This window comes from Sabethes cyaneus, chromosome 3 (genome assembly GCF_943734655.1).
Source record: "Sabethes cyaneus chromosome 3, idSabCyanKW18_F2, whole genome shotgun sequence".
In the NCBI taxonomy this organism is placed as follows: domain Eukaryota; kingdom Metazoa; phylum Arthropoda; class Insecta; order Diptera; family Culicidae; genus Sabethes; species Sabethes cyaneus.
In genome coordinates, this window is record NC_071355.1 from 3,358,874 (window position 1) to 3,430,962 (window position 72,089).

The 72,089-nt window shown below is 41.2% G+C and overlaps 2 protein-coding genes across 2 annotated transcripts; both read right to left on the bottom strand.

The window, feature by feature from the left end:
* Positions 1–11,133: 11,133 nt before the first annotated feature.
* On the bottom strand, positions 11,134–11,700 carry LOC128744045 (uncharacterized). The gene is made up of 2 exons (XM_053840789.1): positions 11,622–11,700; positions 11,134–11,465 (listed from the first exon to the last, which is right to left on the bottom strand). Exons 1-2 carry the CDS (start codon positions 11,698–11,700, stop codon positions 11,134–11,136), a joined length of 411 nt encoding a protein of 136 aa, XP_053696764.1.
* A 16,488-nt stretch (positions 11,701–28,188) lies between these two features.
* On the bottom strand, positions 28,189–41,505 carry LOC128744065 (carbonic anhydrase 7). The gene is made up of 7 exons (XM_053840824.1): positions 41,393–41,505; positions 40,819–41,129; positions 29,207–29,334; positions 29,046–29,136; positions 28,837–28,984; positions 28,418–28,772; positions 28,189–28,350 (listed from the first exon to the last, which is right to left on the bottom strand). Exons 1-7 carry the CDS (start codon positions 41,503–41,505, stop codon positions 28,189–28,191), a joined length of 1,308 nt encoding a protein of 435 aa, XP_053696799.1.
* Positions 41,506–72,089: the final 30,584 nt, after the last annotated feature.

Genomic DNA, 72,089 nt, shown 5'->3' on the forward strand with positions numbered 1-72,089 from the left:
CAATGGAAATCGCCGAAACGCAAGAGAATGTCTGTTATCTCATCCGATTCGATGGTTTAATAACCAGGTACGGAGCTCGACCGAAAAGGCGGCATTATATAATTGTACATTTTAAGCTGAGTTGAGATGAAAGCACGATATAGGTCATCATTTTTGATTGATCGACAATGCATAAGGAAATAATGCACTTTTATCACAGAGAAAATAGCTGAAGAAACGCTTTAGCTTACGACGTAGCGGTCTATACCAACGGTATTTGTGGCCGTTGAATTTTGTTTAAAAAAAGTACTGCAAAGCAAAATCACGAAAATACATATTCCCAACATCTAATTTCGTATCACCTTTTCAATTGATTTTATATTTCAAAATGTTTGAATTTAAATCATAAGTAACTGCGTCGACTGAACCAACGGAAGACTCTGATGGTTTAATCATGTATTCTTGTTATATCGTTTGTGATGAACAACTTTGCGACAATCAAAATGAAAAATTTTCCACAGGGAAGTTGTTGATAGCACAGACAACAGACATTCAAGTTAGAAAAAAGTTCTCCCTATTTACTGTGTATATTTTTTAAATAAGCTTTTCAACGGTAGGTTTTTACGCTTCGAACGGATTTACTGTTATCGAAGATTCACACTTATAGTTTGATATGAAAACTATTCTGACCGCGTAATTGCATGTTGCATGCTGTTTATTTATAAGCATGCGATGAATTTAATCAAATTACCACCAAATCGTTACTCAATTCGAGCCCCATCATTGAGCTCGTGAGATTCGAGTGAGATCATACATCTTGTAGGCATCGTAATTTACCGGCTCTAAATCGGTACCGGCACGGGTTATACTGGCCTCTTTGGTCACGCACGCTGTCTGTCGACAGCAAGTACGTTTCGAGCTACGTAATTACCATCTACGGCTACATCAAAGGCTAATTATCGCTGAGAGGTGTTATTCTCAACACGGTCTGCAAGCAACAGGCCAAACTAACTGACCATTCAATGCATAATAGTTTGCTCATCGAAACAAATGGCCTGTTAACTAAGAAAACAAACTTTTTTTGTACTGACTGATGAAAAATTTCAGTCTTTTGTCCAAAAAAATTCGCCAGCAAACTGGGTTCAAATCAATCTTTTTTTGCAAACTCCATCGGCGTACAGTGAGAAGCCGTTACCGCGCGCCTCCATTTAACAAGGGAATCATCGCTTACGAGATGAGATTAAATGCCTGTTGCAACATGAAGCCATCACAGACCCGCAGACAGACATGCTTTTGTTTCTCCCTTCATTGCTGCTGCAGCAGTGCGGGGCACCATTTACCATCATAGCCGGTTGCATAATATTGCACAAGCAAGCAACTATACGGCCAGGTAGGTAGGCTATAAGTACTTTGCGGTGAGCAAATGCTTTTATGCCTCCTGTTTGCAAGCTTTGCGGAGGAAAGTGTTTTGCCGGTTTCCTTTTTCGCCACGGTATTTTGAAACGGTTTTAACACGACTAACTACGCCGAGCACAACCTAGTAACATAGTTTTTTTTTGTTACTTTGAAGACGTAAAAACTGTGTTGATTTGAGTAGATGACGCGTGGATAATGTCGTTTGCTGGTTGATTCGATAGGATTAACAAGGTTCATAGCAAACGTAATCCAATGGTCAGATATGTTGTCGAACATCGACATACGAACATCGGACATCTTGGCAAATTTGTCAGTTTAAATTTTATGTTGTACTTTTCCGTGTAAATTTTGGAAGTTCTAAGCGGAGTCCAAGAGGATTGGGTTAAAAATAAATGCGTCGAAGGCCATCAATACATGACAGGAAGGCAAAGAAGGAAGATGCTTCTCATGAACGGTAACCGTTAACGGCGACGAGCCAGAAGTGTTAGTTGAATTTGTGTATTTGGGATCGCTGCTAACTTTTCCCCATACAACGAGTCTTAATCCAACCTACCGAAATGGAGAAAATTCCCCACCTATTCTATTTCCCTAGGCGGGTTCTCCAATCGCTTTCTTCTATATTCTACTGACCGGAAAATTACACTCCGCGAGTGAGTTCCTTATTCATTCTTTTTCTTCCGCAAGTTTACTCGCAAGCTCATGCCCAAGCGGAGGGTGAAAAATTGATAATCAAAACTGATTTTGCGGAGAGTGTCGCTCGCACACTTTTGTGTTGATATCTCTGGAGTGCCGCGGCACAATATGCTCAGTCGTCTCTAACATCTCCCCTCTTAATAAAGGTGGTACGGGTCAAACCAGTTCGGTGGCCTTCGATTTCTGAAAGATCGCCGAAGAACTCTTTCCACCGGATCTGCCTCAACTGCTGACTCAAATTCAGTTGAAACTGGTGATGTTGATGGATAGACGACAACGGACTCAACACCGGATTTTGCAGCTGGTCAGGCCGCGAAGTAGTCACTGCTTGCTGTTGTGTAGAGGTTTGTAATATTCCAAACAATTGTGTAGGAGCTGGCTCGGATACTGGTGCAGCTGGAGTGAAACTAACGAAGCCAGACCAGGTTCTGGTAAGTTACAGGCTTAAAGTAGAACATCCAAGGGTAGTTTCTGTTTGCCACTGCTGACTGGGTTCGCTGACTGGCTGGGTATTGAATCGGTCACGGTTCGGCTTCGTAACTGATTGATGTGTGAACGTAGCATTCGGTGATTTTCAATCCACACATTGTACATGACGTCTCCCAGGCGTTGACAGACGACTCTTGGTGCCATTTTTTAACTGTTTCGTGTGTAGACCTTGGCGTAGACTAGATCGTTTTTACTGAAGTGCCTTGGTTGTTTACCCGGAATGGCTTTTGATTCCGGCTTGCGAACTGGTGGCGGACGAAGCAACTCGAGGCACGTTCGGATTTGGCGCCCAAACATGACATTAGATTTGCTCTCCGGTAAGGAGCGGTTTGGCGTGCTCCGGTAGGTCAGCAGGAATATGTCCAAAGCTTCTTCGATGTCTTCTCTCCCCTCTTGAATTTTTGATAGTAGCGTGAGCAGTGATACGTCGAGTTTGTACCACTTCAGGCCACTTGGAGAAGTTATCGATCGCCTTCGATTGGACCGGTGAAATCGACATGCACTCGTTGCGATGGACCAGATGCTTTGGCCCATGAGACAGGATCCAAGTGAGGAGGAGATCGCGCGACGGACGCACAATGCGGGCAAGTCTTGACGTAGGCCTGTACTTCTTCGTCAAGCGAGGGCCAGTACACATAGTTTCTGGAGAGTGCCTTCATATTGTGGGTGCCAGGATGTCCGAGGTGTAGTTGTTTTAGGTATAGCTTGCGGTATCGTGTCGATGAGCTGCTGGAATGCTCATGGAGCGATTTTTACACCTGGTGAGAGGCGATTGTAGTGGTACAGTCCACGGTGAGTGTTTACCGTTAACAGGCCACGGCGCTTCATCAATTTCCACCTGCAGGAAAGCATCGAAGAGATCAATCTGGCTGAATACCTCGCAGTTATAGCCAGCTTGGCGAAAATATCCTCCGGAAGGGGAAGCGGGTATTGATGACGTCGCAAGGTGGCATTCAGTCCCGTCAAATAGTCTCTGCAGATCCTAATCGAACCGTTTGCCTTGCATACTACGACTATCGGAGCGAACATACAGGTGGGGGCACTCCGACAGAATACAGTCGTCTCCAACTCACACTTATCTTCTCGCAGCTTCGAACCACAGAGAACAGATTAACAGGCTCGAAGAAAGTAATTGATTTTTTGTGTGTAAAATCTGTCGGTAGCGCCCTCCAGAGATAGTTTGCCAAACGCATAAAAAAATATCCATGTACCTTTGTCAATATTTCTTTGTGCTGGAGTTACATAGCAGCGATGGCAGCGACATCAAGATTTAGTTTGCCACTTACTGCTCGAGGGGTGCTCTATTGAAGGATTACTCGTAGATTACATAAAAACCTTTACACACTTTTTGTCAATTACCTGGTAGTCTGTTCTCTGTGATATTATTACATATATACTACCATATTACCATATTCAACCGAGTAACAATTTTCAATGCGACCCAGGTAACCAATAAGCATTAGTATAAGCAGTAAATCAATCGTTTATTAGCATCCCTGGCGTTTTATACTGCAGGTTGTTGTTTATTAACCTTTTGACTGCATAACTGTTGTAAATTGGCATCCACAATTCTATTTAAATTCTTCTTGTCAGTAACTAGCTGCAAATAAGTATTGTCAGCACTATAAGAGGGCTAGCAGTAAAGTAGCCGCATATTTTGCCAAAATAGCATTTAAGGCAACTTAAATGCTTATTGGCTTGCATTTAAATTGCATTGGAAATGCTTATTGGTTACCTGGGGAGTGTTTTGGTAGAGGGATAGCCAGGGTCAAGCTAATTTGTTTTGCATTTTGTAGTATTTTTCTTGTACTTTCACATGGGCAATATGGCTTCAATATATTTGCATGTTTGGGAGTTATTGCTGTTGAAAATTGGTTAATTTTTAAACGAAAACTTTAATTTTCTCCGCAAATATTGACGATAGCAAGTTACTATATTCTACAAAAGTATGTAATTTGACTGTTAGAAAATCTTTGCCGAACATATCAAATGCGTATAAATACTGTAGAAAAAACTGTGGTCAAAAAATTGATTTTCGGAAAGTCTCCACAAAAATTGTTCTTTATCTCTAAAACTGTAATAGCTAGAAGCTTACTTTCTTTGGCAAAGTTCTTTATAACAATCTTTTCAAAAATTTTGTAGAACTTTGTTTTGCTGTATCTCTTACTGTTCAAAAAATAAATTTTTTATCTTGCTTTTAGGGGGACTAATCAAATAATCGTTCATGCCATATTAAAGAGCTTTTAACGCTGAGAAATTTCTCTGAACATACTTAATCAGTATAATCAACCATTTCGGCGCAATTAAAAAAACGCGTGTTCTGATACCAATGGGACCACTGTGCGCCGTGGTGCTTTTTCACGCGAAAATGTTCATATATTTAATTTTCGTTCTACGAGCCACAAGTCACGCGGAAAAAGCTGAACAGCTGAAGTTGAAAAAGCGAGTCCAGCAGGTTAAACCGGTTGAACGCCCTACTGTTTTACCTGACTCACTGCGAATATGCGTATTATTGAAATAAAACGTAACCATACGTTTTATTCGTTTATAACGCATATGCAGCACAGAGAACAGACTAACAGGTAATTTACAAAAAGTGTGTAAAAGGTTTTCATGTAATCTACGAGTAATCCTTCAATAGAGCACCCCTCGAGCAGTAAGTGGCAAACTAAATCTTGATGTCGCTGCCATCGCTGCTATGTAACTCAAAACTATGTAGCACAAAGAAATATTGATAAAGGTACAAGGATATTTTTTTATGCGTTTGGCAAACTATTTCTGGAGGGCGCTACCGACAGATTTTACACACAAAAAATCGATTACCTCCTTCGAGCCTGTTAATCTGTTCTCTGTGTATGCAGTTAATATCGATAATAAACGATTTTTTATAAGTTGTGCTTTTGTTAATGCATTTAATCTGTAAAAAGTTGCATAAATAACAATTCAGCTTACATACAATTATAGCGTACTACAGGCACATGAAATATGACGTTTAAGTACGTTATTTTTAGTGATCAAAATTAACGATATTTTCGATACAAGGGCGATATTTTTCGAAACCTTTCGAACCAACACGATCCCGCGAATACAACGCATATTCGCAGTGAGTCAGGTAACACAGTAGCTTACACTCTTAAATGATTCTACATGTAAATTGGTCGGATTTAGTTAAAGTTAGGTTGAAACTACTCAAAATGCCCTTAAAGTATACAAACTCAGATTTTGAGTAGCTTTTCAACCAAAAAAATGGTAGTAGGAACTTAAAATTGCGTTATTTGTCATAGAGAATAATTCAATTATCGGTAGCAAGTAGCCAAATTGGTTGAAATTTTTACCCAAAGTTTGAGTTTGTACACTTTAAGGGCATTTTGAGTAGTTTCAACCTAGCTTTAACTGAATCCGACATATTTACAGGTAGAATCATTTAAGAGTGTAGACACTGTCTGTTCCCTGTGGCTGAATTAAACATCTAGTTTGAATGTCTGTTCTCTGTGGTGCAGGGATACCAGATTTGCAGATTTGTCTGCAAATTGCAGATTTTTGGAACGGTCTTGCAGATCATTATAAATTTGCAGATATTTGCAGTTTTTATGACTTTTATTGTTTTGTTGCAGATTTTTGTTCGAAGCTCTTTAAACTTTTTAAAAAGTGTGCAGATTTTCGCAGATTATTTTCAAACCAGAAAATTCGAGTAGCCGGAAAACTGCTCGATTTTTCCGGTTTTCGAGCAGTTGCAGACATTTTTTTAGAAAATATGGCATCTCTGCTGTGGTGTGACTCAAATCTGCGATGAATTCGGCCCTTGATTCGGCCCACGCCGGCCTTTTGAACGTCTTTCGAGCAGTTTTGTGCCGGTATCAGGGATACCAGATTTGCATATTTGTCTGCAAATTGCAGATTTTTGGAACGGTCTTGCAGATCATTATAAATTTGCAGATATTTGCAGTTTTTATGACTTTTATTGTTTTGTTGCAGATTTTTGTTCGAAGCTCTTTAAACTTTCACAGACTTCCTAAAAAAGTGTGCAGATTTTCGCAGATTATTTTCAAACCAGAAAATTCGAGTAGCCGGAAAACTGCTCGATTTTTCCGGTTTTCGAGCAGTTGCAGACATTTTTTTAGAAAATATGGCATCTCTGGCCGGTATTCGAGCAGTTGTTTTTGTTTTTGCGAAAAATCAGGCATCCGCATCATGTGCTTTTGAGAATTTTTGTTCTTGTCGAAGGAAAATAAAATAATTTGGCAAAAAGTTATATTTTGCTGTCGAAGTGCTTATAAATAAGTAACTTACGGACGTAGCTTTAATTGGCAGGATCCAGTGAGTGTTGTTAGGGCTACCGCAGTTCGCTTGCCGAGTTAAGTTACCGTGGTTACAGTGATAAAACATGATCCGTAGTAAGCGCTATCATTCGCTGCCGTCAAGCCGGAAAGTGAAAGACCGGCAGATTTTTACCTTTAGTCCGAACTCTTTCGCCAACGATATCCAGTTTGTCGCAATGGATGCAGCAGCCGGAATGCAACCTCCACCGCTGGTGTATCCCGGCCTTTCGATAGAACCGTTTCCGCTTTTAGATGAACAATTCCAAGTGATAGAACCCGGCAGTGATCTGTATCTGCAGCTGAATCCCGGATTATGCTTAGATCCGGGTCTGGAAATACCTCAGCAGCAGCAACAGCAAGAGATGTATTTTTCCGAGAATGGTATACCACAGGCAGTGGTAGATGAGGTGTTCCAAGTGGAAGATGAGTTACAATTGGGTCAGGGGCCCACTCGGTACCAGGGTCCTGTGCGGAACGGCCTGTCGGCGGCCGAATACGAGCAGCAGCTTGTAGCGGAAATGGAAAAGCTTTTCCCGCAGAAACAAAGCGTCCCTGCTCGGACAGGCAGTAGGCTGATGGAGGAGCTTACCAAGATTTCCCCGGCGGAAGATCTTGTCTACATGAGCGTTCTGCTGAACGATAGTTCGAAGAAAGATGGTCGTCTTGTTCCTAAGGTAAGGTCGGCCACTGCCTATTCTTTTAAAATTTAACTGTCTAATTTTTTAGTTGGATATTTTGAAGCGTGATAAGGAACGAGGATTTCGTTGTGTTGATATGGTTGATGGTAACGGATCAACGTTCAAGGCCAAGTATTATGAGCACATTACCGTTCAAAAGTATTCGAATGTTCAACCGCCTGTTCCAGCAACAAGAAGCTTAAGCTATCCACTTCCACATAGACGAGTATCTGAATTACTGCAGTCAACGCAGTTGACAAATGTAAGCCCTTCAATGGCAAACAAAATTGAAAGGTTGGCCAACAGCAACAACGTAACTCTTGCCCCCGTTCGGGGCAGCTTTCCTACGGCTAGACTAACCACCGGCAATCCGACCAGTCGCATCGTCTCCGGAGTCGTAATTAAACCACCCAAGCGGACCGTCGCATCCAGCTCGGACGGCGACCGGTTTCCGCTTTCGAAACACTTTCCGATGCCGATCATCAAGCAGGAGCCCCTGGATGATTTTCCGGCGCCGGAGATGATGCCGGTGCAGCAGCAGCAACAGCAGCAACGTTTCGCACGGGAGTTTAATCCGACGCGAATCGAGATTCCGACGATTTCACTCTCGAGCAGCAAGCAACCACGCAAGCAGAAGCTTCAGTCCCTTGCCCAGTGTGAGGTTGTTTTCAAGGAAACGCCGACAGCGCTCCCGAATGCTGCAGGCGGCGCCTGCCGGGAAGCCACCATTCAAAAGATGCAACAACCGTTGCGGCCCGTTCGCAGTCCGAACGATTTCGTAACCGTTACGATTACAGGTGAGTGCAACCGCGCGGCGCGAGTCGTGACGGTTAGTGAAATTATTGAAGCCATTGTCGAGCGGAATTTTCGCTGATTTTACTTTGGCGAATTTTAATGGCGAAAATTTCGAACAAGTAAGTCTACAGTCGATTTATTAAATGTGTTTTTAGCGCAAAAGTGGTTTTTCTGATTAAGATGTGCGCTGATCAGAATCAATTCCTGCTAAACTTTCTTGGCTCATGTGGAAGTTTAATGGGGTCAGATCCTAAGCGTGCCCAGACATCCATTATTTATTGCAAAAATAGCGACCGATTAAACTTGGAAATTGGAATTGAATTAGACTTGGAAATGGAATTGAACTTGGATTTAAATATACTTTATTTAGAATGTATGAGTGTGTCAGTCATTTAGTTTCTAGCCCCTCGCGGCTAACGTTAAAGTTGAATAGATGGACGGTCTAAATGAGCCAATTGTCTCTGCATGCCATATGGACGGGATAAAAATCTAAAGGCAGAGGAAAATGTGTTAATTTTGAACTTTGACGGTGGTACGTTCGACGTTTCGATTTTGACCCTCAGGCCTTCGCCAGGGTCACTGTAATGTCCCGTTACGGCTCTGGAACCAGCCCTAGAATCTGGGTTCAAAATCTGATAAAAAATGTGGTCCAAAACATGGTCCACAATCTAGTCCAAATCTATTTCAAAACATGGAACAAAAGTTGATATTGGTTGATTTTGATACTTTCGGTTCTGGTGCCTACTTAAAGGTTTATTCATTTTAAGACTACTGAAACTAATTAGAAAGCAGTTAAACACAGCCTTTCACCTATAATTTATCTAATACCCAAGCAACAATGTGAGTTTTATTGTACTCTTATGGTGGTCTTCAAGACTAATTTTGGTCTTAAATGCCATCATAAGAGTGTAATAAAACCCAAATTGTTGCCTGGGTATTAGCTGTTATTTTCGGTATACTGGCTGGTTCCAAGTTGTCGCCGTCCATGGATGTTTAGTACGCAAAATTTTGACAATTTCACACCCCTGCTCCGAATCAACCGATCAACCGTCAACCGAATCAAATTAGGAAAGCTGGTTAGCTGCGCCGATGTGTCTAGATCATTAATGATTATTTATTTTCCTTTTCTTTTCTAACATTATGTGAACGAACAAACTAACTGCATTCCTGAGTTATGATTCAACTTTTATGACCTGAACGATCAGCTGCGTTCCGTGCGCCGGCTGTGGATTTTTATTTTATGTTGGTTACAACTTTACGATTCTAAATGACACTCCTTATTACGACTTTAAAAGATGCTTCTTGGCGTCTTAAAATGACGCTGCTTGGCGTATTTGTTTCTACACCAGTAAGTTAATTCTTAATTCTAAAGGGCCAATATTAGATTTGTAAGCGAAAATTCAATTAAAAAAATTGAAGTTCAAAATTGACGAATGCGTTCGCAACAAGATGAAATGTGGTATGTATGGGCAATGTTCGCGTCTGAACGATCCTCTGGCAGTGGACTGTAAAGTGGTAGCGGCAGCGAAGGCAAAAGTCGTCGTGAGAAAAACCAACTCGGCTCCATGCACGCCAAAAATGTTCACGGAGGAGCTGAAAATGTTGCCAGCGCGTCAAACGGGAAATCATGACGTTTGCTAAGGAGGGCTCAGCTTGAGCGGTTTGTGGTCGTCCGATGAGGTAGTCAGCCGGGGTGATAGCCTGCAGATCCACCGGGTCATTCGAGACGGCGAATAAAGGACGGGAATTCAAGACAGCCTCGATCATGGCTGACCATGACAGTCGAAAACTCCTCAAATGTCAACTTCACGTTGCCGACGACACGCTTCTGATGTGTTTTACAGGATTTCATGGCCGCTTCCTCAAAGACCGCCGAACTCCGGTGCGTCTGGTTGGATGAGGTGCAACTCGATTTCACGGTTGTGACAAAAGGATTCGATGGCGTTCACAGCCTGCTGATTCTGGAACTACTGGTATAGGCTGTTCAATTCATGATTCGCACCTCGGAAGTTGGCCGGCGTTGTCCGAGTGCAATTCATGAATCATTCCATTGATCCATTGATTTTAAGCTGCCTCGTACTCCCGGAGGAAATCCAGATACTGAATTCGAAGCTCTGGATTGCAGACGAGTCGTTTCTTCAACAACAGAAAACACTTCAGGGCCAGAGCACGACAATCGTCCAGGAGGGGAAGATCATTATTGAACGGGAGCTGGACCATGAATCTTCCAGATTATTTACGCTGCTAGGTGGATAGGAAGTGGGTTTCGCATGCTATCTCTTTGGTCGATAGGTTGGGGACGTCTGATACTTCCCCGATTTGCCAAAACTGTTGCATGTTTCGCTCGATGTCTGTTTTGAGGCAACCAAGGGACAACCGGACGTTTCGGATTAAGACGAATAACTCGGTAGTTATAATAAACGCGTCTTTACTGTCCGAAATTCTGATATATAGTATATGTATAATGTATAATGATAATGAAACAAAATGGAATCCGTGAGAGGCACGGAAAGAACTCATTGGAGAGATAGCTACACTGTTATAAGGTGTTACGCAAATTATACTTTAATACCCCTTCTTAATTGGTGGAATCCCGCAATCCTATTGCAGCCCGAAGTCGTTTGAATTGGCCAACCGCCAACCCTTTAGTAAGGATGTCGGCCTCCTGCTTTTCTGTTGGTATGCGCTTCAGCATAATGCTCCCTTGTTGAACCAAACTCCTGATGAAGCAATCCTTGATATCGATATGTTTGAGTTTGCTTCGATCACGGAGTCCTTCGATAATCTTTATTGTGGACAATCTCATGATACGGTATCGGTGTCTTGATCTTGTAGCCAATATCCACCAGTAAACGCATTAGCCATACTCCGTCACATGTAGCCTCACAGAGAGCACACAGTTCGGCTTCGGTAGAAGATAGAGATACTGCACGCTGCTTTCGGGTTGTCCAAATCACTGTACAATCAAACACCTTGAGAAGATATCCAGTAATCGATCGTCTGTCGTTGATATCGTTCGCCCAATCAGCGTCACAGAAGGCAGTCATCAACTGTGGGTCATCTGGTCCCGCGTACTGGAGGCCTAGATCGAGTGTACCTTTAATGTAGCGCAAAACTCGTTTTAAATGGGTCCAATGCACTTCTGTAGGGCAGGACTGAAACTGGCTGTAATAATTTACTGCAGCTGACAGGTCCGGACGAGTTGTAACGGTTACATACACGAGACAGCCTGTTAGTTCTCTGTAGGGCTTACCCGTACGGTTTTCCTCGACGCTTTTCTCCAAACGAAGGCGACACTCCATCGGTATAGAGCTTGCCTTGCAATCAGCCATGTTGAAACGATCAAGCAAAGCTTCGAATTACCTTCGTTAACTAATCCTCATCGTTCGATGTTGCAGATCCCGTTCGATTTTTATCCCAAGGAAACTTGAAATTTCTCCTCCGTCTGTGGTGTCAAAACCGGTCGCAAGACTCCTCTTAACCGCATTTATTTCGCTCAAATCATGCTCAATGACAAGAATGTCATCTACGTAAAGCAGTAAAAATGTCCTTGGCAGTGCCACATAGATATAAGCAGGCTTGGCATACACTTTTCGCTTCGATTTTGCTCTTTTGATTACTGCATCTCAGCCAAGCAAAATTTGAAAAAGTGATGTATGGGGCGTTTGTAGAATTTGTTATTATCTACAACATTGCTGAAGTAAGCATTACTGTGCATTTTGTATTTATGGCGCTATAAGGCTGCTACCCTCTTGGTAGCAAAAAGAGCGCTCTTTTTGCTACCAACGCCATTACTGCCCTACAGCGCCGTAAATACTAAAGATAAAACTTCACTTTCTTCAGCAATATTATAGATAATTACTATCTCTACAAATGCCCTATACACCACTTTTTCAAATTCTGCTTGGTTGAGGAGCAGTAATCAAAAGAGCAAAATCAAAGCGAAAAGTGTATGCCAAGCCTGGATATAAGCATTGATCGCTATTCAATCGTCGAAATCCCGATTTCGTCACAAAGTCGTGAAACTTATCGTTCCATGCTTTGGATGCCTGTTTGAGGCCATATAGAGACTTATTTATCTTGCAGACTAAACCGGGCTCTTGGCGCATACCCTCCGGTTGAGTCATAAATATGTCCTCGAAAATTTCACCATTTAGGAACGCCGTCCGCACATCCATTTGGTGGACCGGCATTCGCTCCTGATTTGCTACCGCTAGCAAGACTTGCCTTGCTTTGAAGCGGTCCGGCTGTCCATCTTCGCCAGGTTTGATACGAAAAATCCACTCGCATGTTATCGCCTGCCAGCCCTGTGGAAGTTTGCATAAAGTCCACGTACATTTTTTCTGCAACGAATCCAGCTCTTCCTGTATGGCCAACCTCCAATTCGGCCAGTCAACTCTCGTTTTCAATTCAGCAATGGTATCCGGCAAATTATTCACGTAATTCATGGCACCGAGGGCAACTCCGGCAAAGGTCATGTCATAATCTGCATGCCATGCCGGTGGTCTCCTATCCCGGGAAGGACGTACTGCAATATCACTTTGCACCGCTTAATTTTCTTCAGCAACACTGTCATCACCTGTGGCAAAAGCATCTGAGTCTTTACACTCTTCTTCTTCTTCTTCGATCTCTTGATCATTGTTCACTTGTGCTTCATAAAGTTTAAAACAATTCGCCACTTCGTTTTTCGATCGTATCAAAAAAACCATTGTAAATCGTGACCAGTCATCTACAAAACTGACGAAATAACGCACATTGTTCCAACCGGCCCGCAGACATCCGAATGAACGATTTCCAGTACTCGGCTCGAACGACGCTCTTCACACAGCGTAAACGGATTTCTTGTTTGTTTCGCGGACACACACGGCTCACAGATCACTGTCGCTTTGTCACTACAATTCAGCGAAATTCCCTTCACGGCTTCGTTCTTGATTAGCGACGACAGATTTCGTTCTCCCAAATAGCAATACCGGCGATGCCATAATACGGAGGCCTTGTTTATTTGTCCCGAAAAGCACAACACTTCATTACTACGCTGACGCGAGGAAAAGTTCAACTCATAAAGTTTATTCCGTCTTTCAGCGGTGGCTACTACTGTCGATCCTCGCACGATTTCCATCCGACTGTTCGCGAAAATCACTTTCATATCGGCAGACTCCACTTTGCTTATCGAAAACAGATTGCACCTTGCCTCCGGAATAAACAAAGCACGGCTCACCGTTGATTCGATCAATTTTTCTCCGACTATGGACAGAACAGGCACGTCACCGATGTATTTGGCGGTTACCCACTCGTCGTTCTTTGCCACAGCCCGAAGCAGCACCATTTGTTGCATGAAGGGTTACGCAACTATAATTGAAACATTCAAATGTGGTAAAAGTTCGCAGCAGTGAATCCGAACCGGAAAAACGATTGTTTCGGCGACGAATGCGAGCAATTAGTGCAGGAGAAGAATGCAGCACGTGCGAGGATGCTGCAACACCGTACGCGGGCGAATGTGGATCGATATAAACAAGCACGGAACAGGCAAAACTCGGTCTTCCGGAGGAAAAAGCGCCAACAGGAAGATCGAGATCGCGAGGCGATGGAAGAACTGTACCGTGCTAACGATAAACGGAGGTTCTACGAGAAGTTAAACCGTTCGCGCAAAGGCTATGTGCCGCAGGCCGATATGTGTCGAGACTCAGACGGTAATCTTCTCACGAACGAACGTCAGGTGATCGAGAGGTGGAAGCAATATTATGACGAGCACCTTAACAGCGATGTGGCTGAACATGGAGGTGACGATATGGCAATAGATCTTGCAGCACGTGCAGAAGACGACAGAATACCAGCCCCCGACCTCCAGGAGGTAGCAGAAGAGATCGGTCGGCTGAAGAACAATAAAGCGGCTGGGGCTGATCAGCTACCCGGCGAGCTGCTGAAATACGGTGGTGACGCACTGGCTAGAGCGCTGAACTGGGTCATTGTCAAGATTTGGGAGGATGAGCTACTACCGGAGGAGTGGACGGATGGCATCGTGTGTCCGATTTACAAAAAGGGCGACAAGTTGGATTGTTGCAATTACCGCGCAATCACACTGTTGAACGCCGCCTACAAGGTACTCTCCCAACTTTTATGTCGTCGATTTCCAGATTTTCGCGCTTCGGCAAGTGTTGAAGAAATGTCGCGAATACAACGTGCCCACGCATTATTTATTCATCGACTTCAAATCGGCGTACGACACGATCGATCGAGATCAGCTATGGCAGATTATGCACTACTACGGATTTCCGTATAAACTAACGCGATTGGTCAAGGCGACGATAGATCGAGTAATGTGTGTTGTTCGAGTATCAGGGGCAGTCTCGAGTCCCTTTGAATCTCGAAGAGGGTTACGGCAAGGTGATGGGCTTTCATGTTTGCTGTTCAACATCGCTTTGGAGAGTGTGAAAAGAAGAGCGGGTACAGACACGAGTGGCACAATATTCACGAAGTCCGTCCAGCTTCTTGGTTTCGCTGACGACGTTGACATCATTACACGTACCTTTGAGAGGATGGCGGAAACGTACATCGGACTGAAAGCTGAAGCCAAACGGATTGGACTTGTCATTAATGTTTCGAAAACAAAATACAGGTTCTAGAGAAGTGAATACTGACCTCCCTCCCCGGATTCATTTAGACGGTGATGAAATCGAGGTGCATCGGGGCTCACTGGTTACCGCAGACGACACCAGCAGAGAAATACAACGACGCATTATGGCAGGAAATCGTGCCTACTTTGGACTCCGTAGGACGCAGCGATCGAACAAAATTCGCCACCACACGTAGTTAACAAATCTACAAAACGCTGATTTGACCGGTTGTCCTTTACGGCCATGAGGCTTGGACTATGCTCGTGGAGGACCAACGCGCCCTTAGTGTTTTTGAACGGAAGGTGTTACGCACCATCTACGGTGGAGTGCAGATGGAAGACGGAACATGGAGGAGGCGTATGAACCATGAAATGCATCAGCTGCTTAGGGAACCACCCATCGCTCACACCGCAAAAATCGGTCGCCTGCGATGGGCTGGGCACATCGTGAGGATGTCGGACGACTGCCCGGTTAAAAAAGTTCTCAATAACGATCCGACTGGAACGAGACGGCGGGGCGCGCTGCGAGCAAGATGGATCGATCAAGTGGAAGGCGAAACTCAACCAGGAAAACCGGGAAAACTAGGAAAAGACCAGGATTTTTATGTCACTAGGAAAAATCGGTAAAAAAACCAAAACCAGCAAAAAATGTGTCCGTGTCCGCTAGTTCGCGGCAGAACAAAATGTTTATTTTCCCAAATGTTGACATTGGTAATCCGTCATGGCCTTGATCTGTTGTCAGGAGAGTTTCGAATCATTAATCTGAATACAGTTGACTAGGCCACCAAAAGCCTTTAGATCTGCCGCTTCTGCATTGTTCCTGCGGGTTCCAGTTGAGTGTCTTTCTGTAGACTTCTTTCGCAACTCTCCTCAAAATATGTCAGGTCCACCTCCACCTACGCTAGTGATATTGATGATCGAGTTCCGAATTGGAAATGCAACTGTGAGGCCACCAAGTCTGCTTAATGCATCCATTTTGTGTCCACTGGGACGCACCACGTCTCGTAGGTAATCGAACGGATTTTACGTTCAAATTGAGGTCATCCTGAGTGTGTCTATATCAGTCTTGGTACCACCGCCTAGGTTTGTCTTGCTACCAGGATATTAGAAATCTGCCACCTCCTTAACTGTGAAATTGAAGAGATTGTTGATGTTAACTTACTTCCACTGACTATCAAGTCAGCTTGCGATGTTGACTATGAGACCTGATGCCTTAGAGACCATCATGATTTCCCTGTATGTACATCATATGGCATTTGGAAGAGCAAGAGAATGTCGTCGGTCAGGTCGAGGTCATTCAATTGCTTGTTTGTCAAAGGGTTCCAGGGTAATCCTCAGTTAGGTTTACTATCAATGACTCCAATTAAAATTTCGTTAATAATGACGAGAATCAGTAGCGGGGAAAATATGTAACCCTGTCTCACTCCTTCAGCAACCCTATAGGGTCCGGCAGGAGGGCGTCGTACAGCAACTGAGCGTCAATAAGATAGACTAGCTTATCAGGCACTGCTCTATGCCATAGTGCGCCCCAGATATCCTCGTGATTCTCGGTCGAATGCTTTTTCGAAATGAACAAGCTCTAGAAGAAGACAGCCCTGGATTTCGATGATTTACTCCAATATTATACTGAGCGTCGTGCGCTGATCCACACATGATCGGCCGGAACGGAATCCAGCTTGCTACTACCGAAGAGTAACATCCTTTTTCTTCTGGAATCGATTAAGGATCACCTTTCGGAGTACTTTAAGAGCGATACAGAGCACCATAATGCCGTCCTAATTCCTACATTCAGATAGGCTCCTTTTTTTGGTGATTTGCATCAAGATGACTTGCATCCAGTCCACCGGAAATATCGCAGTTTCCCAGATATTGCTGAAGAGTTGGTTTGCGGTGACAATACTGGGACACTGGGTAAGCTTTCAGCATCTGCCGATGCAGTGGGACATTATTAGGCTTACTTTTGTTGCGTACAACACTTGTTGCATACAGCAGTTTGTCTTTTTCGCATGCAACCACATCGTTGTCATGAATGACATCTGTATCCACGATAAACAGCTACGATAACTTGTCATTGTGCTAACTTCCATGCAATAGTGACAAACTTTCATCATACATTGTTGCAATATTTTCAAGTAGGGACAATATCGTTGTCTCTTGTGCGGTCGTGATTTTTGATTCCCTGATTCCAAGGTCTGGTCCAGAACCTAGTTCAAATTGGTCCAAAACTTGTTACAAAATTTGGTAAAAATCTCTTCCAGGTCCAAAATGCGCGGTTCAGGTCCACAATCTGGTTCAGGGACAGAATGTGGTCCAGATGAGGTCTAGAATCTGGTCCTAAAATCTAATTCACGATCTGGTCAAAAATCTAATCTGATCTGATGAAAATGTGGTTCAAAATTTGGTCTAGAAACTAGTCCAAATTCGTTCCAAAATTCCGTTTCAAACCGGAAACAAAAGTTAATAAAAAATGTGGTTCACGATGTACTACAGATCCAAGATGTGGTCCAGGTTCGAAATCTGGTTCAAACCCCTATCTAAAGTCTGGTTGGTACCTCAAAAACTGATCAAAAAACTCTGACCAAAATCTGCTCTTAGTGCAAAATTTGGTCTGAAAAATCTGATCTAATGTGGAGGATACCTTCGGCTGCCAAGATGGACAAAGGTTCAATCCATGACGGTACAAGTCTCTGCTTCAAAACTTCTGTGGCAAAACGTTGAATCCGTCGATAAATTCGAATGAAACAGTAGCTTTGGGTGCTTTTGCAATTCAAGCTGCTTTCTTTAGCGGAGACAAAGACGAAACAAATTCAGGGGATTCTAGGTACTAGTTCATGCAGCACCACACTCGATTGGCATTGAAACGGCAGGAGATGTGATACTAAGTTATGCGACTCTGCCTGCAAATGACTGATCTCTGTAGTGCTATGACTACTGAGAACCATAGCATAGGGTCCAAAGTCCCCAAAAGGATGATGGTTTTAATAGCTGTTATCCATGGCTATTACGTAAAGTATTGAATATATAAACCCCTAATCCAAGGTGTGACGCGACCCGTGCCGTGGGATGAATGGTGGAGGGGGTTCTATAAATACTCTTCCGCAACGGAGCCTGTGGAGTACCAGGGCGCCCTCCATAGTAATTTGCCCTTGCTGCATTAAGCCGGTCACTGATGCAGTAGACCATTTTTACCGAGCATCCTCTCCCTGCCGAAAAACAAAGAATCGAAGGAAGTGGAGAGGAGAATAGGGGAGCAACACCTAAGGAGGATCTGAATGATGTGCTAGCAGAATTTCAGTCCTGTTCCTTGTCAGACAGACAGAAGAGCCGAACAGTTATGACCAATTGGATGGCCGTACAATTGTTCAAACAATCTAAAACAAATCTATAACGTCTAGTATTGAGGTTACTCAAAGTTGCTGAGTCTCAATAAGAGAGGTCTCAGCACGGTTACCGGTATTGTGACAGGACATTTTCCAAGTAAATATCATCTTTGGAATCTCGATATCGTAAAAGATGATATTTAACATCGGAACACTTGCTTTACAATTGTGGAGCACAAATAGCACGCAGACTGCAGTATCCCAAAAAGGGCGTATTAGAGTCTAGTGAGATGGTTTGCGTCGCCGATCAGGGTAACAAGGTTCATAAACCAGGTGTCAGGATTATACATTAGAAATATAACCCACCCTAAAAAATTATTAATTACGAGAGCACTCATCACACTTGAGAGTGAGTGTATCCGATCGATGATCGATGATCGTAATCCACACTGTGTGCCTACAGAAGAGGCAACAGTCAGCCTATAAAATGATCAGCCTATAATATGAGTACAGGAAAGCACTTGCTTTTTTTGAAATCTGCGCCAGCGAAATCGTAGCTGGATGGGTGTAAAACAACCTTAGCAAGCAGGGAAGTGGGAAGCCATCGTTATTTCGGAAGCCGGAACTTGAACACCGGTAAAACATAGGTCGAGAAAGCGACCATTAACGTTAGCTATGTTGTTGATTTGTTGAATGATAGCAGTACTTTAAATAGTACTAGTTGAGCAATTCGTTAATGTTTTGGAATAGAGATGACCAGTTTGAGTTAGCATACAGGTTGAAATTGCCCAGAACGATTATCTCATTCACTGCAGACACCATCGAAGCAATGGCTTTAACAGAATCCATATTACCATTCAAGGCAACAGGATTATGGGCACGATCAGGAGTCAAGAATAGTACCACATAAGAACAGCTTTCGATTGGAAAGCTTTTCGAACTTCCACACTTGCTCAACGGGCAACCAATTGACATTTTCGAAGACGGGAGCCTCGTAACTGGACCGTTGGACCGTAATCATAACTCTGCCTCCCGCAGCTTTGCGCCTGTTGTGCACACTCCGATACACAGCGAAAAACCTCGTAGTTCGGCCCAAATACCTTGCCGGTTGTCAAGCCGGTTTCGGTTAGTACACTTATCACGTACGGATTGTCGCCGCATGCCGCCGCTGATAGTCAGAAACACTCACTTTCATACCGCTAACGTTTTGGTAATATAATAGAATAATAGTTTTTGGTAATAGATGGAGTTCTGGGAGGTTCAAATACGGATCAGCAGTGGGGCTGGGATTAGCGATTTCAAACTTGGACAGGCGATTTTGGAAGCCCCGTTGCCTGATCCGCACGCAGGACTGGGACGGCTGCTGGTCGTTGATTTCAATGGCTTGACTGCGGCGAGGAGGACGGGGCGTCCCAGTATCACCTTGGGCGATGAGGCATGCGGTTTCCTGGTCGTCCTGATGGTATATCTGCGCTTCTGCGCTAGTCACACCAGGATGCGACGCAGGATTGCTAACTGGAGTATCCGTAGCGACGAAGAAGCCGATGTGCTAGAATGTGAAGCAGCATCAGGTCTCGAAAATGCGCATTAATAAATACACTTGTCCGACGCTACAGCCTGAAAGACCCCATCACTACTCCCACACACAGGACCGGGACGAGTGACGAACGCGCTGGCTCCAACCTTTCCATCATGTCAGCTCCAGACTTCAAATCGGACATGCAATTGGAAGGAACATTGAATTGGACTCTCTCATTTTTCCTTTTTTCAGTCTCGTGTTTTCTGTGCCATTGTTCTGTTATTCTTCGTTTTCTGTCACGCATATTCTGTTTTCGCAACTTCGCAACCAGCTGTTAGAATACAGGACAATGCGGAGTCAGTGCTACGATCCTATTGACTCTAACAGCCTCTCCCTCTCCTTATCTTTTCTTCTATTTCTGTCCAATTTTTTCATCCCATTGCTGTTTCCCTTTTGTCCCAACTTTTTCCTTTTATATTCCGTTTTCCGTTCTTTTTCCCGATTCCATCGTTCTATTTACCATGTCTATAGCAAATAAAAGGGTTGTGAAAAAGGCTTATGTATAGATGAGAGATTCTCTTCGCGTCTCCTCTCTTCCGCTTACCACGGCGATGCGAATGCATATGAACGGATTAATTTTACATGAAACGGTTGCTGGCGTTATTAGCTGACTTGGTTAAGAAAAATTGCATTGGAATGCATTTATGTCGCTGCATTGAACGTAAGACAGAATCTCTCGTTTGTACATAGGCCCTTTTCAAATGTTGCGCTAGTTAGTTTCCCTCTTTTTCCTTTTTCTGCTATTTCTGTCTCATTTTTCGTCATCTTCAGTCCTGATTTTACTCTTGTTTTTCTCTTTGCTGCTCGGTTTTTCGTCTTTTTTCCCATTTTCAGGCCCGTTTTTCCTCTTTCTTTCTTTATTGTATTCTGTCTCGTTAGCTCCTTTTCTATTTGGTTGTTTTCGTCTCTGCCGTTCTTCCCTCTTCACAAGGACATGTCCTGCTGTCACATGGCTTGTCCTGGTGTGCTGACTTACAGCGAAAAATTCGAAATGCTGCTTTACTAGGCGAGTTGACAAATACGATTGTTTTAAAATTGCTGCTCCCGCAGGATATTATCAGCCCCTCAAAAACCTATCTCGTTTTCATAATACCAGATTTTCCAATTTCAGTTCAATAATTGTGACATACCTACTTTAAAAACGTTTTTGCTGCTTCAAAAGTCTTCAGAGCCAAGTTTAATCGCCAGCCAGCCAGCCAAGTTGATTTTTGTTTTCTCTATTGTTAAATTAGTAAAGACTAAAATTTAAAAGGCAGGATTGTCTTCAAATTTTCAAGTAACAAACCACAACATTATGGTTAGATTATTAGATGTCTACTTTATTGCTTCATTAGATCTTCTCTCGATTACCAAATGCTCGCATCCCAACTAGTCATAAGGTTGACGGGAAAGGTAGAATTGACCTCTTTTGATAGTTTTTTTCTTTCTCATACATATTTTTTCTCATACAATTTAGTTGGAGTGAGTTTTACGAAGTCTGGTCTTCGTGATAACCCTGAACTTCTTTATCGTGACGTGAAGTTGTGACGAGTTCGGTGGGTTGACGACGTTTCGTACAAAAACAACATTGTGCTCTATACCTGTCTAACACTGGGCGCGGGTTGTGACAGGATGTCAACTCCGGCCAAAATAGCGTCTCGCCGCAATATGACTGTCAGATAAGTCGGACAGTAGGTGCTTCTGGAGCACTCGTTTCGATAGATTTGTCCGTTGACGGTAACCGCGAAGACATCCGGCTTTTTCGCCGTATCGTAAATCTAAGGTTTCGACCGACGCTTGAATCAGACTTAACACCTTCCTGGCCTTCACCAGGCCCGCTGTTTTCGGGTTTCCGCAACTCCCTAACCTCCGCTGAGTCGTTTGGCTCTTTGATTGACTTCACCACCCGGGTCGCCGTCGAATGATGAATTTCCAGGTGTTTCCCGAGCTATCTGTGGGACGCAGTCAAATCTTTCACGACTGTGCTTATCTATTAGCGGAGCTACTTTTGCTACGATGCCATCTTGATAACCATATAATAGATTATGAAAGTGTTTGATTTATTTATCTGGAGGTTTGATCATCACGATCTTCAATAAATATTGTCTAGAGTTGTATGGCTTGTTCCTTCTGTAGCCCAAAGACCGGCGGGGGTAGAGTGGAGTAAGGCGGATAATTTGTCGAATTTAAACATTAAATATTAAATATATTTGGGCGTAAATTGTCCTGATTTTTAGATAGACGAATATGGTGCTTTTCCTTCTTTTCTGTCACCTTTTGTTTGATTTGTGTTCCGTGTTCCTTTTTCTCCCCATTTTCCATTTTTTCTTTTCTCGTTTCTCACTTTTCTTGCTCCCGTATTTACCTTTTTTCATCTTGTTTTTGGATTCGTTTCTTATCCTTTTGCCCAATTTTCCTCGTTTTCTTTATCGTTTTTCCTTCTTTTCTCTCATTTTTCTTTTTTTCTTTTCTGTTTTGCATCTTTTTCTGTACAATATCCTCTCTTTTTCTCTTTCCAGGTCCTACTTTTTTCTCTTTTCACGTCTCATTTTTCCTTCCATTCATTGTGCCATGATTTTTCTTTCGTTTTTTTGCCAGTTTTTCTTCTTACATTACTCCGTTTGTTCAGTTTTTGTCACGTTTTCCCCCGTGCCCTGTTTTCGGTATATTTTCTCCAGGAGCAGCAAGAGACGGATACCCTCTAGATCCGTTGGTAATCCATCTTTGAATATGCTAAGAGAATTTTTGAATTAGGTACACGGAGAAAAATGTATGGTAAAAACAACCATATTTTAGGTTTCTTCAACCAGATTTTCGAATTGAAATATGCATAAATATATATTTGGTTACTTTGACGAACCGCGCTGCTTGAAACTAACATAAATATTAGGTTGTTTTTGCTGAATGAATTAACTTCGATTCAATAAATATTTGGTTGAAGTAACCAGATTTTTGGTTGTTTAATTTTGACAGCTGATGTCTTTTAGGTAATATTAACCAACTTTATAGTTTAATCGAAACAGATTTTAGTTTTAAACAAACTGATTCATTTTTTAAGTTAAACATTGGAACACACTAATATTGTTGTTGAAAATGAACCTTGCAACGTTAGATGTAAACAAATAATGTTGTTTGAAACAACCAACAAATTTATTGAAACAATTTTTTTTAAGCAGCATAGGTATTGCTGTTGCAGTTGAAACCCATAATAATCGACGTGCGACATTCGGTTTTATTTTTGTTCTGTGTGTCGTAAGTTGTGCGCTATTTAGCGCATCGATTACAGCGCACCACTACTGGCGTACTTTCGACACACAGAACGAACCAGAAACGCCGCCGCCGATTACTATACGGTTTTCAACTGCATCGGCAATATTTTCGGAAGACGAGATAATTTCATGAAAATAAATTATAAAAAATCACCTAAATATAATTGTAAACACTCCCGAATTGATTTTGAAATTCTATAAATAGTTGGCAATCCTCGAACTCATGCAAATTGAAAACAGGAATGCCGAAACGCCACACGTCGGCAAAGGCATCGTTACACTGACCGTTCTTGGTGTCCACCAGCAATTTCGTATGCAGCGAGTCCAGCTTGATTTGCTCCGATGGCAGAACGAACGTTAGCTGTAGCTTATCGGTATGAAGGTCGAAGGCGAGCATTTTGGGAGTAAATATTTGCTGCAGAACCGTTAGTGTGTTAATAAGTCCGGCGTCCAGAATCCACAGTCGATCGCATTCATCGACGTCAATTCGGTACACTGGAACCAACTTGCTTCAGCCCGAATTCTGGGAAGTGGTGTGAAAGGTCCAGTCCGGATACGGATTCAAGGGAACACTGGCGTTTTCTACCGGAAATTCGCAACAGCGCAATCTGCTTAACGTAATGGTACAATCCCTTGTAAAAAGCAGAACAAAAACCTTCAATTTTTAGGGATATTTCAACCGGAGCAAAACCTACTCTGTCCGTATTCTAGAAAATGAGTTCGGGATTATAAATGGAGTAGTCCAGCGATTCAATGAATAGCTTTAGCACATCGAACATCCGCGTAACTGCTCTTCCGATGGTCCATTGCCATTCGACTGAGAAGTGGCTTCCTAAAAATGTTTCAAATCATATTAAATTTGAATTCCCATTTTCTAAAACAAATAGCCTACGAACCTTCTGTTGACTTTGGCTTATCTAATACTGATCTGCCAGTGCTATCCTTGATGCATCTGGGCTGCAATACAACTGGAAAGCTAACGGTGGTGTAGTTTGGTGATTCTAATACCTAAAACAGATACGGTTCAAACCAAAATTGCTGTCATGTAATTGCTCTTTACTAGTCGTACTTGAACTTACCGGAATCACCGGAACGGACGCCGATTGTCGGCTGTTAGCACTGAGACGCAACCGTGTGGTGACTGTTGGAAATGCGACCGATCGTAGGGACGAAACGCGAACAGATACTTCTCCGTAAGACGTTTGCCATTTTTCAAACGTTATATATTTACGGTTGATCAATGCACTCACTACAACTTCCAACCATTAATAGTTTTCAAAGCGTCGAGTTTTTTTTCAACGATTCATCATTTTCTTAATTGCTACCTGGTTCGATTGATCTCGATCTAGTCGCGATGCAAATGCAAGTGAAGTGAAGTGTCAACAACATAATCAAAATTTTAGTTTTGCTTCAACTATATTTATGGCTGTTTTAAACTAGCCTAATTTTTTCACCGTTGGTAAACGCAATCTAAGAACAAGTTTGTTTTAACTTATTTTTAAGGTTGGTATTTGCGTAACGATAAATTTAGTTTATTTATACCAACATTCTACGTTGATTCAAACTAACAGCACAATTTGAAATTGGGTAAAATTAACTGCATTTTGCAATCTAAATTTTGGTTAAAATAAACAAGTTTATGGTTGGAAAAGGCAAACTTTTAGGTCCGATCAACTGATATTTAATTTAAAAACAACGCGACTTAATCAAGTTAAAATAATGTAGCAAAGTTGTTTCTTTCAACTAGATTAGTGGATTTATATCAAACAAATTTCGATGTTACCGTAACCAAAATTTTTGTTTGAGCTTCAACCAAATTTTTGGTTATTTTAAACTAGCCACATTTTTCTCCGTGTAAATATGAGGGAAACGCATTTTCATTTTTTTAATTAAAGATGGAGAAACGTTTGGCGAGGAAGAATGGTAGACTGGATAATATTGCGAAACTTCGATGTGAGGCCAAAATATATTGCGTAGTTTAGTTACTGAGTGGGACTCTAACCCACACTCTCTCAGTTTGCGTTAGACTGGAACGATTGAAACTAGATGTGAGATTGTCTAGTATAGGGTGTCGTGTACTGAATCAGGGATGGAAAAAATCGCTTCTAGTGGCCAAGATCGTAGAAGCGATCAGATTCAGATTCTATGACATCACTACTTGCGTTGAAAAATATAACAGATACAGACGATTGGTTGTGTGCATCGTATGAATCACAATACAAACAACATGTACGATCTTTTTCTCGTAGCTAGGTAAGATGTAATACTGTGATCGACTGCTGAGACTGTTTAGAGAACAAAATCTTGTAATCAATGTTAAAGATTCGCTGTTTTTCATGATCGGTACGGGTCGTGAACGGCGCGTGTAGCGATAACTCACAGATTTAATCAAAATCGCTGATTTTCCATCCCTGGTACTGACAGTTTAATTGTCAAAACATTTGGGCGAAAACCGAAAGAGTGTGGGTTAGAGTCCCACTCAGTAATTGAACTACGCCATATATTTTTGGCCTCACATCGAAGTTTCGCAATATTATCAAGTCTACCATTTTTCCTCGCCTCACCAAACGCTCCTCCACCTTTAATAAAAAAATGGTTTACGTTGGATCGCGACAGTCAAAGACAAGTAAAACAGAAAAAAATTATCGTTAAAAAATTAGGAATTGATAAGCAAGAAAAAAATATTTCAAAACATTTCTATGTGACACAGCATATTTTTTTCATATTTTTCGCTGGAGTTTTCCATCATCGCATCTCTTATCTTAGCTGTATTTTAATTGGACTTGAAATCACGATAAAACTGAACCTTGACGTGGTGTAGGGCTTTTTAGCTAATCAGTAAATGAACTGCGGTCAGGTTTACTGCTGAATGTGGGTATATGTCGAAATACTTTCAAGTGATTTCAAGTGAGACTCGGGGTAAAATGTCGAAGGACCATTCTATAACGATTACGGGCCACGATAGATAGTGGTGCTAAGGTAGCAGATATGAAAATTAAGTCAATTCTTATACTGTATTACATTTAATTCACAATAATAATACTTCCAGCGGTCGGTTTTTGGGGTTTGACGATGGAATCCCGTTATAAATACTGCTCATTAGCTCTTTGATCTCGACGGTTGTGAGGCGGGTGCGACTCTATGGTTTAAAGCTTCTGTTGACTACCGCGAACGCCCAGGTCGTACTGCGCTCAATAAATTTACTTTGTAGACCTATCTTGGGACAACAGGTGTTGGGCAGGACTGACGAGCTCTCCACTTCTTCACTATACTATATTTTACAACTCAAGTAGCACAAAATGTCTAGGGAAAAGTACATTTACATCTATCGGAAGGATTCAAACATTTAATTGGATTTGAAATTGGGCTTGAAGTTGTACGAAAAAGTTGAAATTAGACTTGGCAATGGACAAATCGAACAAATTGACTAGAAATTGAAGTTAAAGTAGGAATTGAAAATTTACTTGCAATTGGATATACGTAAATTAGATTCAATTCATTGAATTGAAATCAGTGTTGAAATTGGATAAGAAATTAGAATTCAATATATAGCTTAAATTAGCCAGTGGATCGGATCAAACTTTCCGAGACATTTTTCATTGCCCAGATTCCTATTTCTAGATTCCAATGGAAACGTTAAGAAAGAACCGCAGCAACTGCGTCACCTTCAGCGGACCTTTGCTCGTCCGATGGTTATCGATTCGGCCCCGAACCGTCCACCGGCTGATTGTAGTATCGTTGTAAAGAAACGTGTCACGCACTATCGCATCCAGAAGTTACCGCGAAGTAAGCGTGTGATCGGCCAACCGGTAGAGTCGATCGAAATTCTCGACAGTTCCGAGGAAGAGCACGATTTCGCTGCAAATCCCGTTCAATTGGACTCCAGACCGGAGGAGCCCCCGAAGCCAAAGCTCCCCGGAAACACGGAATCGATCCAGTGCCCGTTTTGTTGTAAGATTTTTATGTCTCCCCAATCGCTGATGGAACACCGGCGGAACTGTGCGGATGCGAATATGTTTTTGAAGGACAACAGAAAATCAAGCTCCAGTAAGGAACCGAAGAAAGAGAGAGTAAGCTTACTGCTCGGTTCGCGGAATTCGTTTTCCATCGAACAACGGAACTACGCAACGAATGCGGCCTCTGCAGTGGCAGAGGAATCGAAAATTTCCGCACAGAATCCCGCACAGAGCGGCTGCCCTGCTGCTGGTGGTTCGGTGGCGAAAAAGAAACGTTCCTCTGCGAGTCACAAACGCAGCGAACGGCTCAGCATCGAGATCCTGTCGTCGGCTTTTAACATCGATAATCTGCTCGTCTGTGAGGTTTGCCGCAAAACATTTCGCAGCCAGGACCACCTGGAGTTGCACCGGAAGATTCACGATACCCAGTTCGAGTGTCAGTACTGCAAGCGGAAGTTTCATGAGAAACCGGTGAAGCACACCTGCCAAGAGATGAAGCGTTCGGTGAGTGTTTGTCCTGCTCAGTGCTTGATCGGCTCAGTGCGGGTGGTTTTGCCTTTTTGAAAGCGATTTTGTTTGTTTTAAGTAGAGTAGAAACCGAAGACAATCTTAGATTTTTGTTTTTTGTTCTCTTACAGGTAAAAGGCAAACGCAAAACTTGTTAATTTTGAAGGATTTTTCCATATTTTCGCATCTTATATTTTTTTATGATAAATTGATTTTGTTCCTAAACACTTTCGCTGCTTAAACAGTTTGCTGTTGTAGCAGATTTCTAAGCTTAAGTTGATTATCATTAATGGTGAAGTTCTGCAACAAATCATTAGCGATAGGTATAAAACTTATCAGAAAAAAGAACTGTTGTCTATTTCTTGATGTTGAAATAAATTCGATTAACTTCATCTATCTAAAACATGTTTTTCCGACTTACTCACTCTCCTATCCTAGATCCTACTAAAATTAACGCTTACACGATCGACGCGTAGACTTTCTTACAATTATGCGAACACTTTTACACCTAACTTTAACAATACATTAGCAACTAACAACATTTTATTCTGCAATGGCATTTTTTCGGTCGTCCTCATTCTAGCAGGAAGGACGTCATCAGTGGACCCAATCCCACCGCGTATAGTCGATTTCATTCCGAAGCATATCCAATGCCGTGTTGCGTGCGTTCAATTTCCGAACGAAAACGTATCGATTACCGATCGGCTGCAGCGCCCGATAGTTATCCACCATCGGAACTCCCTGCAGGCTGGTGTCGAGCTAAATTCAAAAAGAACATCATTAGTTTGAATCGTCATTTTGGTTGAACTTTATTTCCCCTCCGTACCAGTCGGAAGCGCCGAATTTGCATGATCGAAATACTGAGCAGGTCCGGAAACAGTACCCAGGTGACGGCTTCCGAGCAGGGTGGCGTCGTCAGCGAACCCTTGTAGGTGTAGAACCGTGTCAGATCCACGTTGCCGAGGATCGAATTCAGCGTGAAGGTAAAATTCAGCTCAACCTGATTGTCAAATTCTTCAATCAGTGGGAAGGCCCTCAGCAGGTGCGCAATCTCCGGGCTCTCGTGTTCGGTAACCTGATAGAAAAATCCCAGCACCGTCAGGCCGTCCGAGTAACCGAGTGCTTCGCCGACTGTTTTGTACTTTTTATTGCGATGAATAATGTGCATTTCAAGGGGATATCTGTAAAAATCGAATGCCTACAGCCTTTACTTGATAACGGAAGTTAATTACCGTGACCACCTACCTGACATCGTTCAGAACGTGCTCCGAACCACGGTTGTTCTTATCACCCCAGTGAAAATGCAAACCCTCCAGTTCGTAGTGGTTCAGCATTTTGCCTCCGAACACGTAAGGGTGCTGGCCCTTATCGGTTTTGGGAATGCCAAGCGAAACTGTGGTGATTGCAGGGTTATTAACGTTAAAAATTTAACGGAGAACAATTTTCGAACTTACCCGAGTGTCCGTTGTTATGCACTGTGATCGGTCCCGGGAGAAGATTGTTGTATCCGACTATCTCGATCGCAGGCATGTATAGTGAAATGGCCTGCGGGAGAGCAATAATTACTTTTGGAATGGATTGATGGATTTTTTGTTTCTTTCGGCTCACTACTCACCTTACTGGTTGAAATGGCAATCGGTGATTGATGCTTTCCTGCGCAGCTTTGGTGCGCCCGGGCCCACCGTCGCTGTTCCGGTCTGGTGTAACCGAATCGATGGTGACCGGAGCTTCGCACTGATGGTACTGGAAGAGAAATTGTTTGAGTTATTAGTATACTCATAGGGTAGATGCTCCAGTAATGGAGGGATTATGTCGGGGGATAGTGTGTAAAGACAATTTAAACGCTCAATTTAACAGTTTCCAATTGAACTACATGATAATATGGTGCACCATAGTGTTGGCTTTAAATACATACCAAAATTATACCATTCTGCTGGTTAATATGTCTAAAATATTGCTTTTCCTGACATTAGTATGTGCTCCTAAAGTAGTGGTAATGTTCCTATAATAGTGGAAAATTTGCCTATAATAGTGGAATGTTGTTTACCGCCTTAGCAACGCTTGCAATGAGCATGGTAGCAGGTGGATAACAACGTAGGCTTGTTAAAATGCTATGGATTGTTACGAATTTCTTAAGCAATTGCACTCTATTGGACTGCTGAAAAGGATTTTGTAATTTTTGCACCAACATCTTGAATTTTAACTGTGTATCTTAGATAAAACTGTTAACAAATAAAAATTTAACAATAGAAAACTGAAATTATCTCGAAATCCGCCAAAATTATGATATATTTCGAGTTTCCACCACTACTGGTACTACCACAACCACTGGAGCATCTACCCTAGGTAGTTTTTTAGTTTTACGATTTCCAGTGGGAATAATATATTAAAATAATATCTGGTGTTGACTCGAAAACGTGGTATCAGCCACGACTAAAATACACATATTTAAGTCGTGGTATCAGCTATGAAAAACGTTTTACTATTTGTTTGACAGCGTTGCCGTAGCAACGGTAATCTTAGTTCGCCTGCTTGTAATTGTGTTAATATCTATAAGGTGCGTTTAAACTGGGCAATTTTTCGGTAACATGTGGAATGCAACATTTGGTATGCGACATGCTGCTAGTTGTTACTCAATGCTGCTTCTGTTGCCACCTGAACATTTGTTATACGTTGCTATGTTGCTTGGAAACATTTGGCAACAGTTTGGAAAAAGTTGCATGCCACATGTTGCCAATCTAAATGCACCTTAAATCTCCAGACCTAGCTGCAGACATGAAAAATACTTTTGACGTAGGACTACGTCTTACGGTAAGGTTTGGGGCAGGGTAGGGTAGGGTGTCACTCCAAAAAATCAATCTCTAAATCATCATCATCATATTTTTGCTCCAATCGACCGGAAAAGCTCTACGCGTCGACCCATATAAAGAAAACTATTGTAGTTTTCTTTTTCAAATCACTAAATTAACGAACAGCTCCAGCAGCAAATTTACTTACACATTTTTTTCGTGATCGCCTTGCTTCGCACGCAGGGACGATAGTTAAATAATAGGGTCAGGTGGGGCCATACGGGTTACTTGAGGAAAGCATTCGATGCGCTTCTCTACGCATTCAATATTAACCCACTTATCATTTATTTACATAGAGTCATTAATAATCTTTTCCCAACAAAAAATCTACAAGTCTGATTTTTCGAAGATTGTATATTTTTGATTTGTTTTGTCAAGCTCTCAAAAAGTACGGGCAAAATGGATCAAAATGCTGGACAAAATAGCTGTGAAAATAGGTCACTTAACAAAAAGCGATTTTTTTTTCGAAAACCTTTGTAAATTGTTTACAGAAACAAAAATTGTGCATTGTCACTGCAGACAAACGGTTTACATATTTTAAAATTGGCGACAAAAATAATCCAAACGAAACAAAATAAAAGTTATGTTAGACATGAAGTAAAATGTCGGGAAACTATCCTTTTACCGGATTGACTGTCTTGTGGATAAAATTAGGCCAGGCCGGCTAAAAATAAGACACCTATCCAATAAATAACAACAATATATAGAACCTCAAAAATGCAGATATATGTACAAACGTAAGATGCCACTTGAGCCTTTTCGAATGTGACCCATCTCACTTCAGTTGAGTTGTTAGAACAGAGTACTTGTTTGTGTAAAACTTTTGGAGTACCTATATAACAAATTTTATCCTATGCGGTTTTAAGAATGATAAGAAAGAGCACACAGAAAACTTATTACTATTTTTTCAGCTGACAAAATATTAGATATGCTTCGTTTTGAGGTATTTCATGTCTCGCGTAAGAAATGCCGTCAGAAATCGTTAGATTGGACGATGCTAAAACTGTTATGTTAATGCAACTGACCTATCTTGCTCCGTGACCATTTCCCTGCCCAAGTTAGGAAATATCGCTGCCTTTCAAAAAAGTTTTTACTTTGTTTCAAAACTTATATAAGCGCCATCGTCATCGTTGTCGTCAGTGGCATAGAACCGGAGTAGCTCGTGTGTTTCAAGCACTCGTCTCCAGTCAGCTCGATCTTGGGTCACTCTTTGCTAATTTCCCATTCGTTCAGAAGTCGCAAATCACTTTCGACCTGGTCGAGACTATTCTTAGTGTCGGTAGGGTCGTCAGAACTGTTTCCGTTGCACTTTCGTCTGGTATCCTTACGATATGTGCTGTTGGTAACAGCCGGTGTAACAAGATCTAAGGGAGTACCTCGTAGGCGGAGCGTTATGCCTCTTCTTCCATCCATTCCTCCGGTAGACTTCTTGGAGATCAGGTACTGGGACATTACTATCTTCCATGGGCACTCCCAGGTTAACTTCCGTAACGCCTCCTTTTGAAACTTCGCCATTGAGGTGTGCATCGAAGAACTGCTTCCACCTGAAGACCATCTCGTGCTCGTTTATGATTAGATTCACTCCATCGTTCCTATCACATATCAGGTTTCGGTGTGTAATATAAGCCGTTCTGAATTATAGTGGTCTATTGACCATTTAGGTTATTTTACAGGAGACGCAATTGTCTAAAAAACTATAATAAATTCTATACAATAATTTTACCCAAACCAAGTGTTCTAATGTGTAGTGTATAAAGTGATTCAACATGAGAATACATAAAAATGCCAACTTTTGTCAAAATATACGATTTATCACACCACTGTACATAGACTACTATGATTTCATATATATTTTCACCATCATCATCATCATCATCATCATCATTAGCAGCATAGAGCCCGTGCTGTTTCAAGCACTCGTCTCCATTCAACTCGGTCTTGGGCCACTCGTCGCCAATTTCCTAGTCGTCTCAGAAGTCGCAAATCGCTTTCGACCTGGTCGAGCCTTCGTGCACGTTGGGGCCCCCTGTTTCTGGAGCGGGGTTGTTGAAGCGGACTATTTTCGTCGCACTGTCGTCCGGCATCCTTACGACGTGTCCGACCCACCGTAGCCTGCTAACTTTCGCTAGATGTACGATGGGAGTCTCCCCAAGCAGTGCCTGTAGCTCGTGATTCATACGCCTCCGCCACTCTCCGCTTTCAGTTTGTACTCCGCCAAATATCGTCCGCAGCACTTTCCGCTCAAACACGGCAAGGGCGCGTATGTCCTCCGTAAGCAGCGTCATGGCTTCAAGTCCATAAAGAACTACCGGTCTAATAATGGTTTTGTACATTGTTAGCTTCGTGCGGCGTCGTATGCTTCCTGATCGTAGCGTTTTAAGAAGGGTAAAGTAGGCCCGATTTCCCGCTTGGATGCGCCGCTGGATCTCCTTACTAGTGTTCTTGTCCGCGATCACCAGCGATCCCAAATACACGAACTCCTCTACCACTTCTAGTTCGTCGCCGTCAACGGTTACCGTCCGTGGGAGGCGCGCATTTGTTTCCTTTGAGCCTCTTCCTTTCATGTATTTGGTCTTCGACGCATTTATTTTTAGCCCAATTCTCCTAGACTCCGCTTTCAGTCTGGCGTAGATTGCCTCCGCCGTCGCAAAGTTCCTGGCAATGATATCGAAGTCATCTGCAAAGCCTAGAAGTTGGCTACTCTTGGTAAAAATCGTGCCTCTCGTTTCGATGCCCGCTCGTCGGATCACCCCCTCAAGAGCGATGTTGAACAGCATGCAGGATAGACCGTCACCTTGTCCCTCGTCGCGTCTCGAAGGGACTCGAGAGTGTCCCAGAGATGCGTACGAAACACATCACTCGATCCAATGTAGCTCTGATCAGTCGCGTCAGTTTGTCCGGAAAACCGTATTCGTGCATTATCTGCCATAGCTTGTCTCGATCGACTGTATCGTATGCTGCTTTGAAATCAATAAAGATGTGATGCGTGGGCACATGGTATTCCCGACATTTCTGCAAGATCTGTCGGATAGTAAAAATTTGGTCCGTAGTTGCGCGAGCCCCCATGAAACCCGCCTGATAATTCCCTACGAAACCTTGTGCTATCGGTGACAGCCGGCGTAACAGGATCTGGGAGAGTGCCTTGTAGGCGGCGTTTACCAGCGTAATACCACGATAGTTGCAGCAGTCTAGCCGATCACCCTTTTTGTAGATGGGACAAACCACGTCTTCCATCCATTCCTCCGGTACTTTTCCTCCTCCCAAATCCTCGAAATAACCCAGTGTAGAGCCTTTGCTAGCGTTTCTCCGCCATGTTTATAAAGCTCTGCCGGTAGGTCCTTCCCAGCGGCTTTATTGGTCTTCAGCAGCCTGATTTCTCGTTTGACTTCTTGGAGATCAGGTGCTAGGACATCACTATCTTCCATGGGCGCTCCTAGGTTAATTTCCGTTCCGCCTCCTTCTGCGACTTCGCCATTGAGGTGTTCATCGAAGAACTGCTTCCACCTGTCGACCACCTCGCGCTCGTTTGTAATGAGATTCCCTCCCTCGTCCCTACACACGCCAGGTTTCGGTGTGCAGCCCTTTCGAGCTTGGTTCACCTTCTCATAAAACTTGCGCGTGTCATTAGCTCGGAATAGTTGCTCTAATTCTTCACGATCTCTGTCCTCCTTTTGGCGCTTTTTTCTCCTCAGGATCGTGGTCAACTGGTTCCTAGCTCGTCGGTACTTGGCCAGGTTCTATCTAGTGGCAATACTTAGATAATTTTTCCAAGCATTTTTTTTCTGTTCCACCGCTTGTTGGCATTCCCCATCAAACCAATCATTTTGTGTACTCCGAGGCTCAATACCTAGTACCGCGGTAGCGGCCTCTCCGATGGCCGAGCGTATTCTGCCCCAACCGTCTTCGAGGTTTGAAGCACCTAACTCGTCGGAAGAAGGAAGTGCCTCATTCTGTACTCGCGCGTAGTTCTCGGCAGCTGTGGGTTGTCTAGCTGCCTGATGTTTAGCCGAGGAGGGCGGTTTTGACGTGTCCGGTATACGGTGGACAGCTTTGAGCGCACATGTACTGCTACTAGATAATGGTCAGAATCAATATCCGCACCCCGACGGGAGCGTACGTTCGTGATGTTAGAGAAGAACCGGCCCTCTATGAGAACGTGGTCAATTTGGTTCATTGTACGTTGGTCAGGTGATCTCCAGGTGGCTTTGTGGATATCCTTGCGCGGGAAAAAGGTGCTTCGGACCACCAGGCCTCGGGAAGCTGCGAAGTTTATACATCGTTGGCCGTTATCGTTTGTGCCGGTGTGCAGGCTATGGGGTCCTACCACCGGTCTATACATTTCTTCCCTACGGACCCGGGGTTGCTCATGCTATATCAAGAGCTTTTCTCCATTGTACTCGTCCTGGCCTATTTGTCGCCAATTCGTTGAGCATCTTGACATTCGCAAGTCATCTGCAATCTGTTCGAGCTACGCAGCACGCAAGGCCCCTCTTTTTCTAGAGTTGCTGGTGCTTTTTTGCGACTTGGCTCATATGCCTGCGCCATTCTCTGCTTTCTGCTTGTACTTCGCCAAAAATAGTCCGCAACACCTTTCGTACAAATACACGTCTATCTTCCATAAGCAAGGCTGCACAAGTCTGGTGGAGTGAAAATAAGGGCCGAATTCCAGCTTAAATACATCGTTGAATCTCCTTAGCTATATTATTAGCGGTTTCCCTGTATATTTGGTTTGCGACGCATTGATTTTTTACCCAATCCTCTTAACCTCCGTTTTCCGTCGTCTACAAAGACAAAGAGTTGGCTACGTTTGCTGAAGTTCGTCTCATTCGTTCCGAAGCTCGCTCGTCGGATCACACCTCCAATAACGATGCTAAACAAACAGTCCAAAGGACAATTCGAAAGGAGTCAACCGCGTTAGTTGGTCTGGATAACCGTTCTTATGCACTAAATGCCATAGCTCTTCAAGTTTAACTGTATCGTATGCTGCCTTGGAATCCACGTCAATATAACCCGTGGGTATGTTGTATTCCCGACAACTCGGGAGGAATTGCCTGAGTGAGAAAATTTGACCCGTAGCAGCACGGCCTCTCGTAAAACTCGCCTGATACTGCCCTACGAAATTTCTTGCTATTGTAGAAAGACGCCGCAACAAAATCTGGGAGCACTTTGTATTCCGTCGTAGGTTTGAGCGCATAGCTACTGGTACTCGGTAATGATTCAGAGTATATCCGTATCCCGTAGGGAACGGATATTGTTGATATTTGAGAAAAATCGGCCATTGATGAGAATTAGACAGATTAGGCTCAATACCGGTTGGTCAGGTGATCCCAAGGGTGGCTTGTGATTACCTTTGCTTGAAAAAAAGTACTTCCGATTATCATGCAAAGTTCTCGTTCGTGTCGGTGTGCAGACAATAAACGCCTTCATAACCCCGATGACGATCTTGATGTCCCATCGAGATCAACTGTCGAACGTCTCATCGTCGGGTCTACAGCAGTTTAAACAGTTGAAAGTATGCTACATTTACGAAACTGAAAATGTAAAATCAGGCATCGAAGATAAGATACTCCACAGGCTCCATTGCTGCTGAGTATTTATAGAACTCCCTCCACCATTCATCCCTCGGCACGGGTCGCGTTACACTTTGGATCAGGGGTTTATCCATTAACATAATATTAACAGCTATTAACACAATCCTCCTTTTAGGCTGGTTCTCAGCAGCTTCAGGTTCGTTCGAATATGGCTTTACAGAAATCCGTCGTATGCAGGCGAAGTTATCAGGCCGGCTTCATGAAGGGTCGGTCTGCTACGAACCGAATCTTTACCCTGCGGTAGATCCGAGTCTCTGTTCTTTGCTTTCAAAGTCGCACTATCATAAACTGGCAGGAGCTACGGAAAATCCTGAACGAAGACGGCTTTCCGAGATAGCTCACTAGATGTATCTTGACTACGATGGATGGGATCCAGGGTTATGTGAGATTTTGGGGTCATTTGTTCGACCCATTCGAATCTCGTAGAGGACTTTCATGGTCTTTCTGCTTGCTATTCAACATGGCGCTTAAATGTGTTATAAGACGAGCGGCGATCGATGGGCATGAGTTTGAGGTAGTCCACGAGTTCGTATACCTTGGCTCACTGGCAACAGAGGACAACAATACCAGCCGTAAGATTAAAAGTCGGAACTCATCTCCACAAACACTTGCGGTTGAACAATTTGAGCCCCGAGTACAATGTGAACATTGTTCAAACCAGCTAATTAGACCAGTTGTCATCTACGGGCATGAAACATGGACACTGCTGGTCGAGGACCTGCGAGCACTCCAAGCTTTGGAAGGGCGGGTACTAAGATCCAAAAATGGGTTTCGGAATGAATCCGGAAGAACCAAAACGAAGAGGGGCACTGGAGACCAACAAACTTGGATTAAGTTACATGGAGGAATTACGGTATGAAACCCTCGTCATAAGACGTAAGGCCAACTAAATAAGTGAATTATAATATGAACCGTTGTGATATGGTCGTCCTTTTATTTGTATGTATACTGTGTATTTGTGTCCATGATAGCGTACATACTTTACGCTGTATTACATTGTATAGAGACTGATTGCTCAAAAGAAGATGTAATTTTGCTCTTTAATCTGAGAACTTGCGGGTCAAAAATCTGAAAAACACGATTTGGTTGGTTGGCAACACTGCCGCTAAAATAGTATTTTTTCGGATTTCTCGTGCAATTTTCTTTGAAAATGTGCCAATAGCTTCTTTCTAAACCCAATACTTCCGGAGTAAGAGGTTTGACTAAAAGCTTTTTTTTTAAAAAAAAGGAGGTGCTCTTATTAATCGTGGGAAAGACCAAACGGCACCAAATTTAGGTTAAAAACGAAGTTTGAAAAGATTTGGTTCAAATTAGTGAAAGTCGCTTCGCCTGGAATGACCCTAATACATAATTTTTAAATTTTAAGTTGTTTTTGCAAAGGTACTCTGGACGACAAAAATATTAAACATATGCATATGGAAAATGCATCCTTGTGGGGTATCCAACATATCAGCAAATTTTCCTTCCAATCAATCCGCTTTGCTATTTGAGCTGGAAATGGTCATTTTTGTTCAGCATTGCTTAGTTTAAGAGTTGAATCCTAGTCCGAAAAGGTCTTGTTCTCTATTTTAATAGTTAACATCATTGCGTTACGCAAAACTTACACAATAGAATAATTTTAGTGTTGTTACATATACAACTTTAGCATATTACATCCGGTATAAACTGTGTTGTTTCCATATTCCGTTCAAAATATACTCAAATCAAAATCAAAATAATGAATGTAATGTACTTACTAGAATTCTCTAGCAACTAATTGATTTACTTGTTCTAGGTTAATTCACATTATTGACATTTTGATAGAAAGCTAGACCGACGGTTGATTGTTTCAATATCACGTGAAAAAAAAAAATTCAACGAAAACTTATCTCTACCGTTCAAGTGGATTTGTTTCAGCCGGCCATAGCCGGCACTTGCAATTTGCACGCCAAAGTGCTTTTGGTACAGGTATTTATTTACCGATAGGCCACTTCAGGATACATATAGTTAAACCATACTGGAAATTGTTCGCGTTTTCACTCATCGCCTCCGCCCGTCGTTATTGTTACTGTATGACTTGATTGTAATGTTTCACAATCACTTTTATTGCCATAACCGAATCATTTTTATGCACCTCGCTCACTTGTTCGTTTGTCGATAGTCTTTTCTTTGTGTTGGCCAAAACCACCGAAAATAGAAACGCTTTTCACCTGCATGCAGTGTGCTTGTATCGAATCATCACTATATTGCTCACCTGCCGTGAGTAGGACCAGTGCCATCAGCGCGACCCAGATTTCCGCCGATCGACTCATCATTTTCTGCACGCTTGTTCTGCCCGCTCAGCAACTGAACTGAATTCGATTTATCGAATCGAATGATCTGCAAGTGTTGTTCTCTAGCGGCAAATCTATCTCAAATGTTTGCCAATCATCAATTAGCACTCGCGGGGAAGGTTTATCCTATAAATTCGCACAAACGGTCACACTTTAACACCTTTCGGTTCTTGTAGCAACTGGCACGATTAGATCTGGAGCGTCATCAGCACATCATCACTTCAACACCACCCCCACTGATAGGAAAATCCTCCGAAGGATTACCACTGACTGACTGAACTTGAAGGTCTGTGCCTCCGCTGATTACCGGGTGATAACTGAAATCGCGCCCTGGGAGATGATAGTGTTATATAGAATCACACGGTGTTCGAATGGGGATAGTTCTACAACTAGTAGCGTTGTCGTCACCCCGTCACCTCGTCACCGCGCTCTGTGACGGCGGGGGACGGCGCCACTTACTGTGCTATGAACGACGCCTATAACATGTGCTGTTGATAGTGTTGCCAGAGTAGAGCTTTTCCTCGCTACCGCTTTTTAATGTGTCAATTGTCCAGTAGCTGCTGGACAATTGACCAACCGGTTGGTGAAAAATCACATCGCGCACGCTGCAGTTCCATGTGGCGGATTCCCCCCGGAAGGTTGAGTGTTTCAAACTGGTTAAGGGAATTTTCTTGCTTCTGGGGAAGATTTGCAATTTACACCTATAAAATGTTCTGCGATTAGGTTTCCAATACCGAACCTAGTTCGTCACTGTTAGCATTAGTTACACTAGCTGCTGATAAAGAGTTGGTAGGTAAGTTAACCAAGAATTCATCTCGAATTTTGATCAATAGATATTTGCAATGTCTGTGGCTTCATCAGATTAGTTGTTTTCTTTACAAATTTTCTTTATAAATTTTAAATTTTTTAGCAGAAATTTCTTAACATGAATAATTTAGTAAAATAATAGTCTATTAAAAATGTAAAATTTATCTTAACAATTGCTTTAGCTCGAATATATTGATACATTTCCGATTTGCATTGAAGTTATACCAGAAAATGGAATTCCAAGTGTTCCGGCGGTTACGGAACAAAGAAAAACGACCACTGACTTTCCTTAGCAACGTGTGTATTTTGATACAAACAGCTTAGCCTAGATTTTAGTTTAGTTTTATTGATTCTAGTACTTACTAGTTTAGAAATAGCAAATAAGAGTATGTAACTTGAATAAATTGTAGATTTAAAGAGATTTTCACTAGTTTTAGCGTAATTTTAAGTAATTTTATGTAGGTTAAGGAATTGCACGTCTGCCAATCCACTTCTGTCTTCTTCCCTGTCATGACAAGCCGTTTTATATTCTGTCAGCTTGACACACTGTCTGTCAACGCTTCACGTCAAGCAGCACGGCGCGGCGCATCGACCTTATCGGCCAAAATTGAATTATAGCAGCTAGGGTTCCCATGCGCAACATTCTCCCCTCCCCCCGTAACACTGGTCATCAGAGCCAGTTTTACCGTCAGTCTGAACCTCCAACACAGCCAGTTTTGATACAGGTCTACGCAGTATTCCTCTTGTAGTCTGAACAACGGTTTGCTGGATTCTCCCGTCCTGCCCAGCCACAGCTTCCAGGACTCGTCCACGCAGCCAGCCGTTTCTTTTGGAATAGTCTATTATGAGAACCAGATCTCCATTCGCAAGAGGTTTCACTTCACCGGACCATTTTGTCCGCTTTGTCAGCATCGGCAGATATTCCCGGCACCAACGCTTCCAGAAAATGTCAAGCTGGTGTTGAATTTGGTACCAGGAGCTTTTGAGCGCCAACGCAGGGTTAGTGAACGCTGTCGCGGGTTGAAGCACACCATTGGAACTCCCTAACAGGAAGTGGTTCAGAGTCAGGGCTCTAGAGGCAAGAAGGTAAGTGGCCGCCTGTTGACGATTGCTTCAGCCGCGACGACCAGGGTCGCCAATCCTTCATCGTCCAGCTTGCTATTATTGTAGTACGCAGTTTCCATGGCAGTTTTTATCGTCCGTACCATTCTCTCCCACGCTTCGCCCATGTGGGGTGCTGCCGGTGGTATGAAGATCCCTAAGCGGCCGCGCGGCCCCGATGAAATTTGTACCGTTGTCCGAGTACATCTCCGCAGGTGAACCGCGACGGCTAACGAAACGCGTGATACACTTCACACTCGAGGGCGTAGAGAGAGAGAGAGAGTATGCAACCTCAACGTGGACGGCGCGAGTAGTTAAACAGGTAAACAGGCAGATCCAACGCTTCGCAGCGCTTCTTCCCACTTTCACTGCCAGCAGTCCAAACAAATAAATGCCGGTGTAAGTGAACGGTCGAGCGAACGATGCTAATCGCGCTGGGGTGAGTGGGGCCATTCGCGGAACCTTCGTCGTCGCTTTTATCAATTTGCACCACCGACACGCGGTTGCAACCTGCTTCACCACTGTCCGCAGTCGAGGAATGTGAAAATGCTGACGAATTTCATTTACCACCGTTTACGTAGTCGTCCACGATCAGCTCGGTAACCAGATGTTTTCTCGGGAGGATCACTGGATACCTTGTGTCGAATTGAGTATGCGGGGCAGCTCCAATTCTGCCATCAATCCGTAGCACTCCGAACTCATCCACAGCAGGCGACTTCTTGAAAAGACTGCTAGACTTTGCCAGGTCGGTTCGTCCCGTTGACAACGTGATCATTTCTTCGGGATATGCTTCCCACTGAACCATCCGCATCAGACTGTTCTTCAGCTCTTTCTGTGTTAGGTGTAGAATTTCCGGCTCCTCTCCCCGAAGTCGACGACTTAGATTGTCAATAAAACGGTGCACGTACGCTACAGCTCTTGAAAGACGTCGCCATTTAGAGAATCTTGTCTGGAATAAGATGTTCTTGGACTACATAGCACGACCGTAGCTCTTCTTGTGGAGGTATTAAAGATGTTCTTTGCTTTGGCCAGTGCTCTTCGGGTTGCGAAAGATATTCAGGTCCTGTAAACCAGACGTCGGTAGCTGCCGGACACGGACATCTTTCCCACTTCGTAGCCGCATCCGCCGGATTCAACTTACTAGGAGCTCACCGCCACTGTGCAACATCCGGTGTAGATAGCAGTTCCCCGAAGTAACAACGAGCAATCCGCAGCTTCCTGGCCTTCGGAAAGAGCCCCTTCCACCTGGTCCATCTGTCGAATATATCGTCTGGTACTTTTTCATCCCACTGCAGTCCAGCTCGCCAAACGTTCTGAAGAAGTATTTTGCCGTGGACTAGTTAAACACTCAGAAGACCTAGTGGGTCGGAAACTCCCAGCAGGCATTTCAGTAGTTGCCTTTTGGTTGGGCGTCCTGCGCTATCGTTTCCAGGGTTCCAAAGAAGAATGAACGTTTCCAGGGTTTCCTTCGGGTTGTTCCTCCACAGAAAACGTTGCGAATGACGGTCCTGTTCCCGTATCGATATCTGGTGGAACATTTCTTTAATGTCTGCAGAAACTCCCACTCTGTACTGGCTACTGGCGAATACCAGATAGCACAGCTGGCAGTGACGTAAGTTGATCTGGTCCCTTAAGCAGCATGGAATTCAGGGATATTCCATCCACTTTAGCTGCCGCGTCCCAAATCAATCGAACTTTTCCTGGTTTTCGCGGGTTCGTTACCGCTCCTAGCGGCAGATACCAAACACGCTTTGGATCTCCTCGGGACAGTTCACTTTCAGTCGCACGGTGTGCGTAACCTTTCACTTGATACTCGGCTATTGGCTTTCTCAGATTTGCAGCTAATTCGGGATCTCGAACCATCCTGCGTTCCAGACATTCGAAGCGCCTGATTGCCATACCGTGCCATAGCTATTGGGAAACTCAACATGGTCATATCTCCACAGTAATCCTGTTTCGAATCTATCTCCAACCCGGAAGGTCGTTCTTTCCATGATTCTTCTGGCCCGCTTGTCTTCTTGTGTTTAATATGAGAATTAAACGAGTGGCTCACAGGAGGATGATCTCAATTAGGGTTTTATCCATTCGCTTATTACTCCATGGAGACCCATGGTTCTCGGTTAGACAGCAATAAATAAATAAATTTATCGCCAGTCCAATCTTCTCTGCTTCGCGTTTTAGTCTAGTGTAGTGATCGCCGCGTCAAATGTTCTGCCGACAGCATCCACGTCCTTCGGCAAAGCAAATAAACTAGCTGGATTTATTAAAAATCGTGCCTCACATTTCGATCACCGCTCGTCTCATAACATCTTCAAGCGGAATGTTGAATAGCAGGCAAGAAAGACCATCTCCTTGTCGAAGTTCCTGGCTAGATTCGAATGGGTCCGACAATCCACCCGCGATTTTTACACAGCGCTGTATCCCAGCTGTCGAAGCCATGATAAGTCTGGTAAGCTTATCCGGAAAGCAGTTTTCGTTCAGAATTTTCATAGCTTTTGTAGGTTTACACTATCATATGCGGCTTTGAAAGCCGGGTAAAGATTTGGTCCGTTCTAAACCGACCCTCTGTGAACCGACCTGATAACTTCCCACGATTCTATTGGCTATTGGCGACAGTCGATGGAACATGGCTTGGGAAAGCACTTTGCAGGCGGCATTCAGGATAATGCTTGCTCGGTAGCTCTCACAATCCAGCTTATCGCCTTTCTTATGGATAGCGCAAGTAGCCCTCTCCTTTCACTCCTTCGGTTGTCGTTCCGTATCCCAAATCTTGACAATAGTTGATACAAACAACTGGCCGACACGTTCGGGCCCATTTTGATAAGTTCCGCTCTAATGCCATCCTCTCCTAGTGCATTGTTCTTCCTCAGCCGCTGGATGGCTTCTTTAACTATGTTTTTTTGCTGAGAGCGGCACATCTCCGTTGGTTGCTGCACTAATGAAGTCACTTCCTCCACTAACAAGATTTTCCGTCTGCTCGCCATTCAGGTATTCATCGTAGTGTTGCTTCCACCTGTCGACCACCGCGTGGTGGTCTGTCAAAATATCTCCATCTTTATCTCTGCATGGATTTATTTTGAGATTCCTAACCGTCAAAGATCTTGGGTGTTTCGACGGTCAAATCGTTATGGACGAAAACAATGCTTTGTCTTTAATGGGATCATAAGCGTTTGACCTGCTATGAGCTGCACAGATTGTACAATTGTTTAACTGTTCTTGGTCTGAATGCACGAGAAACGCAGTCCCCAGAAACTTATTTGGACCTCCTCCTTTGAAAAGGGTCGCCACCGTTTTTGTCCTGAGCTGATTTCCGAGCTGATTGTTGAAAAATGGCAAGTTTTGTGTAGAACGATCCAGGTGTTCCGGAGTTATAACGGAACATACATACACGCGTTCAGTTTTATACATTTAGATTTCAAGAATGTTTGTCCCGCATCGCGAAAATTTAATGATTTATCCGAAGCAATAGCAATGTTTGTAATTGTTGGAAATTTGAGAAAGTTATTGAGAAAAAAAAAGTACCAATTACAATTACAATTACTACCAAATGTTGAACCTACATCGAACGATTATTTTAGAATGACTTCTAATATATTAAGCACATATCAATTTTAAGACCGATTTCAAAATCTGAATTTTTGGCCTCACTGCTTCTAGCGGCTTACCCTCCAGAAAGCGCTGAGGAGTTTTCCAGACACCGCCCGGATGATGGATTGAACATGTCAGCAGAAAAAAAAACCTATTTACTATTCATGTCACGCAAAGCAGCGATCCTAAAATTGACAGCGCGAGAAGAATTTTCAAAAGAATTCGTGTCAGAGACTAAATTCTGTCGTGATTACGATCTCCTGAAAGACCAGTTGTGCAAGTTGATAGCACAGTAATAGCATCTGTTTGCTAATTGATTTTGGGTTAGTTTGAAAGTTAGATAGGTTTTGATTAAGTCAACACCTTTCTCGGTTCAAGTTTTGGTGTTAATTCGCCGAAATCCTATTCGAACAGTGCAAATATATGTTCGTAATATTTAAGATCATCTCCTAACTAACTACAACTAAAGAATGTCAAAACTTCGGATCTCCAATCCTCTGTTCAGGCGAAAATTAACACTTAAGAATTAATCGCTTTTTATGGGTCGAATTACGGCCCATACGTCAATCATTTGCGCAATTGGCAATGTTTTGTATTCAGGTCCTACAATCAGGTGAGAATTTTTCGTCATTTTATAGTTTTCCTGGCGCGCGCCCATGTCCAACCGACCGGAGGTCGGTGCTCAATGCCATAAAATGTCAATGACTATAATAGCTACCTATCTATCGCTTGTCTGAAGGAGTTTTATGACAAATTTATCGTTTTTTTTGTTTCATTCATCGGTCGTAAACGAAAGTCGTTAATTGATGACGATCCCCATTCCTTCCCTTTTCGTCTGCGGAGTCACAAATGAAGAAAAGTGCGTGTGACGTCAGTCTTTTGGACCTACTTTCTGTTCTCCATCTTTCGAGAGAAAGACCATTACTACTTCTTGCCAATAGATAGTAGAAGATACTACTTTAAAGCTGTGACAGCCATTTTTAGACCCTTGGGATAAATTTATTTTACATTTTAGTGTACTTACAGCTGTTTTCGAATCATTTCACAAGGTACTTTTTTTACAAACTTTTATTCAAAAATTCAAAAATGTTGTTTAGAAAAAAAAATTAATAACATTTTTCTTTTGTTTCTTTCCAGGTAATATATTTTCTTGTAATGGTGGATTTTTCAAAAAGAGGTATGCTTCCGAAAAAGGCTTAGGTTTGGCTTAATCATTTTCAACCTGAGAAATTTTCATTTCCTTCCAAGAACTGATGTTACTGAGTAACATTGATGTTTTTTGTTCAATCTTACAAACAGCTTAATTTAATTTGAACGCTCTTGACGCAGTCATTCGAGACCCCCTCGATGAGGGAGGAAGAATGGTTGTTTAAAAAACAAATCTGCAACCATAGCAACGCAGAAAAAAAACAGACATTGTTGTGATCTTTGCTGCCTGGTTGCTAAATCACATTAATGGGATTGGAATAGGCAAGACAAACAAAACGAATAATTTAAGTGATCAATACAACAGAATCAGAATATCGCAATGCCGTTGATCCTCTCACCATAGCAGGCAGTTTAACGTAAAGTGTCAAATTTGAACAGCTGTCTATATTTTTTCGCAGAAGACTTGATCTTGCTTCATTGATAGATGTTACCGTTTGCTGTCAATGTAAAGTTAGATTAATGTTGTTTACATATTAAACAGCTTTAGCCGAATTTTCAGGTGATGCAAGAGATGTAGATTCTATCTCATCGAATAGATCAGAAAAATAATAACCGCTAATAGAGTATTTTTCATCCACTTGGGATAAAATATAAAACAACAACCTAACACTGTCAGAAGAATTGTTTGTTCAATAATTATAGGAATTTAAACGTGCTATTTTATGTCTTTCTCGCTGCCTCTTCTTTGTGAGCGTCGTATTTTGGTTGGTGACTCAGCACAACTGACTGGAGCGATTGTTAGCACTTCTACCCTAATCATAGTGAGAATGACATAAGCGACATCTCGGCTCGTTTTTGGTGCATTTGTTTGTTTATGGTTGTTTTGTTTCTGTTTCTAAGAGTAACACGTAACACTGGTCAACATAGATTTGGTAGATTTGGAAATACCTACAGACTGTAGTTTCCAAACATTTACGGCCATTGCTTTGTCAGAATGGTTTGTGAGTGACGGCAAAGTTTTTCGGGAACGACACCCGTGTGTTCCCATGTTGCTTGAAATCGATGGAGGCGCGTTGGATAATGTGCCACGAAGTCACTAATTAAGTTTAATAAAGGACCATGCGGTACCACTAACAGATTTCAAACGCTAAAAATACCGAAATGGTAATTCATTTCTACCATTTTTTCGTCTATTGGAAAGACTATCATAAGGATTATTCAAATGACAAAAACTTTGAGGTTGATTTGCTAAAAACGGGCCTCCTAACAGAACTCAAAATAGACTTTAAAACGGACCTTAATAGACCTTAATAGAAAAATCAAAATGGAATAGATTCAAAACGGGCCTCACAACTAAATTCAAACTAGACCTCAAATGATTCACAAAATAGACTAGCCCGTAGCTCAAAGTTGATCTCAAAATCGACCTCAAAATAGATCTCGAAAAGGAGCCCTAAATAGTCCTTAAAATTTAGCCTATTAATCTAACAATCGATCTCATGACGGAGTTCAAAATTTACCTTATAATGAAGCTCAAAATTTATCTTGAAATAGGCCCTAAAACAGGTCTTAAAAAGAACCTCAAAATGTACCTCGACAGCATGAGTTTCTAAATGGACCTTTGGCATGGGTCTCAAACTGGTGGCCCTCAAGACGGAACGAAAAATCTGCTTCGGGACGGACGTCTCAAATGGAACGCAAAATGGACTTTAAACTGGACCTTAATTTGATTTTCAAAATGAATCTCAAAATGGATTTAAGATGGTTTTCAAAATGAGTCTTAAATAACCTTAAAATGTACTTCGAAAGGAAACTCGAAACTTATCTCGAAATGGGTTTTGAAATTGGTCTCAACTAGAACGTCCATTATAGACTTCAAAATAAGCTTCAAAACTGGGGTTCAAAACGATTATAATGGAACTTAAATTAGACCTCAAAATGGACTTTAAATTGAAGCACAATCCTAAAAATTTACCTTAACATAAGCATAATAAAATGGACCTTAACGTGGACCTCAAAATGATGACTGTTGAGATGGAACGAAAAATGAGCCTCGGGACGGGCCTTATACCGTTCAGGACTTGGTTCAGGAATGAACTTTAAAAGTGATCTTAATATAAACATCAAAATAGATCTTTAAAAGACAGATCCCAAATGTGTGGACGTATATGCAGGAAGCAGACGCTTCCTAAGAAACTATATAGCAAAAATGTTCCTTCCTTCCATTTGTTCTGCTATTTTGCTTTACTGCTTTCCATTTTCAGGTCCATTTTCAAGTTTATTTACCGGTCCATTCCAGACACATTTTTAGGTCCATTTTTGGGTCCATTTTGAGGTTCATTTCGGGTCCATTTTCAAGTTCATTTTCAGGTCCATTTTTAAGTCCTTTTTCAGGTCAATTTCCAGTTACAGTTTCAGGTCCATTTTAAGATTAATTTTCAGTTACATTTTCAGATCCATTTTTAGGTTCATATTCAGTTTCATTTACAGATTCATTTCGAGGTCCATTTTCAGGTCCTTTTTCAGGTCCATTTTCTGGTCCATATTCAAGCCCATTTTCAGGTCTGTTTTCCGGTCCATTCTCAGATTCCTTTCAGATTTCAGTTCCTTTTTCAAGTCCATGTTTAGCTCCATTTCCAAGTCCCTTTTCGGATCTATTTTCTGGTCAATTTTCAGATCCATTTTCAGGTCCTTTCGGGTCTATTTTCAGGTCCATTTTGGGTCAATTTTCAGGTTTATTTTCAAGCTCATTTTTAGGTCCATTTACAGACCAATACTCACTTTGCAGGTTCATTTTCAAGTCCATTTTCAGGTTCATTTTCAGACCCATTTTAGGTCTATTTCTAGCCCATTTTCAAGTTCATTTTCGGGTCAAATTTCAGGCCCATTTTAAGATCCATTTTCAAGACTATTTTAGGTGCATTTCAGGTCCAATAGCTCTATTTTCAGGTCAAATTTCAGGTCCATTCTAAGATCTGCTTTAAAGCCCATTTTCGGTCCAAAAGCTCTATTTTAAGGTCCATTTTCAAGTCGAATTTCGGATCCATTTTCAGGTCCATTTTTGAGTCCATTTTCAAACCCATTTTAGGTCCATTTGCAGGTCCAATTTCAGACCCGTTTTCTGGTACATCCTCAAATCCATTTTCAGATCTTTTTTTAGGATCCATTTTCCAAAAAAAAATTCAGGCTTGTTTCAGATACATATTTAGGTCCCGTTTCAAGTCTATTTTTAGGTCCATTTTCAGATCCATTTTCAGGTCCATATTCATTTTCATTTACAGGTTCACTTGAGACCATTTTCAGGTTATTTTGCAGGTCAGTTTTCTGGTACATATTCAGGCCCATTTTCAGGTCCATTTTCAGATTTCGGATCCTTTCCAGATCCTTTTTCAAGTCCATTTTCAGACCCATTTCCAAGTCCCTATTTTCTGGTCAATTTTAAGATCCATTTTCAGGTCCCTTTCGGGTCTATTTTCTGGTCCATTTTTAGGTTAATTTTCAAGCTCTTTTTAGGTCCATTTACAGGCCCATACTCAGATTCATTTTTGGGCCTGTTTTCAGACCCATTTTAGGTCCATTCCAGGCTTATTTTCTGGACCATTTTCAGGTCAAATTTCAGGTCCATTTTAAGATTTGTTTTCAAGCCCATTTTAGGTGCATTTCAGGTCCAATAGCTCTATTTTCAAGTCCATTTCTAGGTCCATCTCGAGGTCCATTTTCAAGTCAAATTTCGGGACCATTTTAGGGCCCATTTTCAGGTCTATTTTCAGGTCCAATTAAAGACCTGTTTTCTAGTGCATTTTCAAATCCATTTTCAGTTCTATTTTAGAATTCATTTTTAAAAATGGGATTAACAATAAGCTTCGTCAAGGGCGGGATTCAAAATAGATCTCAAATTGAATTTAGAATGGGTTTCAAAATGAAATTCCCATTTTGTCTTATAGTGGACCTCAAAATGAAACTCAAAATTCGTCTCGAAATGGACCTCAAAATAGATCTCAACAAGGACTTCTCAATAGACCTCAAAATGGGCTTCCAAATGTGCCGCATAACGTAGCTTAAACAAGATCTCACCGCACCGCAAACCGCAAACCCCGGAATTCAAAGTGAACCTCGAAATAGTTCTCAGAAAGGACCTCTAAATAGTCCTCAAACTGAACTTCAAAATCGCGCCTATTAACCTAAGCTAACCTAACCTTAAAACTCAAAATAGATCTCAAAAAGGATAGTGGAGTTCACACAGTGATTTTTTTCAAAATGGACTACTTGAAAATGGATCAGATAATAAATTTTAACATGGAACTTATTGGTCTATAAAATTGACATTAAAATAGACCTAAAAGTGGACTTTTAACATGGATTTAAGGTGGGTTACAATATGAGTCTCAAACATTCCTGAAATCGACCTCAAAATATAGTTCATAATTTATCTTATATTGGACTCCAAATAGCTCACGAAAAGGATCTCTAAATAGTCCTCAAAATAGATTTGAGAATTGAACCTTCTGACCTAAAAATGGGTTCTAAAATATTGTTTAAAATTCACCTTAAAATGAAGCTCAAATTTTACCTTGAAATGGACCCCAAAATAGGCCTCAAAAAGAACCTCAAAATAAATCTCAACATCAGTCTCAAATGGACCTTAACACGGGCCTTATAATAGTTACCCTTAACGCGGAATGAAAAATTAGCATTGGGACGTGCCTCAACGGATTTCGAAATGGGACTGAAAATGGCCTGAAATTATAAAAAAAAGAAAACTTTTCCAATGAAATTCTACTATTTATATTTATTCGCGACAGATACGCATTTCGCCTACGACTTGCAGGCTTCAGCAGTGTCTGTTTTCGAACTCTTCAGCCTGAAAATGGATCTGAAAGTGGAGCTGAAAATAGAGCTTACGAAACTAAAATGCACCTAAAATTGGCTAGAAAATAAATCTTAAAATAGACCCAAAGACGGACCTGAAATTTGACCTGAAAGTGGACTTGAAAATGGACTGGAAAATGGATCTGAAAATGGATCGGCAAATGGAGCTGATATTAGACTTGAAATGGTTTTAAAATTGGCCTTAATATGGACCTGAAAATAAGCCTGAAAATGTAACTGAAAATGGATCCTAAAATAGACCTGAAAATTGATCTGAAAATGGGCCTTAAAATGTACCTGACAACAGATCTAAAAACGGACCTGAAAATGAAACTCAAAATGTAAAATGGACATGGAAATGCCATTAAAATCGGACCGGAAAAAGGACCTGAAATGGACCAGAAAATAGACTTGAATAGGAACCTGAAAATTGACCTAAAAATCGACTTGAAAATGAACGTAAAAGTGGGTTAAAAAGCAAAGCCTTGGGCTTAAACGTCTTTCTAAGACTTGATCCTTCTTTATCGACAGAATTCATGGCCGGCTGTTAGAGTACAGGACAGTTGCGTGGCTAATGCGAAAATCCTACTGACTGTTTCTAGCAGCACCGCTTGGCCGTAATTCGGAGATACGACGACTGGCTTGTCAGACCAGCATCGTACCTCGAAATCTAGTAAGCGGTTAAAAGTGAACCTCGAAATAGTTCTCAGAAAGGACCTCTAAATAGTCCTCAAACTGAACTTCAAAATCGCGCCTATTAACCTAAGCTAACCTAACCTTAAAACTCAAAATAGATCTCAAAAAGGATAGTGGAGTTCACACAGTGATTTTTTTCAAAATGGACTACTTGAAAATGGATCAGATAATAAATTTTAACATGGAACTTATTGGTCTATAAAATTGACATTAAAATAGACCTAAAAGTGGACTTTTAACATGGATTTAAAACTCATGGAACTCATGAAACTCAAAAAACTGGCATCACTGTTATGGCCTATTTGTTTTTATTTTCCGTCTCGGCTAAAATTTTAATTAATTAGTGTAAAACTATTTGCATTATAATTATTCACCGGCTAGCTTGTAGCCTAGTGCTTGTTTTGTGAATTTACCGGTCCGGTTTTTCTAAAAGTGGAAGTTACTGAGTGATTTCTTTGAGCTATAGTAATTGTATGATCGAAGGAAAAACACAATAGCCTGAGTGGTTGTCTATACGAACGATCGCCCGGTAGGGCTAAAAAGCAGTTTGCGGTTCTGCTAAGTAATGACTTCGGTTACGTGTGGGGCGTGTTCCCTGAAGATAACAGCAGAAAATGACCGAGTTTACTGTTCCGGAGGTTGTGACCAAATACTGCACGTTTCATGTTCCGATTTGAGATCCTCGGCAATCACTGCGCTGTGCGAAAACGTCTCGCTAAAGTTCATTTGCTTCAACTGCCGTAAAAAGCAACTGTGCCTAAGTGATATCCAAAGAAAATGCAATCAATTGCTCGATACAGTTAATAATATGGCCAAAACGAGTGATAATCTTCCTCAACAGATTTCTGCGAATATCATTGAAAGTACTATGAATCTGCTTGAGAATAGGCTGAACGACCTTGAAAGTAAATTTATCGATCGTATCACCGACAAATTGGACGTTCTCATGAGGAATAAAGTAACTGTAACTGACGCAATTAATAACAAACCACCTCAGCGCTCATACGCAGCCGTTGCTCGCTCGAACTTAGATCAGGCATCAACAGCACCGAAACGGAAAGCTGACAGCACCCCTGCCTGTGATCTGCCTTCTAAGAAGAAACCTACCCAGGACCAAACGATACACACTGACAGCGGCTTACTTCGGTCTGGTAAACGTCGTATTGCAAGCACAACTGACTTTGATAAGAATCCTCCATCGACTTGTAACTCTTCTTCGCAACCTTGTTCGGACGCACCTGCTGCTAAGCCAAAATCTGTTATCCGCCTAGAGCAGACTGTTCTCATTAAGCCTAAGACAAATCAAAGTCCAGATGCAACTAAAGATGATGTATGTAAGCAGCTTGACCCAGTTTCCCTCGCAATTAAAGAAGTTCACTTCAAACCTTCTGGTGAAGCCGTGCTCAGATGTGATTCTGTTGAATCTTCAGCCAAACTTGTAGAAGCGGCAAAAAAATCACTCGGCGAAAAGTATGACGCTGAAATTCAAAAAGCGTTAAAACCTAGGCTGCAAATTTTTGGATTCACGGACAAAATTGACGAAGATAACCTGATCATACATATACGGAAACAAAACGAGCTTGCCGATAATGCTGATATCAAAGTTGTGCGAACAAATGCCACTTCTATCATCGTTGAGTCCGACGCTACAACGTTTGAAAAACTGGTCAACCTACGCCGTGTAAATATTGAATGGGAGAGATGCAGAGTTCGGGAATACATTGACGTACTGCGCTGCTACCGCTGCTCGGAATATGGCCACATCGCATCGTCTTGCACAAAGCCTCCGTGTTGTCCTAAGTGCGCTGGAGGGCACGAGCGGAAAGATTGCACCTCTGTCTCTGATAAATGTGTAAATTGCCACAACGAGAATTTAGCCAAAAAGCAAAATAGTGATATATTGCTTGATGTTAACCACCCCGCATGGAGCCAGATGTGTCCGATCCACCAGCAGCGAATCAAAAGAAAGCGACAACGAATTGATTACTGCTCGTAGCAGTCAAATCCTACATTGTCTACGACCAGCGACGGTGTCTCCTACACATGTTTGGAGTTAGTGTCCAGTCTCGCCCTGCCAGATGACCAACCGCTGTATGAAAATTTTGAGCCAGTTGATTCCCCTGCTCTGTCGGGTAATAATTTAAATAGTATATGCCCTGTCGAAGCTGGGCTTGATTCTACACTCCTCATGAATGAAGCAATCTTACAGTCTAATTCACGATGTCCGATGCCTGCTACCAATATATCAGCTGATTTTGTTCCGACGGGTCCCGCACGACTTACGACATGGTATATTAAACACATTTACGGAAATATTGAGCCAGATGATTTCCCTGGTCTTCCAGGTAAAGATTTGCATAGTATATGCCCTGTCGAAGCTGGGCTGGATTCTACACTCTTTTTAAACGAGGCACACTTTCAGTGTAACCCGCAATGCCCACCACCAACTGCAAGCGAATCAGCTGATTTGTCTGTCACCGAACGGCATGTGACCCGACGTATTGGAAACGACTCTTGTATTAGTGTATACACACAAAACGTGAGAGGATTACGCACTAAAGTAGACGAGTTCTTCCTCGCAGTATCTGAAGCTCAGTATGACGTCATAGTGCTCACGGAAACTTGGCTTAATGAGTGCTTTCATTCCGCGCAACTGTTTGGCAATGCCTACAACGTATATAGAAACGACCGCAACGCATACAGTACAGGAAAGAGACGAGGAGGTGGAGTTTTAATTGCTGTGGCTTGTCGGTTGAATTCACTAATCTCGCCAATTCAACCCTCTGATGCAGTGGAACAGTTATGGGTTAAAATTATCGGCTTTCGCAGGTCAATTTGCCTTGGTGTTGTCTACATTAGCCCTGACCTTGCAAGTAACGTGATCTCAATAGAAGCGCATATTGATTCTGCACTACAACAAACAAATTCTCTGCACACTGACGATATGCATGTTATTTTTGGAGATTTTAATCAACCAAACCTGTCGTGGGTCAGATGTTCGAATGGATTTGCCTTTCCCGATCCTGCTTTGTCGACTTTTTCTCCTGCCAGTGCCGCCCTCGTCGATGGGTTTGCCATAATGGGCATGAGACAAATGAATACTGTTATCAACAGCAGAAACCGTACATTGGACCTGGTGTTCATGAATGACGTGGCTAAAGATGCTAGTAGTTTATTCGAGGCGCATGAAGCGATAATCGAAGCTGATCAATTCCACCCCCCGCTTCTTCTTTCGTTGCGCATTACACTTCCGCCTTCATTTGAGTCAGTTGCGGTAGTAAGCGAATTCAACTTTCGAAATGCCGATTTTAACGCACTAAATCAATCACTGATGAATGTGAATTGGTCAGAATTTGACATTATCGGGAATGTAGACCACGCTGTTGAATATTTTAACGAAAAGCTGAAAAGTTGTTTTTGTTCGCATGTACCTGCTCCCCGGCCGCGCAGGAGACCACCATGGTCCAATCCGAGGCTACGATTTTTAAAGCGCCAGAGGGCTGCTGCCTTGAGAAGGTACACTAATAGGCGTAATCCTGTGACAAAGCGTGCTTTCAACCAGATAAGCAATGAGTATAGGGGTTATAACCGACACCTATATTCATGCTTCGTAAAGCGTACACAGGACGACTTGAGAAGAAACCCAAAACGATTTTGGTCCTTCGTTAATGATAAACGTAAACAAAATGGCCTTCCTTCCGGTATGTTTTTCGGAGACTTAGTGTCTGATAATATTCAAACCACCTGCAACATGTTTGCTAGACACTTGTCTAGTGTATTTAGTTCAACAGCGGCTTCATCTTCACAAATTGACGAAGCGATACGTGTTGTTCCTGAAGATATTTTAGACTTTGGGCTTCCTCATTTCTCGACAGTGGACATTGAAGCGGGACTTCTGAAGTTGAAAACCAGCTTTAGCGTGGGTCCTGATGGAATCCCATCTGTTGTACTCAAAAAATGTGCTGAAGCATTATGTAAGCCATTGCAAAAGCTATGCAACATGTCGCTCGAGCAGCGCAAGTTTCCAGAGCCTTGGAAAAGGTCCTACATCTTTCCTATTTACAAAAAGGGAGATAAGCGTGACGTAACAAACTACCGTGGTATTACTTCGCTTTGTGCCGGTTCGAAGCTTTTGGAGATCCTCGTGGGGAAACTGCTGTTCTGTAAAGTGAAGTCTTACATTTCCATAGAGCAACATGGTTTTTTTCCCAAACGCTCAATTAACACGAATCTACTGCCGTTCTGTTCATTTTGCCTACGTCAGATGGAAGATGCAGCTCAGGTAGACACAGTATATACAGACCTTAAAGCTGCTTTTGACCGCATTGACCACCAAATACTGCTTCGCAAACTAAGTCGTTTAGGCGCATCTGAAGGCTTCGTGTGCTGGCTTCAAACGTATCTTACAAATCGTCAGCTTTCAGTGAAGTTAGGCTCCGTTGAATCGTACAGTTTCTGCAATCAATCTGGAGTTCCACAGGGAAGTAATTTAGGACCGTTACTATTCCTTATATTTTTTAACGACGTCTGTTTTGTTATACCGCCTGGCCGCAAGTTATTATACGCTGACGATCTTAAAATATTCATCGCTGTGCGGTCAGTGGAAGACTGCAAACAACTGCAAGATCTTATCGACAAGTTTACAGATTGGTGCCGTTTAAACAACCTCATCATCAGTGTTTCTAAATGTGCAATTATCAGCTTCACTCGCAGCAAAACCCCGATTGTGTATACCTACCAAATCGAAGGGGCTAGTCTGGAACGCGTTAGTGTTGTTAAAGACCTAGGAGTTGAACTAGATGCTAAACTGACCTTCCACAACCATTACTCGAACATCATTGCTAAAGCAAATCGCAACTTGGGTTTTATCATGCGTGTGGCCAATGATTTCCGTGACCCATATTGTCTGCGCGCTCTTTACTTCTCGCTTGTACGTTCCATTTTGGACACAGCTTCTGTGGTGTGGAGCCCGTATACAAATAATTGGTCAGCCAGAATTGAAGCAGTGCAACGAAGGTTCATTAGACATGCGCTGAGATTTTTGCCCTGGAATGATTCTCGTAACCTTCCTCGCTATGAGGACCGCTGTAAGTTGCTGAACATCGAAACCTTAGCCAAAAGAAGAGATGTATCCAGAGCCGTCTTTGTTGCTCAACTTTTGAAATTCGAAATTGATGCTCCTGATCTTCTGGCAATAGTAAACATTAACGTTATACCTCGACCGCTAAGATCCCGCGGATTTCTTCGACTTGATTTCCACCGCACACAATATGGACAACACGAACCAATCCAGGCGATGTGTTCTATTTTTAACGACGTATATAACCACTTTGACTTCTCTGTATCGACAAACACATTCAAAGCTAGGATTAGAACTTAACTTAACGACAATTTTATGTTTTTGTTTATGAATCTTATGTTTATTTAAGTTTATATTTTGATGTGATATTACAAAGGAAAAGATAATGGGTTTTTATGCCGATTTGAGAATGAGATAATAAATTTCAACTCAAATCGGCTTTTCCCATTCATAGCACTTAATCTTTATTTAGACTTTGTGTCAGATGAAGTAAATCAATAAAATAAATAAATAAATAAATAAAATGGGTTAAAATGGACGTGAAAATGGACTAGAAAATAGACCTGACAAGGGATCTGAATATGTACCTGAAACAGACCTGAAATATTTTAAAAAATGGATCCTAAAATAGAACTGAAAATGGATTTGAGAATGGACCGGCAAATGGAGCTGATATTAGACCTGAAACGGGCCTCAAATGGGCTTGAATATGGACCTGAAGATAAACCTAAAAATGTAACTGAAAATGGATCTTAAAATAGATCAGATAACACAGGTAAATAACACAGGTCTGCAAAAAATAATTTTTTGCCAGATGCATGAGATACTTTAGGTGAATTATATGTTTTTTGAGGTGCTGAATCCAAAACTGATCACGTACAGATTTTTTGCAAATTACGCTTCTTACATGGAAAAGTCATAAATTGGATGGCAAAATTATTATCACAATAAATATTATTATCGTAATAAAAACCCTAAATAAGGTCTTTTTTATTATTTTTTGTAAATTTTTACTTAATAAATACAGGAAAAATACTACTGGACTGAAATATTTTACCTTTACTATTTTTTTTCTCTTCAATACACGGTTGCTTTACTCAGGTACGCTAATTTACGCACATTCAACTGCAGTGCCTCATAGAAGTAAAATCTGTAAAAAACATATATGAAGCATTTGTAAAGCTGAATGTAATCTACAATTTTGCTGAATAGAGTAGTGCATTATTTTTTTCCATTTACAATAGAAACGACCTTTAAACCTTACTATATGAATAGAATGTTTGTTCGCGTTAAAGATAAAGTTGCAACACTATTACTGCGTAAATACAACAGATAAAGGAGTACTCAGTTCAGAAAGATTGTAGATTGCATTCAGCTCTACAAATGTTTCATACATGATTTTTACCGAATTTGCTTCTATAAGGCAATACAGTTGACTGAGCACAAATATTCTTCATAGTTTTTCCATCATATATGGTTTTCTTCCAAACCATGGAAGGGTTTACATTAATAAATACAATTCTGATGTAAAAATAAATTTGTTAATGTAAATTACATCCGGGATATTTCTGCTACTTTATGTCTAAAACCAACTTTCAAGATTATTCAACAAGTATTGCATAAAAACGTGACGTGATAGACAATTTTTATTATTTTTTCTGAATTCAGAGGACAGAAATCTATAAGAATCAGTTGTAAAATCCAATGCAGTTTTTTTTATGCAAACCTGTGTAATGGACCTGAGACTGAAACTCAAAATGGACCTAAAAACGAACCTGAAAATTTACTTGAAAATGCAATTAAAATCGGACCTGAAAATGGACCCGAAAATAGACTTGAAAAGGAACCTGAAAAATCGGCTTGAAAATGAACGTAAAAGTGGGTTAAATAAGCATGAAAATGGAGTAGAAAATTGGTCTGAAAATTGACCTGAAATTGGACCAGAAACGGGACTTAAATATGTATTTGAAACAAACCTGAATTACTTTTGGAAAGTGTATCCCAAAAAAGAACTGAAAATGGATTTGAGAATAGACCAGAAAACAGGTCTGAAATTTAACCTGCAAATGGTCCTAAAATGGGTTTGAACCCATTGGGTTTGAATGGGAATGTACTCAAAAATGGACCTAAAAATGGACCCGAATATTGACTTGAAAATTGACCTGAAAATTGACATGAAAATGAACCTGTAAATTGACCTGAAAATGGACGCGAAATTTGACTTGAAAATGGACATGAAAATAGAGCTATTGAACCGAAAATGGGCTTGAAAATGGATCCTAAAATGGACCTGAAATTTGACCTGAAAATGGCCCGAAAAATAAACCTGAAAATGGACCAGAACATGGGCCAGGAAAAGGACCTGAAAATGGAGCAGAAATCGGCCCTGAAATTGGACCTGTAAATGGACCTAAAATAGGTCTGAAAGTGGACCTGATAAAGGACCTGAAAATAGAGCAATTGGACCCAAAATGCACCTAAAATAGACTTGAAAATGAATTTTAAAATAGACCTGGAATTTAACCTGAAAATGCACCAGAACAAGGGCCAGAAAATAGATCTAAAAATGGACCAGATATCGACTCAGAAATTGAATCAAATAGGCCTAAAAATGAATCTGAGTATGGGCCTGTAAATGGACCTAAGAATGAGCTTGAAAATGTTTAAGTTCAAGTAAATGGACCTAAAATGGAACGGAAAATAGACCCGAAAGGGACCTGAAAATGGATCTGAAAATTGACCAGAAAATATATCCGAAAAGGGACTTGGAAATGGACCTGAAAATGGACTTGACAAAGGATCTGAAAAGGATGCGAAATCTGAAAGGGATCTGAAAATGGACCGGAAAACGGACCTGAAAACGGGCCTGTATATGTACCAGAAAATTGATCTGAAAAAGGATCTGAAAATGGTTTCAAGTGAACCTGTAAATGAAACTGAAGATGAACCTGAAAATGGACCTGAAAATAGACTTGAAACGGGACCCTGAAACAAACCTGAATTTTTTTTTGGAAAATGGATCCTAAAAAAGAACTGAAAATGGATTTGAGAATGTACCAGAAGACGGGTCTGAAATTGGACCTAAAATTGACCTGAAAATTGACATGAAAATGGACCTAAAATGGACCTGAAAATTGACCTGAAAATGGACCCAAAATTTGAATTGAAAATGGACCTTGAATGAATAGAGCTATTGGACCGAAAATGGGATTGAAAATGTATCTTAAAATGGACCTGAAATTTGACCTGAAAATGGCCCAAAACATAGACCTGAAAATAGACCAGAAAAAGGATCTGAAAATGGACCAGAAATGAAATTGAATCAAATAGGCCTAAAAATCACTATGAGTATGGGCCTGTAAATGGACCTAAAAATGAGCTTGAAAATGAACCTGAAAATGGACCAGAAAATAGACCCGAAAGAGACCTGAAAATGGATCTGAAAATTGACCAGAAAATAGATCCGAAAAGGGACTTGGAAATGGGCCTGAAAGTGGACTTGAAAAATGATCTGAAATCTGAAAAGGATCTGAAAATGGACCGGAAAATGGACCTGAAAATGAGCCTGAATATGTACCAAAAAATAACCTGATAAAGAACCTGCAAATGGTTTCAAGTGAACCTGTAAATAAACCTGAAATTGAACCTAAAAATGGATCTGAAAATGTAACTGAAAATTGATCTGAAAATGAACTTCAAAATGGATCATAAATTGAACCTGAAACTGTTACTGGAAATGGACCTAACAATGGATCTGAAAATGGACCTAAAAATGGAGCTGCAAATGGACCTGTGAATTAACTTGAAAATGGACCTGAAAATAATGATAATATACTTGAAAGTGGTCATGAAAATGGAAAGCAGGAAAGCAAAATAACAGGATAGAAGGAAGGAAGGAAGGAACATTTTTGCTGTATTGTTTTTTACCAAGCGCCTGCTTCCTGCATATTGGGGTGTAAGGCGTTGCTTAAGCCCAAGGCTTTTTACATCATTTCTTTTCTATGATTCTTTATGATAGATTTGAACGCCAGAGTTATTTTGATTTCAATAAATTTTCTCCCCGCGCGTGTTTTGGAACTTATCGTCTCAATTGCTTAATCCTGGAAGTTTTAAACTTTCTGGTCATAATCAAAGTAGCAACGTCCGGAGTTTATTTTGCTACCAAATATAGTTAAAATGATAGATCGTAATCTGAATAGCTTATCCAGCGACTAAAGTTTTAGGAAACAAAACTCTAAGCCTTGAGCTTTGAGCTTCAACCCGTAACATTTAGCAGATATATCCTAGAAATTCCCGTACTTTCCAGTACTCGTGACATTTATGAGGACACGTAGAGTTCTCTGCTTTCCTGTTAAGTAAATATTGGACTAATATTCCTTGCAAGGGCCAGTGATCAGGACGGTAACAATGCTTTCGAGGCATTTGACTTTTGTTTCAAAGCATTAAATTGAACCCTAAGTTTCGTGTTGCTGGTAACAAACACAAGTTATCAGTAATTGACGGTACAGGTCGCAGGTTGCTTGTGTTTTTGTACAAATCATTGTTACTGGCACCAACTACCTATGTAATACGAATTTGTGCGTCTGCTCATGCTGTGCTATTTAGCTTTCATGGTAAAGTAATTTTGTTGGTCAGTGTAATGATCTGTTTTTCTCATTTTGACAAACGACACGTGAGAAAAGTGCGTGTTGTACCTAGCATGCCATGAAATTAGTGAACAATCATCACAGGTACAAACTCACGTGCGTTTTCATATTAATAATGTACCAAGTATTTCAGGTGTATTGAAAATTATTATTTTATTTAAATAAATTTTGGAATAAAGTCGTGGTATCTATCGTTTGAGCAAAACGAGGTCAAGTTAAAAAATCAATAATTGTAGTATTTGATTATTGAGCACAGAATATCAGAATCAGAACAGTGCCATTCCAAAAGACTTGAAAATTAAGCAAAACTGTTAACCTTCTTGAAACGTACCGAAGACATGTCTCAGGTGAAACCATATTTTCATTTTTTAGTTGGTTTTAACTCGAACTGCAGACGGCTGGCTCGACGGACGTCAAGTCGGAAAACAAAAAAAAAATCAATCAAAGTTTAGTACGGAAGAAAAAAAAAAGTCGGCGCTACTAGGTGTCTAATCCCCGCAGCTGGCATACACGCAGTTCAAGCTCAATGTCATTGCATGCGGTTTTGCGAGGTGTGAGGCGGCAACGACTGATGGTTGTGATGGTCATGATCGCCCGACTCGCCACTAACTGTGGGGCGGAACGTGGGGTCGGTCGGTCGGTCCGTTGCGTTGGGTTCGTTCAAGTTCCATTAACTGAACGGTTCCAAACAGCAGCCGAACCGTATAATTATCGATCCACAATTACACCGCAACGGAACGCAACGCAAAGAGTGCATAGACTTTAGGGGTAAATATTCCGGTTCCATGTGTCCATGCGCAGCCAAATTAGGTTTGCATCCCGCGATGGAACCTATCGGTTGCTTTGCGGAGCAAAGTTGAGATTATTATTAACTAATTCTCTGTATTACCGCAACTACCGGTATGATGGTGGTGATGTTGATGATGATGATGCAATTTGAAATATTTCCCGCCGGCTTTCCTGGGTGTCCCGCCTCGGTTGTACAATAAACCGGTCGTACTTTCTATTACAGCTCGTCTGTCTTACTCGTAGAGTAATTTGTTGCACACCGGTTAAAGATGAGGAAGCATCACTGGTGATTAGCGAATTGTTGACTGTAGGGGAACTGTGGGTAAGACGGCCCTACTAGCACGGTTGTTACAAAGTAGTTGTAACCGAATTATGACCAATTTCAGTCGTAATCCAGTTGCTTCAACTAAACGGACCTATAGTGTGCTACTTGGGGGACAGGTGGTTGATTCTACCAGTTAAGCATTAAAATTCGTAAATATCATGCATATTTTGGGCACCCAACCATCTTGTTATCACATGATGTTTGAACGTTTCTATTATCATTTAGAACTTTCCAATTTTGATAAAGTACAGAAAAACTAAAAATTGGAAATGATTCTGCGTCTGGATGTAACTTTTTTTCCATCGAAATTAAGCTTTTTGAGTGGTTTAATTCCCAAATGTTGCCCATAGCATGAAATATTTCATTTTAATACCTTTTCAAGTAACGTCTGCATTGAAATAATACGTAATTTCACTTGCGTATGAAAAATTGTGAACGCTTTAAAAAAATGTATAATGATGGGGTGAAATGGACAACTGTTAGTGTGGGTAAGATGGTCAGTGAACATATTATAATAAAATTGTTGATTTTGCTTCTTAGTGATATCTGAAGCATATAAATGAAAATTCAACCGGCAAACGTGGACTTCAAACAAGTTAGCAGCGGCCAGGCATGAAATAGTTTTTGGAATGCTTGTTCATATTGCCGCTTAAAAACAATTTTCTATCGGCTGCCTCTAGTGGGAGGGGGCGGACTGCCCCCTTTATTTTTTGCACGCTACACCACCATATTTTACGTATTCAATTTGTTAAAGGTCAAAAATAATAATATGCTCACTGTTGGGGCGATTTACAATACCTGTCCATCTTACCCCCGTTGTCCGTTTCACCCGCAGCACTAAAAAAGTTCACTTTTTCAGACCATTTTAAAACTCAAAATACACATTGAAAAACATTTTTTGTTAAATATTTCACTAGCTGCTTTTGAAAACAATATATTGAACTGAAGTAAATTGTATTTAGGTTTTATAAATCTTAAGTTCTCTGTATTATATTAGCTGTTCTTCTTAACCTGTTCATCTTACCCACAGTTCCCCTACAATGCGAGCGAGATAAAGTGACAAGTGTCAAGCTGTGGCCTGATTTATCAGGTAAGCTACTTTCACTAGCAATAGCAACCGTTGGCATCTTACCACAACAAAGCGCGCGCCACATTGTGAGACACGCGTTGACGGTTTACTTGGATGATTTAGTTTATCTATTGTTGTTATGGACACCACATCCGTTAAGTTCTAGGTTAAGTTTATCATTAGTTAAACATGTTTCGTAAGGGAATTGTTGATTCTGAAGACTTGAACTTTCTGTCTGGTTTTTTCCGATGAGTCTTTCAAAGACCTATTCCTTTACACTTACACTATGATTGAGGAAAGTGTATCGTTTCAATTAGTTGTTGGCTTATGATTTACTCATTTTTTGTTTGATTAGTTCATTTGCATCTATTCGCATTACTTGCGAAGCGTCGAAATTTTATTAGCACTGTATTACATATTTCACAGTTGGCAGAAATAGCAATGTTCTGGCTGAGCGAATTATCTTCTTCTTGAGATGAGAATATGTATAGTTTAGTGTTTAGTATCAAACGTCTAAGATACTCCGGAAATCCGGAACACTCGTTATACCCCAGCTTCACAGAGAGACAGTGGTGTTCAAGGAAGAATTTTAACCGCTGGACGCAAGCAGCAGGGCCACAAAGGGCTTTATTTTGGTTAGCAGTATGGTGTGGTCATTACGATCGATTCAGTATTGCTGGAAGATTGATCACCAAGATTTATTTGAGCTGGAAGTTCAGTTCTGCATCGATTCTGGCTTTAACCTACTCTTGATGGGTTCTTCAGCGCAGCGCATATTTTACGTTTTAAGAGGACATAAACGACTAAAAATTTTGAAAAAATCACAATTTTTTTATTTCAGATTTTGATTTTACGATCTTTTCCGCTTATTTTAATACTAATTTGGTTATGATCCAACCACGGGAAGCGGCCGAAGAACGATCATACACATAAGCATTCCAGTGCGGTGTGGAACAACCTCGGTGGAATAAAACGCCGCTCCTGTACAAACACGATTTTCAAACTTTATGTTCCTTTTTCTCAGATACTACACAACGCATTGAAACAAACTGTTTATTGTTCTGTTGGTAGAACCTAGGCTAGGACTTTTATAATATTTGAGATTTGTAAACAAACCACAGTTTCAGAAAAAAGAAAATGAAGAAAAAAGATGGCTGAAAAAATAAAATCTCGTCTTTTTCAGCTCTCGCATTCATATCCATCTGAAAAATAAAGCATGCATGCCGCTAGAATCTTCACTTTTTATACAGAAAATCCTTCCTTCCTTACTTCCATTTCAGGCCTTTTTCCGGCCCATTTTCAGTTCTATTTTAACATCTATTTTCAGGTCAGTTTCCGGGTACATTTTCAGGTCCTTTATCTAATCTATTTTAACTTCCATTTTGGTAAGAAACAATACAGGAAAAATGTTCCTTCCTTCCTTCCATTTATCCTGCTATTTTGCATTTCTGTTTTCCATTTTCAAGTTTATTTTCAGGTTCAGCTTCAGAAACATTTTAGGTCCATTTTATGGATCATTTCGGGTCCACTTTCAGGTTCATCTTCAGGTCCATTGTGAGATATATTTTTAGATCTATTTTCAAGTCCACTTTCAAGTCCATTCACGGGACCATTTGCAGGCCCATCTTCAGTTTCATTTACAGATTCATTTTAAGGTCCATTTTCAGGTCTATTTTTTGGTGCATATTCAAGCCCATTTTCAGGTCCATTCCCAGATCCCTTTCAGATTTCAGATCCTTTTTCAAGTCCATTTACAGGCCCATATCCAAGTCCCTTATCAAATCTATTTTTTTGGTCCATTTTCAGGTCCCTTTCGAGTCTATTTTCTGGTCCATTTTAGGTCTATTTGCAGGTTCATTTACAGGCCCATACTCATAGTCATTTTTAGGCCTATTTGATTCAGTTTCAGGGCCGATTTCTGGTCCATTATTAAATCTATTTCCTGGCCCTTGTTCTGGTCCATTTTCAGGTCCATATTCAGCTCAGATTTCAGGTCCATTTTAAGATCCATTTTCAAGCTTATTTTAGGTGCATTTCAGATCCAATAGTTCTATATTCAGGTCCTTTATTAGTTCCATTTTCAGACCTATTTTAGGTCTATTTGTAGCTCCAATTTCTGGGCCGATTTCTGGTCCATTTTCAGATCCTTTTTCTGGACCAGGTTCTGGTCCATTTTCAGGTCTAGTTTTTGAGCCATTTTCTGGTCTATTTTAAGATACATTTTCAAGCCCATTTTCGGTCCAATAGCTCTATTCTCAGGTCCTTTTCCAGGTCCATTTTCAAGTCAAATTTTGAGTCCATTTTCAGGTCAATTTTCAGGTCCATTTTAGGCCCATTTTCATGTCAATTTTCAGGTCAATTTTCAAGTCAATATTCGGGTCCATTTTAAGGTCCATTTTTGAGTCCATTTTCAAACCCATTTTAGGTCCAATTTCAGACCCGTTTTCTGGTCCATTCTCAAATCCATTGTCTATCCTTCTATTATCTGGTCCATTTTAGGCCCATTTTTAGGTTCATTTTCAAGCTCATTTTTAGGTCCATTTACAGGCGCATTCTCAGATTCATTTTTTGGCCTGTTTGCAGGTTCATGTTCAAGTCCATTTTCAGGTTCATTTTCAGACCCATTTTAGGTCCATTTCAGGCTCATTTTCTGGTCCATTTTCAAGTTCATTTTCAGGTCCATTTCGAGATGCATTTTCAAGCCCATTTTAGGTGCATTTCAGGTCCAATAGCTTTACTTTCAGGTCCATTTTCAGGTCCACTTTCAATTCCATTTTCGGGTCTATTTTAAAGACCATTTTTGGGTCCATTTTCAAGTAAATTTTTTGATCCATTCTCAGGTCCATTTTTAAGAACATTTTCTGGTTTATTTTCAGATCCATTTTCAGGACCGCTTTCAGGTCAATTTTCTGGTTCAATTTTAGGTCCATTTTTAGATCCATTTTTCAGGTCCATTTTTAAATTCATTTTTCAGGTCTATTTGCTGGTCCAATTTAAGACCTGTTTTCTGGTCCATTCTCAAATCCGTTTTCAGTTCTATTTTAAGATCCATTTTTAAAAATATTTCAGGTCTGTTTCAGGTACCTATTCCATTTCATGTCCATTTTGACCCACTTTTAACCGCTTAGTTGGTTTCGAGGTACGATGCTGGTCTAACAAGCCGATCGTCGTATCTTCGATTTTCGGCCAGGCGGTGCTGCTAGGTACAGTCAGTAGGATTTTCGCACTAGCCACGTAACTGTCCTGTACTCTAACAGCCGTTCATGAAATCTGTCGATAAAGAAAGGTCAACACTGGGGCTCCGTAGCCGCAAGGTTACCGAGTCTGCTTTGATAATCTTAGTAGAATCAAGTCATTCGCTATCAAGTGACTTTAGCATGGGTTTATTCTCAGGTCACTTCGCTCATTTACCGTTCCTTCATGCTGAATACTAAATTTACCCACTGAAGCCTCTTGACAGTGCAAAAATCCCTCCTATAGTTAAGTGTACTGGTCAGAGGTACGAATGTAGTCCTCGCCAGGGACGACTATAATATGGGATAGAACTGGCAGTGAGGAATAAGTGGGTAAAGTAGATCAAGCTTTGAAGGAAGAGTAAACCCCAATACAATCAAGCACGCATAAAATTTAATAAGCATATCGCTCATTTAATAGCGATTATAGCAAAAAGAAATCCAGTACAGATTATACAGCAAACACCCGGGCGATATCACAATAGATCAACTATACTGGTCGCAGTGATGAGTCCACACAGGAAAAAAATTGGTTGAATTTAGCTAAAACTTGGTTAAAACTACTCAAAATGTCCTTAAAGTGTACAAACTCAGATTTTGACTAGTTTTTCAACCAAAAAATTGGTAGTAGGAACTTGAAAGTGCGTTATTTGTCACAGAGAATAATTCAATTATCGGTAGCAAGTAGCGAAAATTGGTTGATTTTTTTACCCAAAATTTGAGTTTGTACACTTTAAGGACATTTTGAGTAGTTTCGATCTAACTTTAGCTAAATCCGACCTATTTACGGGTAGAATCATTTAAGAGTGAAGTCTTAGAATGACGTTTAAGCCCAAGGCTTTGCTTTTTAACTCACTTTTACGTTAATTTTCAAGTCAATTTTTAGGTCCATTTTCAGGATCCTTTTCAAGTCTATTTTTTGGTCCATTTCAGGTCCTTTTTCAGGCCCGATATAAATTGCATTTCTAGTTCCATTTTCGGGTCCATTTCAAGTACATTTGCAGGTACATTTTTAGGTCCATTTTCAAGTTCATTTTAAGGCTCATTTTCAGGCCAATTTTAGGTCCAATACCAGCTTCATTTGCCGGTCCATTATCAAATACATTTTCCAGTCCATTTTCAGGTCGGTCTATTTTAAGATCCATTTTCAAGCCAATTTTAGGTGCATTTCAGTTTCGTTGGCTCTATTTTCAGCTCCACTTTCAGATCCATTTTCAGGCTGAAGGTTCGAAAGCAGACACCGCCGAAGCTTGCAAGTCGTAGGCGAAATACGTATCTGTCGCGAATAAATATAAATAGTAGAATTCAATTGGAAAAGTTTTCTTTTCTATATAATTTCAGGTCATTTTCAAGCCAATTTTGAAATCCGTTGAGGCCCATCCTGAGGCTAATTTTTCATTCCGCATTGAGGGCCACCATTATGAGGCCCGTATTAAGGTCCATTTAAGACTGATGTTGAGATTTATTTTGAGGTTCTTTTTGAGGCCTATTTCATTTATTTCATTTCATAGTTCATTTCAAGGCAAAATTTGAGCTCCATTTTAAGGTGAATTTTAAACAATATTTTAGGGTCCATTTTTAGGTCAGAGGATTCAATATATCTCATCGAAAGTTGTCCTGCTTGCTGGTGTAAAGAGACATTCATGTGTTCTATTATTTTGTTTTCGTGATACATTCTGGTTGCTACGTATGTTTGTTTTATAGGCAAAGAATAACTGATTTATCGCTCGTCGTTTTTGTCGGTTATTTCTGCAGATGAACAATTATATTTTGATTCCCTGGTTATAACACATCAAACTAGCAATATGTTGATTTCTGTTTGGAATGCGATACAGCTACAGCCCTGTCAGGAGTGGCAACCACACAAAAGAAAGATCAGATGATGAAAGTGACCCCGACAAGTCTTTAGTATAGATTATAAAGATCAGAGAGCGAAGCACACTGCCTTGTGGTACACCAACCGATAGGTAAAATATTCTGAAACGCGCAGAGTTCACTTTAACGAAGCCGCATTGGTCGGACAAGTATGAGCAAAATCCAACACAAAGTGAACCATGATGGAAATCCAGTCATTGGCAATTTTTCAACCACACACTAAGGCTGGAATATTCGGCAAAACTCTAGCAATAGTAGGGATACCATTATGATCACATCCACGTTTAAGAGCGTTCCGTTTTTAAGCCACGAAATTCCTTATTTGATTTTGCTGGGATGACTTGACCAATAAACAAAAATAGCAATAGGTGGTGCCTAAGGATAAGAACCGTTCCAGCACACCTGAGCTTACCGTCAAGTGGAACCAGAATAAGTGCTGTTGAAAGCAAGAGGCTGTTTAAGGCAAACTGGCAATTAGAATTCGGTCAACTGAAAGCTTGGCTAATTTTTTTTTAACAATAGTCAACAATAGCAACTGAAATAGGTGGATGTACCCTAGGTAAATTCAACGATAATTAGAGCCGGTTCAATCGCAACTAAAAATAAATAATTAAAATTTTCGGTGCCTTTTCTTTCGTGCGTCCACCTTGCGCAACAAAGTAACCTGTGCTTTACACAATTTCGCTAGAGAGAGCAACCGATTAGCAACCGACCTCCAGTGAGTGTTTTCCCTTGCTTGGACTGACATATTTTATCAGTTCCGCTGTCTTGCGTACGACGCTGCAGGAGTGCCATTTGGAGCGAAAAACTATCGACAACTGCGTCTGCGTGTGTGTCCATTTTTGTAATTTAATAAGTCAAAATAAGGTGGAAATTTCTTTGAGGAAAGTTTTTTCGGTAGACGGCCTTGGCCAAAAATTTGCTCGAATCAGTTTCAGTGAACTGGTTTGTTTACAAGGCGGGTTCGCTTAGGTAAGTCTGATTGAATTGAATAATAAGATAATTGTAAACAGAAGCTAATCATAAAATTAAGCTTATGGCCCACTCGGCCAAAAATTGTCATTGATAAGTGAAACGATAATGAAGATAATGATCTACTTTAAACAGAAAACAAGAAGATACGGCAAATGCGGCAGCATCATGTATGTAATTGAGTTACATGCAATTATTGGCTGATTCATTTTCAATCCATTTAATCACCGACGCGGCGGCCGCATTACCGTACGGTTCATTGAATTGTGAAATTTTGTTGGTTAGCCTCCTGCCTCGATCAGAAAATATGCGACGTAAGATGGCTCTTTTTTCGCTTTGGTGATGAACTCTGTCGATCAGTCCGGGCGATTGGCGTCGTATCTTGTTTTGAATGACCTAGGGGCGAGTAGGTAGATCGAACCACTATAATCAAATCACGATGATCACGATCGTATGTTGTTATTTAACGGTTCATTGTACCCGGCAATATAGTCGACCACTTAGATGACTGCTACATTTTACGGATGAGCAACGTCAAGGCAGGTTTCTGGCTTCTGGTGTCATTTGAACTTAAGAAAGTGAAATCGTTTTCCACTGTACGAAAGGGAATTTCCCCTTACTTTCTTTACTATCACGGAAAATCTCGCTTCAAATGCGCTAGAAGCATCGAACAAGAACGGGTCAATTTCCATTCGAACATGAAGAAATAAAATATATTTCACACCCTCCTCGTCCATTGCTTGTTCCTATAGGTTGCGAATTTCCCACCGAACGCTTCGGACAGACTGCTCACCGACCGGTCAGAAAACCGGTGAACCACAGTTGTTGTATTAACCCAACTCTATGCAACAGTACCGAAAGTGGATGCGCGCAACGGTTCGGATTATTTTGGTGCTTGCACCGTACACCCATCGAAACCAGCCAGCAACCGTAATCCGATTGAACTTTCCGGCGCCTGAACTACCTGTTGATGCGAGCCGAGCGTGGAAAACTGCATCGATCATGTCGGAGTGGGTCGATTGATTTCGATAATAACACCAACAACGCGTGCGTTGTTGTCTGCCTAGTAGCCTGGTCGTGACGCAAGCTTCCCGTGCGGCGGCCGAATTCTTACTTAAACGGTAGCAATTTATAAATTTATAGAAAATTGTTCATTTCTCCACCCTTGGACTTGTTCGCCGTGGATGCGCTCGATTAAGCGGGCTGCAATAGACCGAAGCTCCGAATCGAACATCATGAATCATGTGTTTTGTTTTTTGTTTTTCTATTACAGCGAATTTTAGACGAACTTGCATGCTTGCAAGAGCCTAATCAGAGCACCGATAGAACGGAAGTTGCGCATGCGATTTACAACCGGTATGAGTGTAGCTTTTGGGTGGAACAGTGAGGGTGCAATTAATTTGATTTCAGTCGAAGTAAGTTTACTGCTACGTTTCATTGGTTTCATTGCACGCATGCGTCATTCAAATTGAGCAAGTCTAACGAAACGATTTCAATACTGCTATACAACGGAAACCCGTAGGTAGGATTGCAAAAAGACAGATTGATGGTGATTTCTTTCTTCGGAAGTTCAAAACCAAGACGTTTCCCGTTCCGTTTCATTCAGAACAAATACGATTTCTTCCAATGATTGCCACTATGTTGCACTAGCCCCGTAACTGTCCTGTGCTCTATTAGCCGGCTGTGAAGTCAGTAGATAAAGAAGGGTCAAGTCTTAGAAATACGTTTAAGCCTAAGGCTTTGCTTTTTTTTGGAACCTGAATTAGACCTGGTATTGGATTTAAAATTAAAATTTTAAATTAGACTTAAATTGAACCTGAAATGGCAATTAAATAGGCTTCAAAACGGTCGTTAAATTAGACTTGAATTTGGACTAATTCGAACTTGAAGTTTCATTTCCAAACGGACATGGACACGTAATTTTACTTGAAATTAAACTGACATTTTTCGTCTTACTCTCCTACAAGTTTCACCCGTTTCTTGTTATTTTTCTCTTTTCGAGTTTCGTTTTCTTCTTTTTCTTTGTTTTTCTCATTTTCGGTAACTTTTTCTTGATTTCTACAATCACTTTCCTTCCGTTTTTCATCTTTTTCTCTTGTTTTCAGTCCCGTGTTTCCTGTTTCACTGTTACATTTTTTCTCCTTCTTATCTCATTTTTTTTTTGTATTCAGTCCTATTTTCACTTGTTTTTTGTTATTTTCTTTTCCGTCGTTTTTTGTCTTTTTCTAACTAGTTTCCCGTCTTTTCTGTTCTATTTTCTTTCTTTTTGATGCCCCGTTTTTCCGTATTTCTCTCACGTTTATTCCGTATTTCACACGCTTTTTCTCTTCCTTTACCGGTTTTCCTTTTTTATTTCTCGTTTGTTGTCTTATTCTGTTCCAGGTTACCTTCTCTTTAGTCTTTTTCCTGTTTCTGTCCTGTAGAAAATATAATGGTTTCTTTTTTTCCTATTTTATGTCTGAACTTTATATCCCGTTTGATTCCTTTTTACCGTTTATCTCGTTTCCTCCATCGATTTTCTCTCACTATTTTTCGTTTGTTTCCAGTTTTTTCCTGTTCCGTATTCTCTTTTATGTCTCGTTTTCCCTCATTTTTATTTTCTTTCTTCCTTTTTGCTGCTCGCTGTTTTCTCGTTCTCCTTTCTGTCCCGTTTTATATCCTTTTCCTGAGTCCTGATCTTCCTCTATTCCGTTTGTCGTCTATTTTTTTTTTCGTTTTTCCTTTTTAGACCTATTTTTCCTTTTTTCGACTTTTACCTTTTATTCGGTCCCCGTTATTATTTTTTTCACTTTTCGGCTCGTTTTGCATGCCGCGTTTATCGATTTTATCTGCTCCGTTCTTCCTCTAATTACGTCCTGCTTTTCCTCATTTTCTGTCACGTCACGTCAGTCGAGGAGGAAAACCTTTTCTGTCACGTTCTGTTTTTTCTTCCGTTTCTACTCTTTTTCTTTCGTTTTCCGTTTCCTATCCCAGTTTTCCTGGTTTTCAGTCCTGTTTTTTTAAGTTTTCCCTCGTTTTTCCTCTTTTGCCTGTTTTCTGTCCGTAGTTTCATCTTTCTCTGTTCCTTTTCTCTTTTCTTTGCTGTCCCGTTTTCGCCCTTTTTTTGATTTTCTTCAGTACCATTGTTATTCGAAGCAAAAAACGAGGAGACTGGACAGAAAAGATGAATAACATACAAGAAACGAAGAAAATTAAAGAAAAGAAATAAAACGAAGAAATTGAGAATAAACTGGACAGAAATGAAAAAAAAACGGGATTGAAAGGGAGAAACGAGAACAGAAAGAGAAAAAAAAATAAAGACGGAAATCAAAAGGTATACAACGGAAAAGAAAAACAAAACGTTACGGAAGGCGGGGACGGGACAGACGAAGACTGTTGGGAGTTTTAGGTTCGTCTGATTGAGCCGATGTGACGATTTGCTTCCAAAGCACCAATCCGAAATTTTATCTATGGATTTATTCTGCGCCACGATCCGCCTACGTTGTGATAATTTTTATGCAGCTGCAGATGCACTTTTAAAACGGGTTTCTTCCGATTTTTATTGAAC

What these genes read in the sequence shown, in the direction of transcription:
- LOC128744045 (XM_053840789.1), bottom strand. Translation starts at nt 11,700, where the DNA reads ATGGCTGATTGCAAGGCAAGCTCTATACCGATGGAGTGTCGCCTTCGT. An exon ending in CGTCGAGGAAAACCGTACGG is followed by an intron (nt 11,466 to 11,621) that starts GTAAGCCCTACA and finishes GCTACATTAAAG; the next exon opens with GTACACTCGATCTAGGCCTC.
- LOC128744065 (XM_053840824.1), bottom strand. Translation starts at nt 41,505, where the DNA reads ATGGACCAGGTGGAAGGGGCTCTTTCCGAAGGCCAGGAAGCTGCGGAT. An exon ending in GCATAACAACGGACACTCGG is followed by an intron (nt 28,985 to 29,045) that starts GTAAGTTCGAAA and finishes CAATCACCACAG; the next exon opens with TTTCGCTTGGCATTCCCAAA. An exon ending in CACGTTCTGAACGATGTCAG is followed by an intron (nt 28,773 to 28,836) that starts GTAGGTGGTCAC and finishes CGATTTTTACAG; the next exon opens with ATATCCCCTTGAAATGCACA.